Source organism: Excalfactoria chinensis, chromosome 15 (assembly GCF_039878825.1).
Source record: "Excalfactoria chinensis isolate bCotChi1 chromosome 15, bCotChi1.hap2, whole genome shotgun sequence".
NCBI classification, from domain to species: Eukaryota; Metazoa; Chordata; class Aves; order Galliformes; family Phasianidae; genus Excalfactoria; species Excalfactoria chinensis.
Window position 1 is genome coordinate 6,056,334 of NC_092839.1, and position 55,035 is coordinate 6,111,368.

General features: G+C 42.6%; 2 protein-coding genes, 1 long non-coding RNA gene and 4 other non-coding genes across 14 annotated transcripts in view; all 7 read left to right on the plus strand.

Moving 5' to 3' along the window:
* Window positions 1-240: 240 nt before the first annotated feature.
* Window positions 241-26,787, plus strand: STAU1 (staufen double-stranded RNA binding protein 1). Of its 7 annotated transcripts, none has more exons than XM_072349794.1 (17): window positions 241-380; window positions 4,757-4,823; window positions 9,315-9,591; window positions 9,996-10,120; window positions 11,493-11,649; window positions 12,218-12,356; window positions 13,020-13,185; window positions 17,900-17,998; window positions 19,308-19,538; window positions 20,076-20,219; window positions 20,701-20,847; window positions 21,582-21,654; window positions 21,962-22,281; window positions 22,996-23,118; window positions 24,261-24,346; window positions 24,439-24,486; window positions 25,008-26,787. In XM_072349794.1, the coding sequence occupies exons 3-17, from the start codon at window positions 9,399-9,401 to the stop codon at window positions 25,093-25,095; spliced, it is 2,139 nt and encodes a 712-aa protein (XP_072205895.1). In that variant the 5' UTR covers window positions 241-380; window positions 4,757-4,823; window positions 9,315-9,398; the 3' UTR covers window positions 25,096-26,787. The 7 variants fall into 7 exon arrangements, with proteins under 7 accessions (XP_072205895.1, XP_072205901.1, XP_072205896.1 ...); XM_072349800.1 differs by having other exon boundaries at window positions 24,444-24,486; XM_072349795.1 differs by having other exon boundaries at window positions 19,326-19,538.
* A 5,700-nt stretch (window positions 26,788-32,487) lies between these two features.
* LOC140259381 (small nucleolar SNORD12/SNORD106) lies at window positions 32,488-32,581 on the plus strand. Its single transcript, XR_011905399.1, has one exon. It is a non-coding gene; the product is annotated as a small nucleolar SNORD12/SNORD106 (small nucleolar RNA).
* Window positions 32,582-32,647: 66 nt separating this feature from the next.
* LOC140259219 (uncharacterized) lies at window positions 32,648-36,306 on the plus strand. Its single transcript, XR_011905370.1, has 4 exons — window positions 32,648-32,728; window positions 33,705-33,831; window positions 34,623-34,762; window positions 35,908-36,306. It is a non-coding gene; the product is annotated as an uncharacterized lncRNA (long non-coding RNA).
* Window positions 33,543-33,634, plus strand: LOC140259379 (small nucleolar SNORD12/SNORD106). The gene has a single exon (XR_011905397.1). It is a non-coding gene; the product is annotated as a small nucleolar SNORD12/SNORD106 (small nucleolar RNA).
* LOC140259380 (small nucleolar SNORD12/SNORD106) lies at window positions 34,461-34,552 on the plus strand. The gene has a single exon (XR_011905398.1). It is a non-coding gene; the product is annotated as a small nucleolar SNORD12/SNORD106 (small nucleolar RNA).
* Window positions 35,004-35,098, plus strand: LOC140259382 (small nucleolar SNORD12/SNORD106). The gene has a single exon (XR_011905400.1). It is a non-coding gene; the product is annotated as a small nucleolar SNORD12/SNORD106 (small nucleolar RNA).
* A 16,448-nt stretch (window positions 36,307-52,754) lies between the features above and the next one.
* Window positions 52,755-55,035, plus strand: part of LOC140259244 (somatomedin-B and thrombospondin type-1 domain-containing protein-like) — an 11,214-nt gene continuing 8,933 nt past the window's right edge. For both annotated transcript variants that reach the window (XM_072350360.1, XM_072350361.1), the window contains exons 1-2: window positions 52,755-53,189; window positions 54,724-54,918. In XM_072350360.1, coding sequence (XP_072206461.1) covers window positions 52,928-53,189; window positions 54,724-54,918 — 457 coding nt within the window. In that variant the 5' untranslated portion in view covers window positions 52,755-52,927. The remainder of the gene's footprint in view (window positions 53,190-54,723; window positions 54,919-55,035) is intronic.

Consider the following 55,035-nt stretch of genomic DNA (forward strand, 5'->3'; position numbering starts at 1 on the left):
GCCGGGAGCTGTAGTCTCACCGCGCGGAGCCGGCCTAAGGCCGTGGCGCGAGGCACGCCGGGACTTGTAGTCGCCCCAAAGGAGGCGGCGCTCCCGCCGGCCCGCGCGCCCATTGGTCGAAAGCGCGGAAAGGGGCGTTTCCCGATGGGGCCCCCAGCGCTCCCGATTGGCCGCCCGCCTCCCCCGCCTCCCGTCGCGGTGGCGTCACTTCCTCCCCGGCCGGAGCTGGCCCCGCTCATTCTCTTTAGTGTTTGCCCTGTGCCCGCCGCCTCCCGCCGCCGCCGCGGTCGCCCCCCGGCCCCCCCCCCCGGGACCCGGCCCATGGACTGAGCCGCCCGCTGGCCCGCAGCCGGCCCGGGAGCCGCAGCCCAGGCAGCCAGGTGAGGGGGAGGCGGCCCGGGCTCCCCCCGGTAGCGGGGCGGGGGGTGGCGGCGGGGCCTAGCGAGGCCCTGGGGAGGGGCCCGGCTCCGCTCTCCCCCCCGCCCCGCTCCGGGCCCTGCCCAGCTGCCGGGGGCGGCCCCGCCGCGGGGGGGGATCGGGCAGGTGGCGGGAGCGCGCCGCGGGGCCGCCCCTCCGAGCCGCTCCTCCGAGCCGCCCCTCAGCCGCGTTGGGTCCCTGCCGGGAGCGGCGCCGGCCCCTGCCCGCCGGTAACGCCGGGGGGTGACAGCGGGCGGAACGGCGGCTGCCCTCGGCCCGCCCCTGTCCCGCTTCGGCGCGGTGGGAGCGGCGGCGGCTGCCTTCGGAGCGGGGCTGCGTGAGCCGGGGGCTCCGGGAGTGCCCGTAGCGAGGGCAGCAGCCGCGGCTCTCGGGGTGCCGCTCCTCAGGAGCCGCCCGATCCCTCCGGTGGGTGTAGGGACGGCGCGGCAGCCCGCAGCCTCCCCGCGGACATGGCAGCGCGCACCCCGAGGCGGCGGCTGGCAGCGCTGCTTCGCTGACCGCGGGCCCCGTGCCTCCTCTGGCTGCCCCCCGGTCAATGCTGCTTCCCCGATCCTCGCTCTCGTCACGTAGTTTCTCGGGAGCTGCGCTAGCAACAAGTTCTTGTCGCATCCTTACTGCTCTCTGCTCCGAGCTGCACGGCTCGGCTCCGTTTGTGCTCTGCGGGGCGGTGCTGTCGCTGGGAGCAGTGACAGCCGTTTCTGGTTGATCTGTATTTTGGGGATTCTTTTGTCCTTTTTCTGACAGGTTAAAGGCAAACCTGGGAAGAACGTCATTGGGAATTGATAGGCAGCGAGGTGTATCAATAGCAGTGAAATGAGATACTTGCATAGAAGGCCCCTGCCTGCTTTTAGGACAGTATATTTAAAGAAGTTCTTAAATCCTACCGATGACACACAGCCTCACTGCGCAGCTGCTCCGTCCATGCTGACAGATCATTACTTTCTAAAAACCTTTTCCCAGTGAGTTTTGACAGCACAGCGATGGCTGTGATGGAGCAGAGCGTTCCCTGATTTGTCCATTTATCATCTCAAATGAGATATCGTGGTACCAAGCAACAAATCTGTGTGCTCAGGCTGCTCTGGAGGTGGTAGCTGTCATAACTTACCCAGGTGACCATCACAACCTGATGAAAGCTTTAGGATTAAATGGGTAATATTGTTTCTGCACGTATTGTTTTCTGATATTGGCTCAGAATTTCCTTTCAAAGCTGCTCTGAGGTGTTTATCACGGAATCATAGGACAGCCTGGGTTCAAAAGGACCACAGCGATCATTTAGTTTCACTCCCCCCTGCTATGTGCAGGGTTGCCAACCACCAGACCAGGTGAGATGACAATTCTTTGTGATTACTTTAAGTAGACTCTCTCTTTCATAACGTTTATCATCAGTCATGATTTCACTGTCACACCTGAGGTATTTGGTGGCAAAATTAAAGTATTCATAGGTTGGCATTAATTTGGAGTGTGATTACCATAACAGAATAGAAATCCATGCTCTGTATTCCGTATCTCACCAAAAAGCAGTGATTTGTTCTGAGGACAACACGGACTTTCACAATTGTTTTAAAATTGTGCTGTCTGGAATCCTTGCTGGGGTTCCTTATTGCATGAGGGTTCTTAGAGATGTGGCTGGAGCCACGGAGCAGATCTGTGTGTGGTTACCATGTGAGCTGTAATTAGTATCTGTGGCTCTCTGGCCTGTCGTACTTCTGGGAGCAACAAGCAAATATGAAGTGCAGCACCTCCTGACAGCACCACCCAGCTGGAAGCAGCCACGTGAGTGAGCGCTCATCTTTGTTGGTGATCGCCTCATCGCTTTCTGCTTGATTCTTTTGCACTGTTTGGAGCTGTCTGGTTTATGGGCACATCTGTCAGCTCCCTTCTGCTCCTTCAGGTTTTACTTTCAGATTGTAGCTTTTCATCAGCTTTCTCTAATTCATGACCATTGCTTTGGAACTGTTCTGTCTGATGGAGGTTTCTCTTAGAAAGACCAGCACCTTTCTCATCAGTGAGTGCTGGTTTGGGATGGTCCTACCCAGATGCTATAGAAAAAGATTTGTTGAAGATGAAGGCGCTGCTCAGCTGTGCTTTACGTGCTGTGTAAATAGCCTCAGGTCTATAAAGCTTGAAGTATTGTTTATCTGTATTGGTAGAGTGTATTTATTTACAGTTCGGTTGTAAATGGTCAAGTGTTGTTAATGCTGTTGCAGGAGCCAAGTGCTCTAGGTTTTTGTGCTATATATACAGAGCTACTGATGTGCAGTTTTGAGATCTGTGTTAGGAAATGAACCATCTCAGCAAACCTGATGGAATCTGTGGAGATGTGTTCTCGGTGCTCCCAAATGAGCATGCAACGAAACAAGGAGGTTCTGCCACCATATCTGAGTTATTTAAAGGTCCTTTAGAAAAGGCTGGAGGAAGGGAGGTTTTCTGAATGTTATTTTGCCCAGCTGTGATGGATGCACAGCAGCCTTCCTCAGTCTGAAGCAACAGGTGGCAGTGTGGCTGGACCAGCGGCTGCTCTGCTCTGCCTGCATGCTGTAGGTGACCGTAGGTGTGTGCTGGGCTGGGCTGCCCCAGTGAGAGAGTGCAGTGCCAGAGGGGGCAGGCAGTGAGTGCTGTGTGTCCCATGGGGTGTTGTTTGGGTTCTGTCTGGGTCCCACCTTGGTACTTGCATCCCATGGTAGAGTTCAGGCTTGGGCTTTTTCTGGTCCCTGTTGAATTCGTGCATTTCAGGGAACTGCCCTGCTTGGTGAACAACTTGTCAGTAATGAGGAAAATTAATCACCCTTGCTATTCAACTGAAGGGGCAGCAGCTGTTAAGGTGCCTTGTGTCGTGAAACATCCCATTTCAGAAAGAATTTTTTAGTTTAGATCCTCGTTTTCTGTAGCAAAACTCGTTCTTGGTTATTGTCTATGACACAATTTTTAGCTGCTCATCTCAATCTGTAATTTGTGTCCCGATGGTTTTGTTGGTGTTTCTCATTCCCCTCTGCTCTTGTATCTAAAAAGCCCGTCTGCTGCTGGCACCTCAGGAATTGGTGCACAGAAGGTTTTAATGGGATATGCCTGTGATAGGCAGCTTAATAATGGCACGTGGTTACGTGTGGATCCCCAGATGTGCACGTCCCAGAGAACAGAACACCTTCACATCTGCTGCTGACAATGAACAAAATACATTTCTTTGGGAACTTGCTCTCTGTTGTGTTCTCATCTGGCCTCTCGGCATTCGGAGCACGTCTGTGGTAGATCATTGTGAGATCCCCTTGTTTCAGACCTGATCTTTGAGCTCCAGTTGCTGCCCCTCAATGATGGGGAAGGACTGGTGCTGGTGGGGGTTGTGCTGTGTGGTCCCTGTGATACAGGGAAGCAGCAACACGTTGCATCTGTTTGCAGTGGCAGCTCTGAGGCATTCATTCCAACTGTGTGTTTATCAATTACTTCAAGTTTGCCAACAAGTCATCTCCATCACCCACAGTGGTATGGTGCGTTGCAGGCCTTACTATTAGAAAGTTCTATCTCCATGTATTTTTAAGCCTGCCACATCTTGCTCTGTCACTTGAGGCGTGGAGAAAGATTATTCCTTTCCACCCCAAGAACTGTGTTGTGCTTGTGGGCTGCTGTTGTCAGCCCCTCTTCTTCAGCATATGTGAGCCCAAATCCATCCCTGTTTCTTATAGGATATACTATTCTAAAGCTCAGAGTGCCGCCTGCTTTATTATTTATTGCTAACCGGGTCCCTATTTGTCTCAAGGTGTGGCACCCATGCGGTGTGGATGCAGTGCTCCAGCTGAGGGCTCAGTGACACTGATTTGGAGTCACGGGCTGCTTCTCAGGCTGTTCTGCTTCAGGATGATGGTTGCTCTTTACAAAGCAGGCATGGAGTTTGCCTTTTCTGTATCCTCATCTGTTCTCAGGGACTGCTGATGACTGGTTACAGCTCTAGGGTTCATTGTAGGGTTTTAAAACAGCTCAAGTTAATTGAAGACCTCGTGCATCCCATTTCTCTTCTAATCTTAACCAAGGTTGACACCTTACCCGCTGTGCTGCTGGTAGTAACACTACTGGACACCCGTGTGCAGTTGGCATTAGTCATGGAAAAGGATTAAACACATTGTGCTATATTTTTAAGCAGAATAAAACAATGTTTTGATTTCTATTTAGAACAGTCCATGCAAATGACGGATTTCATATTTAGCACCTAATAAAGATTAGGAAGTTTCTAGCAAGGTTGGTTTTCTTTGTCTGAGGGAAATCATTTTGTGATGTTTGCTGTAGGCTTTTGTGGAGCCAAATGCTAACTCTCTCTTTTTTCTTCTAGGGATTCTCCATCATAAATACCCCATTCACAACTAAATCCAAATCTCCCCTGTCTGGATCTTCTAAAGGTACAGGAAACTTACTTAAAACGTTCGAGTTTCTTACTTTTTACTTGCATTATATTAAAGAAAGCTCACATTGTGGTAAAGTGTGATGATCCCCAGGAAGTGTCTGTTGTGTGACCCTCTGGCTTCTATGTGCAACACAAGTAACTGAGAAATTAGAAATAAAGTCTTAATTTGCTTTGTCAGAGTGTGCTTTGACATTGCTTGTAGGAGGGAGCTAAATGTTTTTTGTTTTAAAGAAAACAATATGGAATCATAGAATGGCCTGGGTTGAAAAGGACCACAATGATCATCCATTTTCAACCTCCCTGCTATGTGCAAGGTCGCCAACCACCAGACCAGGCTGCCCAGAGCCACATCCAGCCTGGCCTTATATGTTTGTATATGCCAACTTGTAGCGTGTGGTCTTGTCAATTGCTACGCAGGGTCTAAAACTATGAGAAATCTGTAAAGTGAAGCCTTACAAGTCACCAGATGTGTTAACTGCCAACAGCGGAGGTGAATTTGTGAAACAGTGCCTAAATTCAATCTAATCTACTCTGAAATAGCTGTGAATGGGTGATAACTTGCTGGATGTTGATTCTATTTTTTGGTTGGAATATAAGAACATCAGATCGGTGAGTGAAGAGGAAATCAGAGAACCAGAGTGTGTCAATGATGTACCAATTGATGTAGAAAGAAGCATTAAGTGTACTTAGTGCCAACAGGTTAAAATGATACATCAATTGGAAGAGGTTTATTGTCACAGCGTTTTAGCTGTCTCCCTGGTAATAAATTTCTGTTCAGCTGTGGAAAACGCCTGGCATGCTCAGCTCTCAGCTACTTGAATGTCGTGGGGATAAACCCTGAACTAATGGGGTGTTCTGCAGGCTCCAGATTTCTGTTTCAAGTAAAGGTTAACTGATTGATTCCTTAACATTTCAGTTCTGTTAGACATTGCTGCTGCTTCCACCTTTAGAATGAGTCATGGAAAGGAACACTCACGTGATCCCATTGAGTGTTTTCTTTCTTGTTATATTAATAGTCCCAGAGGCCAAATATTTGTACAGTAGTTTTGGTCATCAAATCCTGGTTACATATGTAATTGCAGAGTATTTTGCAAAGAAGAGTGGGTGGGACTATTGGCGTCTTACAGATGCTTGAAGTAAGCTGTGCTGAAACTTGTGGTACCCAACTCCCCTGGAAGTCTTTGGATTCCCAGCAGGTACAGGAAGGCTGAACTCTTCCCATTTTTGACTTGTCAGGCTGGAGGAGGGTGTGTGGTGAGCTCTGGGAGGTGTGCTTCAAAGCCACATTCATACACGGCCAAGCAGCCGGACTGTCAGAGGAGCTGGGCAGTTGTTCCCACGCTGAGAACAAACGTGTCGTGAGCGATGGATGTGTCTGCAGTGACCTTTTTTTGTCTGGTTGTGGAATGTGAACAGCTGAAGCCTATTCTCAGTTGGGTTGGTTTCCAAAACTTTGTTGTTTTAAGCACTAGGATGTGAGTTTAAGTCTCCAGAGATTTTGTGAATAGTGCCTGAATTGTTTGCCCTGAATGTTATTCTAGTTAGAGGTGTTCAAAAAGAAGCTTTTTTGGACTGGATGACTTCATCTCATGATAGAGTGAGATCTGGATAGAAAACAGTCCAGACTGTCTTGGTGTGAGGCTCCTCAGTATTCTACAGTAAATATAGCAAGTGAACTAATAGTATTCTTGTTGGGGCCTTTCTTTCTTGGAATAAAAAAAGAAAGAGGGATCAGCATTAAGGTTTGCCTAGTATCATGAGAGTGAAATAGGATGAAGGGAAGAATAAGTTGTAGAAGTTAGTGACATTTTTAAAGCTGAACTGCTGAATGTAGTCTTCTCTCTTTACATAGAATAATGTTGGATTTTGCTCTAAAGCACATACTGACATCCTTGAAACAGTTGCTGTGAGTTGACATCTGTGGTTGTAGAATGTCTGTGCTGTTCTGTGGATAGGCTGATAGAATTTGGTTTGTGTTCTGCAGTAGCAGCAGTTTTCTTTGCATCCAGGAGCCTGAGACATGTAGCAGAATGGTGGTTTAAAGTATCCCGTACTAAGCTGTTTCTGGAATGAGGAGTTGTGCTTTTATGCCATTTTTAATCACCAACCACAGTTTATACAATTGCTTTATGGACCCACAAAGTGAGTTCTGAGAAAAAGCAATGTAAGAGGTGGACTTCAGTACACCACAAAAATAATGGAGAAATTGAATACAGTATAGAACAAAACTCATTTGTGACACGACAGTGAAAGCCGGAATGTTTTTATGTGCAAATTTTAAATAGAAAATAGAAAAATTGCTCTAGAATTAAACTATCAGCAATCGGTTCTGCTTAAAACAAAAGGCTTTTGCAGATTTCTAGCCAGATATGGATTTGATGAGATGCTTGTTTAGCAGCCCTTTACTATTGAAAGTATATGATTCTTCTCTGTGTTGTGTGATAGCTGACTAGAAAACAACTTTAGTATATGTATATTTGATGTTGAAATTCCACATTCCCTACAAACACACGATTGCAAGGACAAGAATAATGTCCTGCTTTAGAAATGAAGCATTTCTAGGCAGAGTTCTGAGCAAAACGTTCCAGACTTCCTTTCCAGCCTGATCCGAAAGATCCCGCTGTTACTGACTTCTAAACCCAACACTGTGGGGATCATAAATTGGTGAATTTCAGTTCATTTGAGATACGCTGCGCCTCAGCAGTAAATAATCATTCACTGCTTATAGGACTACGAGATTATGGATTCGTTTGTGGCAATTGTATTATATTTGAGTATGTTCAGAGTTTCTAGTAACACTCCTGGGAATGGAACTTAGCTATTAGAAAATGATTACCCCAGAGTCTTAGTCTACATATTTTTGATCCTTGTCTTTCAGTTTCTTTGAGCTCCTTCAGATAGGATTCCCCAGTGCCTTTTTCACGGTTACAAGGCACCCTAATGCTCACTTTGATAGTCAAATATAGCGTTTACTTTGAGTATAGGGAACGTAATAGATCTTGTGAACTAACGAGGCCTTCTGAAGTAATTTTCCTGTGTAGTGAAAAACAAAGCTACCCAGCCAGCAGTGTGGTAAGCCTGATGTGTTTATGGTAGTTCTTCAAAGCTAAAATATTCCAGATGGCAGATTGATTTGTATGTGTTGCCTTCTGTAGCTTTTTTTCTGACCAGATAAAATCTTTGTATGGGGGCATTACCTGAGTTCTCCCCTCTGAATTGTTCTTTCAGTATCAGACTAAAAGCTTCAGTCTGGCTCACAGCTGTTCCTCTTACATTGGGAAAGCCCATTCACATTTGAGGCTTACGGAGCACTTGTGGAGTTGTGTTGCTACTAAGAGCTCCCCGGTGGTATCTGGAGCAGTGATTTCACTTGTACCCTTCATCTGCAATTATGTCAAGGGAAAAAAAAAACAATCCCTTTGTTTGATGCTTTAATAATAAAGTCTGTGGCAGATGAGTGTGTGCATCCATGTGTGTGCGTTTGTGTGTAAAATGTATTTACTTGGCTGTGAAATTTATTTTGAACAAATTGATATGTGGATGGTAAGTGGATATGGACAGCTGAGCTCTGGCAGCAAAGATAGCCTCAAACTGGCAACCTCCTGGTGTATATTTAGGTTTAACTGTCTGAGCACGAAGATAATGTTGCATCCATGTGTAAGAGAAATCTAACACTAATTTGTCAGTGGAGGAAGGACCTATCACAGTATTGCACTATGCCTGCTGCAAGTACATTGCTTGGAGGCGTTTCTTTTCTTCCATGAACGTGTTGCCTATGAACACACTCAACCCTTGTTTACAGGATTGTAAGGCTGAGTAACTCTAAACTGATAGCTTGGAACTGTAAGTGACACTTTGTGACACAAGTAGAAGTATCCTTCAAAATGTGTGTTACTTACAAACTTTATAAGCTCTTAGACCTTCTTTCTTTTCCCCACCAGTAGCTACTTCAGCATTTTTCTGCTACACATCAGTTGTTCTCCCTTGTAAACGATCGGCTGTTCTGTTTAATGATCCTGGAAAAAAAACAGAAGTACATGTTTATTAAAAAAAAAAGGACCCATTCTGAAGAATTTCTCCATAAAGGATTCATTTGTTCCTTGTCCTTCCAAGTTCATTTTCTTTTTTTGTTTTTATTAGAAATAGTAAGAAGTGTAACCTGTTCATGTGGGTTGCTCTACGCTCACTGTATAAGCAGTGGTTATCAGTTTAGGTAATGGGATTTGCTTTGTAAGGTGACTCAGTGTTGTAGCAGAGTCAGGAAGTTAAATAAGCAAACATAAATAAGACTCTTACACTACGTTTAGAGATTTAAATGTGCTATTAAGACTGGATGTCTGAGAGTTACTGCATACCAAATGGGAACAATGGCTGCTTGATTTAATGCTCCCCTTTTTGCTAATTGAGAAATAACTTCAGCAGGTCGTTATTTAGAGAATGCTAAACATTCTATATTAACTTTTCTCCTTCCATCTTTACGTTTTAGGTCAGCAATTCGGTTCCACTGCACTGAGTTTGCCTGCATTCAAAACTGTTTGCCTACAGTAACTTGCTCTGGTTGGAAGTGAACATGTCTCAAGTTCAAATTCAGAATCCTTCTGCTGCCCTTGCAGGGAGCCAAATATTGAATAAGAACCCGTCTCTTTCACAGCCACTGAGTATTCCTTCTACTACTAGTTCTTTGCCCTCTGAAAATGCAGGTAGACCTATCCAAAATTCTGCTTTACCCTCTGCATCTGTTACATCTACCAATGCAGCTGCAGGTGAGATTGAGAATCGGTTAATAGATATTATCATTAATAGAATATCTATTCTTGACTTTATGGACCTATGAATATTGTAAAAGTAATATTTATTGAACTCCAGCAGCTTGTAATGTTTGCTCCACGCTGAAAGGAGTCTGTCTTGAGGCAGACAGAAGCACTCCTTTGCATGGAGTTCTGTTTGTAATACTGAAAAATACTTCACATTTTCATACACTGTTTGGAGGTCCCAAAGTTGTTCAGGGAATGTGCTGTTGCTGTTTTGGTTAATGACCAGAACTGTCCAATCCAGTGAACGTATTTCTGGGGTGTATTAATGCTAAGAAAATGTAGGATTCTTATTTAAAATGTTTGTAGATTTCATTGCTACCTGTTCATTTATCTGCTTTTATGTAATCTTTCAGCTCCTTCTAACATGGCAAACCCCAAAGAGAAAACCCCAATGTGTCTTGTGAATGAGTTAGCCCGTTTCAACAAGATTCAGCCTGAATATAAGCTTCTGAGTGAGCAAGGTCCAGCTCATTCAAAGGTACCTATTCATATAAGTTTCTCATTTCTGTTCTTGTACTTTTTTAGTGGAAAAGCAAAGGATGTGCCTTTAGTTGTAAATCAAACGAGCTCGTCTTCCTAATTTTCGGGTATTTGGAAAACACAGATTTTAGTATGTATTTTTTGATGCCTGAAGTACAGTACAATTGAACAGTGTTGAACATTCATCTGGTACAAAACAGTTACATTCGCAAAAGAATCTTTGGTCTGTAATGGTGGGGATTATGGAAATGCCTAGGACAAGCCAGCATGTGGTGTTCATCCGATATCACTGCAATCCTGTACAAAGATTGTGTGTTAAAAGCCCAGTCATATGCAGTTTGTTTAGTGTTCTGTTTGCCCATAGAGAGAGAATTTCTAAGAGATACAGTAAATATCGAAGCAATTTGTGCTACTTCAAAGTACAATGAAGATGTGAGTTTTAACGCTATTAAGCTTTTTAATTCTCACTGGAGGTCTCTATTGAAAGGTCTACTGAGGTCAAGGCGTGCAAGGAAAATCAGCCTGGGCTACATCTACTTAATCTGACACCATCTCCTTAAGGTGTTGTCTGGAACAGTGTTAGTGTTGTATGCTAGAGGAATTGCCTTTGATGTGGGTAGTGCTGAGAATTAAAATCTTTCAACCCAAATATTTATAATGTCAGCTTCAGTGTGCAAAGCAGGCAAGGTTTGCCTTTGCAAAAAGTAATGGAATAACATCGAGAGCATCTGTTCACTTGTTTTCATTCTGATTGAAATTAAATTTCATTTAATTACCAGAGAGACTTTGGCTTTCTGTTGTCTGATTAATTTGTGAAAATTTAGGGCAATATATATCCTTCCTTATCTCATGTAAAGAGAAGTGTCACACCATTACTCTATAATCAGACAGGTTTGCACTCACCTGGGGCCATGCAGGAGGTTTTTTAGTGCAATGTGAACTTATCATTCCTCAAACTACTGGTAAATACAGCTTATTAAAAAAACAAGGTGTCAAATCAGCAAGTTGTTGTGGAATAAGGTCTGGTTTCCAAGGCAGCTGTTCTGATGGATGTTGACATATTATCTATCCATGTTGTGGTCACCTCTGTATGCAGTGCCTCTTTTGTTTGATAGCCTGTATGATCTTGTGCAACATGCATGCTAGTGCTAGCTGCAGTTATGTGAAATTCTTGGGTAAGTAATCAGGGATATCCTGTAGATGTCCCAAATGTTTAAAATGTGGAGTTGACATAGTAGTTAAGGAAAGCACTGGATACTGTCTTCTCAACTTTTGCATCAGTAAAAGACTCGCAGTTCCATGGAAGACAGTCTAATAAATGTTGTAAATTCTGAACCCACTCATAGTAAGAAATGTTCTCTATTTCTCAGGTGTTTACAGTGCAGCTGACTCTTGGGGACCAGCACTGGGAAGCTGAAGGAACTAGTATTAAAAAAGCGCAACATGCAGCAGCTGCCAAAGCCTTGGAAGGGACAAAGTTCCCTAAACCTACAGCTCGTCCATCTCGTAGTGAAGGCAAGAATCCAGGTATAGCCCTTAAAACTTTCCTTTACATTTACGTGACTGTTCTTTATCAGATGAGAATGTTAAGTCAGTTATTCATCCACATGAAGTCGGCACGGAGCAAAATGTTTAGAGCCATCAGCAGCAATATACCTTCCTTGTCAAAAGGCAGATTGCAGTTTGAAAGGGAAGAGTCATTAAAAGCCCTTGTTAGTTGTTGAATACAAGAAGAAATACTCAGTCGTTCTTAGTAAACAACAGAAGCAGAAGATATATGTAGCATGTCTGTTAGTTTCAAAAGATGTTTAGAAAAAGAAATCGGTGTTCTGCACAACGTATTAGCTATGCTGTGAAAATCAACCTGTAGCTTAACAAAGCTTCACCCCCCCCCAAAAAAAAAATAATTATAAGAGAATTGGCACAATTGATCTAGGCTTGTAATTTAATATGCATCACATGTGTATTTTCTTTGTTTTCCAAATATGAAATGGCAAAATCTAGTCTTCCTTTTCTGTTAGGAAACAGGATGAGAGTTTGTATTGCTGCAGGCTCTAGTGACAGTTGGACAACCCTTTATTTCCTTTTTATTTAGACAGTGTAACCCCTACAGTGGAGTTGAATGCACTTTGCATGAAGCTGGGAAAGAAACCTCTGTATAAACCTATTGATCCTTATACAGGGATGAGATCCACTTATAACTATACAATGAGAGGTGGTACTTATCCTCCACGGTATGTATTGTTTAATTTTTGGGTTTTGCAGTCTTTGAACTTCTCTCTTCATCTGATGTCATCTGAAAACTATCAGAAAATGCAATGTCCCTTAAGCACGAATTCAGCTTGAAAGACAGACAGTCTGAGGCAAAAAGGTTTTGAGAAATACACTCCATGTAAAACTGCAGTTTGTCTTCATGGTTTTGTCTTTTGGGGGGAGGGGAATGTGAAGGAACTGAACCAGGTGATGAAGTGTTTTGAAGGACACTCAGATATATTTGGCTTCATGAAGGGAATACCTAATATTTCTTGCATTTCCCTTCTGTGTAGAAACAATTAGATGCCTTTTTTTAGAATTAACTGTTTAAGTTGAGGATTCCGTATAAAGTATGTTCTGAGCACTGAAATGAAGAGTTCAAGGCTTGCAGGACTAACAGCTTTGTCAAAGCATCGTTGTATTGTTTTAGTTTGTTATAAAATATTGTACAACAAGAATCGTTAACAGTCTCTTTTACTTATATCTCCCTAAAATCTTTTAGACTTAAAATTTGGCTTTTTAATACTCATGCTTATGTGCTGAGTAGTGATTGTTGATACCTGAGGGATTCTTCCACATATATGTTTCTGTAGATTTGCTTTGTAGGCCAAACTATTTACTTATTGACGTTTATCTCTTTATAGGTACTTTTACCCATTTCCTGTTGGGCCTTTACTTTATCAAGTTGAGCTTTCAATTGGGGGGCAACAGTTCCATGGGAAAGGAAGAACAAGACAAGCTGCTAAGCATGATGCAGCTGCTAAAGCACTGAAAGTTCTGCAGAATGAGCCCCTGCCTGAGAAACCAGAGGTGGGAATGGATTAAGTGTTTTAAGCATAAATTGTTAAGATCGTTGTAGATGTTTTATCTACATTGTAGATGTAGATTATTGTAGATGTTTTTCCAAATTGAGAGGAAGATTGTATTATGTAATTAAATTCCATGTAGGAATGTTTATGTACGTGTGTCACTGGAAGCAATTGGATTAAAATAGTAATAATTTTCTATAGAACTAGAAATTTCCCAAATGAAGTTTTATTAATTCTTTTGCTGCAGTGTTTTTCCACAGCAGTTCTGTAGGCCTCTGTCAGATGTAATAAACAGCAGAGCTTATATAGGAAGCAATATCTTATCAGGTACAGATAGTATGCAAACTTCTGAAGAAATCTAAGCCGCGCAGTTAGACTCCAGTACAGGCAACACAGGGATCAGACACAGGTTTCCTTCCTGGGCAAAATTTCTGTGTGATTACAGAACGAACAACAGAACATAAAGAAGAACCCACAGGAAGTTCATGGAAGTAGTGAAGTTGTGCACAATTTTTAATAGAAATAATAAGAAGCAAAATTGTGTCCCTTCATATGTCTATGGTTGTTTGACATTTCTCATTCCAAGATCCCCGCTTTTTATTTTATTTTCTTTTATTTAGTGTGCTTAGGTGGGAAGTCTCACTGTGTGCACACGAGGTCCTGGATCTGAGGTGACTTTGTGCAACCTCTCCATGTGTGCTGAGTGACTTCTCTACCCAAAGCTCTCAGTGTAGGGAGTTTGTTGGTTACAGAGTCTGACTGGGGGAGGGGAAAAAAAGAAAGCAGGCAATTAGGCAAGAATGTCATTAGGAGTCTCAGACAGATTTTTTAAAAAGTGGGAATTACCAGAAATTAGTGAGGGAACCCAGAGAATATGTTGTGAAGCCAACAGATATTGAGTTAAAAATGTATGGAGCTGGTCAGAGTGTGGGTGGTCAGGGACAAGCTGGGGGTTTTCAGCAAGTGAGATCAAGCCTGAGGGAGATATTTTCTTTCAGCACAGGAGGCCCCCAGATTTCTAAGTACGGTCATTCTCTCTCACTGATCCATAATAATCGCTTTTTGCACTCGTCCTAAAAGACAACCTGCTGTCTGTGGAAGTTTGTGTACTGGACACAAGGAGTCCAGCTCTGCAGAAAATCATGGGATCACAACTGAAGTCATTTCTGTTCACTTCTTTAGAAAAATTTATGTGCAAGTGACTTTTCGAGTATTTGTAAAGGTGTTTAAAGCTGAGTAACATGGTCTTCACAACACATGCTGTACTTCCACGTGATCATGTATTCTTTACATGGTTGTCTCTTCCAGTGTAAATAGTGTGAATTGAGAAATGAGGGAAGTAAACCTAGAGGGTTCCTTTTCTTGTTTGCTTATTTTAAGAACATGACCAGGAAATTGCTATTGTGAGTTATACAAGAGATTACAAGAACAGAGAACTATTTTATGAATAGAACAGAATGTGTTTTGACTCTGCTATACATATGCTGGGCCACTTGAAGTACGCTTTCACAAGAAACATGGATTTGTCTTTTTATTTTCAGTTATTTATGCTTGACTTCTACTAAGTGAACATAAAGAAATACAGCTGTGCTTAAAGAGAGCAATCCTTTGAACAGAATACTGTTTTACAAAAAGCACTCAAATTAGATCTTAAATTTAGTACTTCAGTACCAAGTTCATTAATATTTGAGATTCTGGAATGTTACGGCTTTGGGTATGTCTGAGGGAGTTACTATCTTTGAAACAGCTTTTTTGCACCAGACAAGATGGAGAGAAAATAAGGAGTATTTTACCACTAAGTGAATGCTGTTCAGTGAGGCAAGATTGCTGAAGGATGCAGCAGTGTAAGATCCTAAGAGATTCCACTACATGTGCACACAGTGAAGGCATTTAAGATCTTTTCTAAGCAGACATAGTCCTGATGCTTCTACTTGTCACTTGATGTTGTCAGTAATTATTCTTTTAAACATGCTTAATTTTCATGGATCCCATTAGCGTGTGTCTATGTATAAAATGTGTAACCTTGAGCTCCTCTAATTTTAGCCAGAAAATATTCAATACTGAAGAATAAATCATTGAGTAAAATGAGTAGACTTAAAGCATAACCATTTACCGTACCTTCTTAGAGCACAAATCTGGAAGCTGTGGCAGAAGGATTGTGATAAAATTTGCTCTCAGCTGGCCAGAGCACTGCCTGAGCAACTGATCTAATTTTAAGTTGTCTGTGCTTTGAGCAGGAGTCTATAGTAGGAAATCTCCAAAGGATCATTCCAACCTAAATTAGTCTGACTGGAGTTCAGACACACTGACAAGGAGGCAGAACTGCATATTCAGAGACAGAAGTAATAAAGGCCAGATTTAAAGCTTGGAAAGCAATGTTTTCCAGCGCAGTGCTCAGGCAGAAATTGTAACATTTGCCTGAAAACACTAAAACCAAAATTGCTTCTGTTTTTTTTTCTATTTATCTGTTAAATATCAGCTGCTCTTTATAACTTTAACACGGAAGAAAATGTTGATAGCTCTGTTGCAATCAAAGTAGTTCTCATCAGCAATTTTCATTATTTGCTTGTAAGCAATCCTTGAGGAATTATGTGTTGAAAGACTTCCTAGAAAAGGCGGAATCCCTTTTAAAGGATTATATTACTTTTTCAGGTTCTTTAGGAGCTTCTTAATCTATAGTATTTTTTTTTTGTTTCATTATTACTTTTTCAATTGATAGAGGGGGGATCTAATAATTTGATAAAAGCAAAATGGAGGTTTGTTTGTGGTCTCATTCTAATTTAGAGGCCTGGATTCCTTGGAGAGGAATGTACACGTGCAAGATACTTTAAAAGCAGACTTTATAGATGATCTGCCTCAGCATTGCTGGGAAAGAGGAAGAAGGTGGGGGTGTGATTATCTTTGATTTATAAAATAAACTGTTCTGGAATTGAAGTGGAGGCAAAATAATTGGTGAATGAGCCGTAGTCTGTTTTGATATTAATTTACTCTTTTTAAATAAAAACACTGAGAAAAATACCTGTTGTAAACCATTTGAACAGACTTGAAATATGCAAAGAATATACAAAAGTAATAGAGCAGGTAATTTCATACTGTATCTTTGTTTTGTTGTGGAAATGTTTTAAATGGAAAAGTAATCCAATGAAGAGAGGCCCTGGTCATCTTGGCAAGGAAAAATGTGGGAATTTCACAAGCTGGAATGTATCTGGGATTACAAGGAAGGGAAAGATGTTTGTAATTAAAGTGATTGTGCAAATGTTTCTACAGTAAAGTCAGTGACAGATCATTCCTATCAATGCTGTCAGTAATGTGCTGTAACGCACTAATAAAATAAGCCCTTAAGAGTTCAAATACTTTTTCTGGGATTATGATACTATTCATTTCTAACATACCACTTGCATTAGAAATGGATTTTAGAATATGATGGTGGAGATTTTTGATGCCACTAGTCAATCTTTTACCCTCACTGTGCCTCCTGATGAGATGTATCTTGTGGTTCTTGGAGCGTAGGTCCTGCCTGCATTTCTTGTGTGCTGCAGTGTGCTTTACTCCTATGGGAGTGGTGCCATCATGTGGTCTTGGTTTTCACAGACCTGGAGGTTGCTCTGTGTATTGGAAGATCAAAAATATCAGGTGTTATCATAGGAACCGCATAAAATCTGATGGGATGCAAGGAAGGAGAGTATGTATTTTGTTCAAAGATTGGAAGAGGCTGCTTTAAATGGTGGGAATCAAACATAAATGTCCTTCATGTTCTGATCTAACTTGTTAGTAACAGGTACTGAGGATGCTTGCTACCATCAAAACTAGATTTAATCAGTAAAGCTCTCTAGCATATATCTGCTGCTTCAATAAAATATATAAATCATTTTGGTTTGCCGGTTGCACAACCAGTATTGCAGTTTAATATAATTGGTGTAATTGTTGCTATTCATCTTTATCATAATCTTTACTATATCACTGCTGAACACTTAGTCTTAAAATTTCTCTGTTGCTGTTATCGCGCCTCTTAGTTCATGTTGATACCAACATCAGTGAAGACATTTTTGGAATCACAATCAGAATTTTATGAGGAGATACATAGAGGTGCCTGTAGGTAAGCTCCACCTGGCACTGCTGTCCTTCTAGCAAGGTGTAAGATATCAGAGATGTTCAGTATTTGATTTAAGGCAAGTTTCTGACAGTATGCTCCTCAGTCGTAGATGAAGAACTTGAAAGAGTGCAAGTTGAATGACAGCTCTGTGCCAGGGTCTGATAAGTCATCCTTTATTCACATTGGTCCCATTCTCAGAATCTTCATTTTTTCTGGCCTTTCTCTTATCTGATACTGTCTTAGTGCTTTTGGTACAAATGTCCAATCAGCATATGAAAACTGTATTTCATAAAGGTACTTCCATTTGGAAAGCAGTTCATTTAATGCTTCAATTTCTTGATCTTTAGATAGATTTTAAACCTATTGGCCCATATTCCATTTATAGTTTTTCTCCTATCATGAGCACATGAGAATAAGGAGGTATGCTAGCTTTTACCCATACACCTTAAAAGAGCTTCCTAAATTTCAGGTCTGTAGTACGTGTGCTGCATTTTTGCACATTCATGTAAAAGGGCAGTAAAAATTAAGCTACTTAAACAATTTGAGAGTTCAATAAACTGGTTGGATTAATCAAATTCAATTTAATAGGATCTTTATTTTAAATAGAGTATGCTTCTTTTAGGTTAACGGAAAAGAACCAGATGATGAAAATCTCAATAAATCTGAAATAAGCCAAGTTTTTGAGATTGCACTTAAAAGGAACTTGCCTGTGAATTTTGAGGTATGTTTATTTTACAAGCTCTAGATCTGTTTTCATTAGAAAATTAAGGCTACACATTAAGTAGAGTCTTTTCTAGGTAACCCAAACAACTGACTTAAACATGCCTTGTTAGTTGTGAGTACATGTTCATTTTTGACAGTCACCCCGATTGTCTCAGAGTTCGTAAGGTTAAGTGATGAAAGAAATCCACCTGTTCACCAAGTCATGCACTAAAATCATAGCATGAGTGAACAGCTATGCTGTGGTTGTCCGTGCAATCTTCTCCAAGTTTTGTTTTTTATTATATCAGTATTACAGTGGAAAAAAAATAAAATGAAACACAACCCCACATGAAAGATTAGAACACTGGAGCACAAAGTCAAGGCAGAAGGGAGTAACATGCTCTGAAGGAGCTTATTTATGGAAGTATTTTCTTAACTGAGCACTGATGTGGACTACCCGCAAGTTGCAGAATCTCACAGATAGGTTTCTTTTCTTGCCATGAGGTGACCTCATGTGCATCTTACTTTCCTTTCCCTTTGGCCTGGCTGCTTGCTGCCTCTTTGCCCCTCCTTGATCATTTAGTTACCTTAAATCAGTAGCTTCAATAGGAGCATCTTAATTGCACTAAAATATTAATTTATTGTGTTGCCTTCCTGAGCTGGCAGAATAACTTTTCAATCAATTATATGAATGATTACAATAAGAAAATGTAATTGTGTGCAACTAAATTGCTTTTTAAACTGTTCTATGAAATTTTACATGAATCTTCCAGTTATTACAGATTGGCATGAACATCACCAGTAAAAATATACTGTCACAAAAAGCCAGTTGTGGGTGGAAGCTCTCAATTCATTTTTATCTTTTGACTCTGAATGTTCTGAAGCATGATTTGTTAGGAGTGGAGTTAAGACTAAATCTGTAGTAAGCAGCTAGCACTTAAATGTTTCCAGAATTACTGATCTCTGAGTTAAATTGCTGGATCCCAAGTAATGACCTTCTCAGTGATGTTCTGTTACTGTAACATAATGTATGAGGTGATGTTATCTGCATGGAAGTTGACAGTGAAATAGAACAGTCACTTTGAAGGAGTAAATAAGCAAGATGGGTTCATGACTGTAATATGTAAATAATGTTTATGGCTTGCTGCATCTGGTCTTCTAACATGGATTTATTTGGGTGGGATTATGTTATTAGACGATTATTTCAATAGTCTATTTATGAATTTTATCAAAATTTGCTATCTGTTTATCCATAGTGATTGAGAGAATTTTGCTATAAACAATGTACCGTGCCATTTTTAATAAGTGTTTATCACGCTTTCACTCAGTTTTTCCCTCTGAAACAGGTGACCAAGGAAAGTGGCCCTCCCCATATGAAGAGCTTTGTAACCAAGGTGTCAGTTGGAGAATTCATGGGTGAAGGTGAAGGAAAGAGCAAGAAGATCTCAAAGAAAAATGCTGCAATAGCAGTCCTAGAAGAACTGAAAAAATTGCCGCCCCTTCCTACGGTTGAGAAAATGAAGCCACGAATCAAAAAGAAAACAAAATCAATAGTGAAGGTAAGAGGCAATCTAACTGCTGTAAATCATCACACGACAGACATTTCTTAGTCAATTATAAACACTCTTAGATTGCATAACATTTATCATCAGTTTGATGCTGCAAAAGAATGTTTTGCTCCCACTGGGAGCAAATGGGCTTCTGTCAATATTTTTACAACAGTTCATAATAAATTCAGGATGAAAGAGAAACCGTGTAAAAGAGTGAATGGTACCTAAAAAACATGCTCAGACTTTCAACCCTTAGCACAGGGTTTTGCATGACTTTTACCTTCTACAAATTCTCCTGCAATCCTTTCCTTTCCAACATATGATAAGAATTTCTGAAACTGTTTCCAGTGGTAGGTTCTGTATGGTCAACTGTGATAGTAGAGCCAAATAAATTGGGTGTTTCTCCATGGCTGCAGTGGCATTTTGTTAAGTAATTTTGGTTTTAGTTTGTTTTTAATTCAGAAAATAATGCGTTCAGTGGCTTTGTTTTCCTGACTTACACATTCACTAATTTTGGCTTATATTCTGAACATTTTTCTTGTATAGCTGCAGACAAGTCCAGAATATGGTCAAGGCATGAATCCCATTAGCAGACTTGCCCAGATACAGCAGGCCAAGAAAGAGAAGGAACCAGAGTACATGCTCATCACAGAACGCGGTCTTCCAAGACGCAGGGAATTTGTTATGCAGGTTTGTATGTTGACTTGAGAAAATTAGTTGCTTGGCTGTGATGTTTCTTTTTTTTGTTGTTGTTGTTGGCTTATTGTGATCACAGTGTGATGATGATATTCAAAATGGATAGGATTACAGGCAAATTTGTATTGAATTTATTACAGAAATATTAGTAGATTCCACCAGATAATTAATTCTTCATTTTTTCCTTCCTGTGTGTTGCCTTGCAGTACAATGCTTTCTGCATTCTTTATTGTGAATTCTAATAGTGTGTTAGTTTTCTGATGTTGACTATCTGTTGGTCTCTACTAATGATGTCCTCCAGCCCTCTTATATTCTGGAAAAAGCAGAAAAATTAGTTCCTTTCCAGTACATTAGGAAAAATTGCTAAACGGGTAACTTCAGCTTGAGAAACTGAATACAGGTGAACAGGGAACAAATCTGAAGATTCAATCCTAAGCTTAAGATTTTGCTTGCTCTTTCTTCCTCTTTTGTCCAGGTGAAAGTTGGTGTACACACAGCCGAAGGAATGGGCACAAACAAAAAGGTTGCTAAACGCAATGCAGCAGAAAATATGTTGGAAATTTTAGGTTTCAAGATCCCTCAACCTCAGCCTCCAAAACCAGCATTAAAGACAGAAGAGAAGGTAATATTCTTTGAATGCTGACCACAGAGTTTAAACAATAGCAGCTTTGCAAGGCAGTAAGGGTATAGTAAAGTCATGCCTTCTGCAGTGGTCAGGAAAGCATTCTATTGAGGTGACTTCTCTAAATAACTGCATTTTGGAAACATCAGGGATTCAACTCTGTGAGCAAATGAAAGTCTCATCAGAAGGCTCAGTTTAAATGTATTTTCCAGGGAATGGTTCAGTATGAGTATTTGATGCATTTGGTCTTAGAAACTGGCAAAAATGTGGGTTACACTGTATATTGGAATTTGTGGGTAGCTTTATCAGTAATTTCAGTCACAAGTTTGTAACAGATTTTATTCTCCAGTGGGTTTCCTAGCATGGAAAGAGCCTTGCATTCTTGCCTATTGATTCAGCAGATGTGAAGTTAAAATATCAAGTCTTGTTTCCTCTTTTTCATGTGTGTCCACTTGTTTCCAATGCTTGTTACCAGCAATATGAATGTTATTTTAACTGGCTAATAATGGTATCTACTCCTCAATAGCTGCATTCCTAATAAAACTTGAGTAACTTGTAGATGGCTTTATTCATTCAATAAGAATCACAGAACTTGTCTTTTCTTTATAGGTATATGAGAGTAGAGAGACATTTGAATCGTAATTCTTCAGTAAAATTTTGACAAGTCTTTAACATTTGAGGGGAAAAAATGTTTTTAAAGGCATATTGTTTGACCTCATTTCTTTATTTCTAAGACACCAGTGAAGAAACCAGGTGATGGAAGAAAAGTAACTTTCTTCGAGCCGGGCTCTGAAGAGACTTCAACTAGTAAGTAACCTTACTGAAAGAAGCACAGCCCTGCTGCATTTCTCTGTCCCTTAAAAGCATCATTCAACATGCTGTAATAAGCAGAAGTGTTGGGCCAATTTCTGTGTGAGGAAAAGGTAGGGAGAGGAGGAGAGATCAGTCTCTTTGACTTAGGAGAAAGTTTCTCTGATACACAGTCCAGGTGAGGATGGGAGCAGATTCCCTGGAAAAGTGATGCAGTTTCTGTCTCCTGGGGTTAGCGTTCCAGGTTTGGAGGAATAGTTGCAATAAGCAAGCTCTGTATTGGTGGTACCTTTCTTCTCCTCAGGTAATAAAGAAGACGAGTTTAGGATGCCTTATCTCAGTCATCAGCAGCTTCCCGCTGGAATTCTTCCCATGGTCCCTGAGGTTGCACAAGCTGTAGGAGCCAGTCAAGGACACCACACCAAAGAATTCAGTAGGGCAGCCCCAAATCCTGCCAAGGCCACTGTAACAGCAATGATTGCTAGAGAGCTATTATATGGTGGTACTTCTCCTACTGCTGAGACCATATTAAAAAATAACAACTCATCAGGCCATGTGCCCCACGGACCACTTACCAGGCCCTCTGAACAGCTGGACTATCTTTCCAATGTTCAAGGAATCCAGGTAAACGTTCAGTTTTCAAGAGTTCTTCCAGAGCTATCAAAACTGATGCAACTTGTTTTAAAGCATTTTAGTTCTGCTGGTGACTGATGTTCATGTAAACACTTCACCTACAAAATATACTGACTTTTACAGCTTTTTTTTAATTATTATTTTGTTGCTAAACATGCACTATATACTACATCCTCAGGCTGAGTTCAGTGCTGGTGTGTAGGCCTCTGAAAAGAACAACAATGAAAGTAGTGTTTTCTGTCATGATGTGGGAACATAATGTGAACTCAGGAGGGTTTTTTTGAAAACTTGATGCATTCACACTGCCATAAACTGTGCATTTATGGTGCATTTACTTTAGTCCCTTTCATTAGAATCACATTTAATTTCCTATCTTGATACTTTAATGATATTGTTCTTAATAATAAGAGCTCTGTCAATTTAAAAGTGTAACAGGAAAAAAATTCAGGTAGCAGTGAGTTGAATAAAAATCCTAGAAATAATCATTATGCAGCAATTGTAATCCAGAAGGCTTGCAGCTCCTGTGATTACTCACAGTTATTGTTACAACTGAAGTAAAAGAAGTAAATGGTTCTGCTGGCTGACAGGTGATGAGTAAAAGTAGAGTTTGGTTTCATATATGGGCAAATAATCTTTAGTAGTTGTGATGTATTATTTCTTATATTTGACTAACTGAAAAGAACTAAATAATTCTCTTTTCTTCAGGTTGAATATAAAGACTTTCCAAAAAATAACAAGAATGAGTTTGTGTCTCTTATAAACTGTTCCTCTCAGCCACCACTGATCAGCCATGGAATTGGAAAGGATGTAGAGTCTTGTCACGATATGGTATGATGACTTTTACTGAAATGCTTTCTTTTTTGTCTTCAATAAGCTAAGTAATACAGCAGGTAGAACAGGATTCCATTACTGTCAGATAATAATTAAGTGCTGTACAATTCCCTGAATATTTTAGTCAAATACATCACGGGTTGCTGAAATAACTGATGAATAATATCAACATCTAATTTAAATAACCTTTAACATGCTTAATATATGCTAATAATTTTGGTTTACAGGAAGTACTTCTTGGCAGAAGTTTATTTCCTTTGGTGTCTAGTGGTGACTAGACCACAGGCTAAAGTAAGAGTTTGTAATATGTAAATGCATGTAAGAAAACTGGTTTTAATGATTTTTAGACTCGATATTTTGGGTTTTTTTGCAATAATATTATAATAGCTATATTTTGTTAGAGATCCCTTTGATCTTTGTCACTTAGTTTTGATGCCCATCTCTATATCCTGCTGTAAAGAGCTCCTGGAAGACTAAGCACACAGATCAGTGTAGTAGGTGAAGGGAAAAGGACAGCAGCATTCAAGCTTAACCATTGTGATTTGGTAGATGTGAGGACAATCCTGGGCTGATGGGAGAGCATTCCCATGTTCAGATATTCAGCTTTCACTAATAAATGTACCATAACAAACTGGGTGTTTTGAAGATGTGCGCCTGAAATTGATCTGAACAAAACTGAGAAATCTTTTCAGTTCTTAAAGGAAATGACTTTTGCATTAGCCACATTAACAAAATACACTTCTTTTATGCAGTTATGTGTGCCCTGTTTGTACTCTGATACTTCAGTCATTTCTTTTTTTCTTATTCTATGGAGGACTTTTTGGTTCTTAACCCAAGTACTGTGTACAGTTGGAGCCGTTAATAATTCTGTCTTTTCCCATGATAATAATAGTACTGCTGAATTAATGTTTCCCTGTTGCTAAAACAGATGCTGTGGGAATCCTCTAGCCACAGTACCATTCTGTTGTTTATTATAGTAAGATCAAATTCTACACCATTTAATATTTTCTGCCATAATTCTGATTATTCAAAAATATATTACCGAAATTAGAATGCTTACTTTGAATCGCAGTCCCCAGTTCACTAAACTAATGAAATGAACTCCAGTTGGATTGTTGGATGTTGCTTCTTTTCTTTAGGCTGCATTGAACATTTTGAAGTTGCTCTCTGAGCTGGACCAACAAAACACAGAGATGCCAAGAACAGGAAATGGACCAATGTCTGTGTGAGTGTGACCCATTGACTTTCCCTTGTATTATTGGAAACCTGTAACCCTAAGATAAACAAATAAAATATGAGGGTTTTTTTCTTTGCCAGAGAAGTTAAAATACCAAGGGCTGTTACCTTCCTGAGAAGGACGAGAGGGTAGGTTTTATGATCCAGCTTGTAATTTTCTTGTAATGTCAAATGCAAGTTACTAAGCTTAATGCTAGAGCAAGTGGATAAAATGTGATGGCTGTGATACACAGGAATTTTGACTGTGATATCTCTGCTTAAATTAGTTACATGTATTTGTAAATGATGTGATGCTTTTCTGTGGGTTTAAGTATTAGAGCAGCTTCTAGACATTTCCTGCGTGTAAATTGTAATCTCTGTTTAGATTTCACAGCTTGCTCGCATAATAAGTGGTGTGGGAGCGGGAGGGGAGGGGGGTCGTAAATTTGTCTTTTAGCAGAAAAAATAAAGTGGCTTTTTGTTCTGTCATTTAGAAAACAAGCTACCAAAAAAACTGAATCAGCAGAATGCTGATTGATTAAAAATTGAGGCCGGTTGCATGTAAGCAGATTGTCATCTGCACCTTAAGTCCTCTGCATCAGATTTAGAAGTGTCTTGTTAGAGGAAGTGGTGCTTTATCCTGTAAGTAACAGATGTTTCCTCATTCGTAGATGTGTGAAACAAGAAATGGAAAGTGACCCTCTTCTCAAACCGGCGAACTCAAACACTTTGGGACAAACACTGGACAGCACTGCCTAAAAAGGCTTTTGACTGGACCCAAACATGAAAGCACCAGAGAAAATCAAATGCTTCCTATTAATGTAACCTGTTTTAGAGTGCTACAGTCTTTACAACCTACTGTAGTGTCTAAATCATAACTGTTGCTTTTTCTTCAAACAGTGATAAATTTTTAGTTTCATTATGTTGTTTTGATTGAAATGACACTATAAATTTTTCATTTAAAAGTTTCTTAATTGTATCTAGGACAATAGCACAGTTTAGAAACTTTGTCTTCTGAGACTGACATGTTATCTGTGAACTAACTTGGGAAGATCATATCCATGTATGTGGTTATTTTGCTTTTATTGAAATAGCAAGTTTCTCTGCAAACAAATTGTGTGCCCACCATTTTTAAGAACTCCAGTATTTTTGCAAACCTGGTGTAATTATCCAACGGTTGAATGAATTATAACACTTCAGGAATTTTAAACTTTGATCATATTTGGTTAATTTCTAGTTTTGTTGAGTTAGGGGTATGGGAACTTGAATGCAACGTGACTGTAAGTGATCTCTGATCTGTGTTTTAAAGACTGTGTGTATAGATGACACACAGCTCACTACATTACAGGATATGATCTCAATGTATAAAACTGCAGATTGATTTTCCTTGAGTGCTTTATACTGTTTAATTACATCTCCATGTAGGGCTGAAAAAAATTACCTATGTTTATATATAAACTGTGTTGCTTTTGATGTTGTGTTATTGCGCACTGAACTGTGTGCAATAAAGTATTTGCATATGGTCCAGGTAAAGCACGATAGCCTTGCAAGTTAAGTACTGCTTCAGTTCATTGTTTACGCTGGAATTTTTTCTCCCCATGGAATGTAAGTAAAACGTAGTGTTTGTCACCAATAAATGGTAATACTAAATTTTTTCGGGGTTAATTTATTCTTGTATGCCACTACAGGGGCTGCTTTTTTATAGGATCTGTAATGCTTGTGACATAGTACGGGCGGTATTGTAAAGCTATGGCGTAACTGTACAATGATTATCAACAACATATGAATAATTACTATTTAGCGATGTGGAGAATGTGAAATATTGGCAAGGCCAAGGAAATTCAAAAGTAACGTAGGTACATTTTGTAATGTGTGCCACAGTGTATTAGTGCAACTGTATTCATGAAAGCTTAAGCTAACCTTATGATTATGACAGGAAACCTGGCGCTACAGGTTGGAATGATTTTAAAGTTTAAGTCTCTACTTTCAAGTTTCCTTGTTTGCTTGTAATCTGAGTCCTAACCTTGCCTTGCACCTAGTGACTGGGGAAGTAGTACTTTAAGAAATGAAGCGAAACTGTCCCCCAGCAACAAAAATTGGCACAGTGGGCTGACCCATGGCAGTGTGTCATTTGGATGTGAACTATGTTCATGTGTACTTAACTGGTAATCTGTAGCAACACTTCCTATATGCAGTGTGTGTAGTAACTCATCGTAGAGAGCAGTAACTGCACATGCTGTGACTCAGAGCTAAATGTCTCAGCCTTCTTTATTTGCATTATCAAAAACTATTGGGCTACATTAACTGCATACCAAATTTTATGGAATCAAGTTGGCTTTGATCATTATAAGAGCAAAAAACATTGTAAAACATTTTGGTTGTTGTTTCTTTTTTTTAACATTTGTAGAACTAAATGATGTACATTTAAAAATTAAAAGAAACTTGCTAGGCTGAGGCTTTGTATTGCAAATCCTTACAATTGATAAGCTATTTACCAAACAATACTGGGAAACAAATAGCATATCGGTAGCAGTGTAAATGATCTCCCTGCATCTATCTGCTGCAACCTAGTTTTCTCTTTGGATGGAACTTCTGGCTTTTTAGTAAGTCATTTGCTGGTAATGCTGTTTCATGTGAATGTGAAGGTATTTTGCCACAGGTATCTCTATTTCAATGCTCATAAATGCATCAATCATCTTAGAGGTGCTATGTAAGAGAAGCTTCTTTTTGTGAAAGACCTTATAAATGCCATGTGATGGAAGACTTGATGGTCATGAGTGGATTCTAGGTAACACAAATGAGTTCTAGATAAGTGAGATTTTTTCTGGAGCACTACAGTCACTTTTTTTTTCTCTATTGACTCCTCTGTGCTCGATGCAGCAAGTGCTGATAAGAATGATTGCTTACTATATGTAATTGGAAGGCTTTATATTACACTTCAGTTCAGCTGATACTATAGAATGTTTCACAAGGAAGAGAAATATAAAAAAGAATAAGAACAAAAACTGAGGTAAACAAGAAAAACCCTGACTGCAGTAATCTAGCAGGCTAGTGTTGATATAAACTATACATTTCTGAGTACAAAGCAAAGTGCTGTCTGCAGAGACATATCTTTTTGGATTCTTTCTTTAAAATAATAATCTTTGAAATAATAAATCTTTCTACCTTCACTTTCTGGTCTTTATAAAATCTTTTGACTGCAGTAGAATGAGCTGGAGCTTCAGATCATCGGTCTATATTAGCTTGGGCTCAGTGCCACACTTGCAGTCTTACCTTTCATTAATGATCCCATTACAAAACAAACAGAAACATATAAAGTCTGTTTTAAGATAACTTTCATATTCAGATCTTAATTGGCTAATATTGTTTTCTCTCCATCAGATTTCCTCCCCGTTAACTTATTTGACTGTGTTTAAATTCCCAAAAGGAAATACAGAGCACACAAGCTCCAAAGTAGCAGCTTGGAATTTTCAGAAAGCTTCTGGAAGTATTTTTATGTTACTTTTCCAGTAGTTCAGGTTATAAATACCAGCAGAGACCAGAGAAAGTAGGCAGTACATTTTCCTTCACCAAAGAAAATGGCCTATCTGCCTGTACTCCTTTGCTTGGATGGACTCTAATCATCAAGGTGTTATTTTCTGGTATTGGAAGGAAAGCACTTAACTACTGCTTTCTAAAATGTCAAAGCCTTAAGCCAGCTCTAATGTCTAGCAGCTTTTACATGGCTTTTCTTAAAGTGTTTCTGTGCTTTTGTAAAGTGCTGCACTTATTAGTGGTTCTTGTCAAGAGTGATTCCATGCCACTGTTTCTTGGAGAAATACAGTCAAATTTGCCACTTCAGTGCCCTGTATAAGAACCTGAGAATTGACTTTGTAGATGTGCTGCTTACAAAACTTAAAGTGAAGCCTTTTCCAGTGCTGTGTTATTGAGCTTAATGACTGCTGTCTGAGTTTCCTATTTTAATAACAACTTGGACTCTAAACATGGTGTATAATGTGGTCAGAGTTCATTCAGGGAGGATTATTTGCTTTCTTCATTGGGTCAGTTTGTTATTCTTGAGCTGAAAAAGTGCAACACACGAAGGAGAATCGTGAAATTCATTTCAGGGGATTTTTTTAAAGCAAAATTTTGTCTGTTATTAGGAAACCCTCACTTCCCAAAGGAAACTGGTTCCAAAGGAAGAGATGTGATTTTTCATGATTTTTGTCCAGAAACTAATGGTGACAGATCTTACAAAAAGGAAGAATCTGTGCAAAATTTATTTTGGAGAATGCTGACCTGTAGGTAGCCACAGTGTGCCTACAGAATGAGCAGCGGTGTGGATTCACTGTGATATATGTTTGTTCCGTGATATTAAAATACATCTAATGTGTTTAGAATGGGATTTAGCTTTGCACTTCATTCTAGTTGCAGTGACAGTGCTGTTACTGAAGCTCCTATACCGGTTTGCCTTGTCTCAAATGGACAGACTGGTATTTCCTTTGGATAAATCCTGCCTGAAACGACTCAGACAGGGAATCCGCCAATAGTATGGCAGTTATTTGTCTGGAGAATTGAGAACATTCATTTTAGTAACGTACATTGGAGTTAAATTTAGATGTACTTGGGATTCTATTGCAATTACCAAAATTCTGTTCTAACTTGTTGGTCAAAGTTTAAAGTAGGATTTTTGTTCTGATGTAATAATGTATAAAGACAAAAGGTGGAGGCTGCAGAAGTACCCAACTTCAGGAAGGGATGTTTGTGTGCTGTTTGACACAATCTTGTTTTGTAAAGCAACCACATAATTGTTTGGTGCTTTTAGATGTTTCAAAGTTCAGATTAAGAAATACTGGTCCAGAGGTAGTTACCAATCTGAAAATATTCAGCTTCATCTCTGTGGCTGCAACATGCTGTATTGCTTTCTGTTACATGCTGCTTGGATTTACACACTTACTTAATAGTCAAGAACTTCTGAAAAGAACCTGAACATCCTGTGAAAAGAGGTTGGGGAACATAAATTGTTAAAGCAAAATCTCTAGGATGTTCATTTAATCTCTCTGGATTAGAACTGAATAAGAGCATACAGATGGTGAATATTACTTACCCAAGAGTTTATTTTATTCTCAGACAAAATAAATTATTTTTTGTACTGCTAGCAGCATCCTAATGAAACAAACTGTATTCAACTAGGAATGAAAATAGCACTTTTAAACTGTATTTCTTCTCCTATTTCCAATTTCACAGTATTTTAGCAACCTGCATTTCAGATTTTGAATGTCTTAATGTAGTTATGCCAAAAATGTCCTTGACAGAATATGCTTTTAATATTGTCATCCTAACCTACCACTCTTTCATTACCTTTTTTTATTGCTGTTGTTTTTGTTTTTTAGAGAAGGTATGCGCTCCTTAAGGAGGCAAACCTGGCTCTGTGCTAAAGGGACAAAACCTCTGACATTTCTCATGGCTGAGTCTAAATGCAAAAGCCATTTGGGTACAACTGAGCATCTCTACAGACACAATCTCCTACTCCCCATGTTCACATGGGTACAATCTCTTTTAGGTTGCTGTACTTGGAATTTTAACATTGTTACAAAGTACATCACAGTAAAGATATATCTTGTGGTCTGACTGCTAAGTATTTCTTTCATTGTAGTTTTTACACAGCAGACTGGTTTTAATGGAGAGAAAACTATTTAGCTCTTGCCAAGAAAAAACAATTGGGAAATGAAAGTATCACTGAAAAAAGTAAATTCATCAGTAGTTTGTTGTAAAAGAGATTCAATATTACTTTCCTACAAACTGGCACTGTATTTGCATAAAATGTTTGTCTGGTCCCCTTTAAAGTTTGCTGAGTAGATCCTGAAGTGCTTATGTGTTAAAATACTGAGCCACTGAGTTACTTTAATTACTAAAGGGGATAGGAACTTGAAGAAAATGTGCTACATCAAATTCACAAAAGCTAAATACGTTTAAATAATTGTCTCTTCTAAGCATTCTTAGCAAAGGTTGTGTTGTGCTTTCTCTCGTACTGTGTGAGTTGAAAAGTATTGTAATGTATTTCTGCAGTCTTTCAGCATTGCAGTGGAAAAGTTTGTCCCGTGTAAATGGACCAACAACACTCAGTTACTTTTGCATGATAAAAATGTTCATGCCCTTCTCTGAAGTTACTTTCAAGTTGATACCATATTGGTCCATTGCTCCATCTTGTTATGACAGAGCAGTGTCTTTTATCAATGCCTATGTAAAATTAATTTGCTAATAATAAAAGAGAGTAATCTGTAAGCCATCAAAGCTACCTTTTTCCTCAAAAAAATGTTTTCTTTAGAGTTTAGTCACAAATTTTGCAAAATGTTACTGGTATCGTGCATCAATAGAAATTATGTCCTCAGTGCACAGCTGTTAACAAGGCAGTTGCTCATCTAACAAGCTGGTTACACTTCCTAAATGATTTGTCTGAGCTTGGAAAAACTGAAATGTTTTGATCAATTTTAAAGCTGAACCTGAAATAGATGCATTAAATCAGCATTAAACCCAGTCCTGCATGGCTGTGATGATTATAACCTAAAAGAAAACTGCAGCATCTTTGGGAAGGCTTGCCGGTCATGAGAAAATCAACACTGGCATTTCTCTGTATGAGTGTTTTGTTTTGAGTCTCTGTCTGATCAATAGCTACTGACCTCTAAATCTGCTACTGCCATCAGGTCTGAGGTTCCTGCTTCAGTTACAACATGGCTGTGATCAATTTAATGTCATGTCTGGCGCAAAACCCGTGCTAGTCTGTAGTAACAAAAAACAACAAACACAAGCACTTCATTTTAATGTCCAAAAACGTCTCTTGCTAAAATTCAGCTGGGTCACATTTACAGTTCTTTTTGAGTTGCATACGTGACATGGGTGTGCAGTGTAACAGGATTAGTTTTTCCTGTAATCTTAAAATGCCCTTCTGTAGGCTGCCTTTTCATCTCTTGATGTTTTGGAACTTGGATTAATGGGATTGAAATTTTTTTCCACGAGTCCCATTTGATAAGCTGCTTTCTGGAATTAGATGATTACAAACGCATTTCATTTGGAAATAAATAATGTTTTAATGGTAGTTGAATTATAGATTGCTAGGCCAAATGTACTACAGACACAGTATGGATGTCACTAGATAATAACAGACAAGATGAATAAATGGGAATGGAGAAATACCTCCTGTGTGAATTCAAGGCTGCCCCAGGGCAGATCCTCACCAGATAGAGGTGACTGGGCTCACACCTCATCGCCAAGGTGAATTTATAGCTGCAAAATCACCAGACGCAGCAGTGGCAGGGGTACAAAACATGGTTATTTGCAGCACATCCTTCGTTCTGTTACTTAGTGGTAAAAATTTCTTTCCAAGAAGATGCCAGGAGCACGGGGTGCACACAACACCCACCCAATTGGCGTTTCTGAGCCTTTCCTGCGTTGTAAAACATTAAAGGTATGGAAGCAAAGCAGACGGGCAGCCTCCCCTCGCCTCACTTCTCGCTGTGAGGGTGAGCGGACACAGCAGCCATCCCCTGCCGGAGGAGCTCCATGGGGCGGCGGGGCCTCCCGTCCTGCCTCAACTGCTCCGCGAAATGGCGGCCGGGCCACCAGGCGCGCCTCACACCACCTCCTCCCCCGGCTTCCAGGGCAGCCGGGCGGGGCAGAAGCGATCGTTTCCCAACCTCTTAACATGTGGCGCTGCTCGTCACGCGGCCGAAGCAGCACCATGGGGAAACGCGCACAAAAACCCCAGAGCTGAGAGCACCAGCCGACATGGCGGCGGCTCCCGCCCTCTGCGCGGGCGGGGCGGGACGGGGCGGGCCCAGGCGGTGCATAAAGCGCGGTGCGCGCAGCCCAGCGGCCTCTTGCTGCGTCGCTGGGAGGTGAGTGGAGCTGCTCTGTTGTCTTGGTGGGTTTGGGGGGTTACGGTGCTTCTTCTTAGCAGGTCTTGCCGCCTTTTTCCTTCTCTAGTGAGGGAGCACCTGGCCTTGCAGCACAGCCGCCCCTTCCTGCCTCTGCCCCATCCCTTGAGCTCCATCCCGTATCCCTGCGGATCGCTGTGCTGAAGGGCCCGCCGTGCCCTTACTGTCCCCACGGAGCGTGGCTGTGTGCAGCCCCGCAGCTCTATGCAGCCCCGCAGCTCTGCCCCTCCCGCGCCCTGCTGGTGTAGGTGATGACTGAACTTTTTTCCCCATCAGAGCGACAGTGTTGATTATACTCATCGCTTCAGCCAGGTCTTGTCTGATACACCAGCTCCGAGGGGCTGCCGTGCCCCCCAGCCTCGTGTGCTCCGTGCTCACTGTTCCTTTGTTTTGTTCCCAGGCCACTGAATCGCGCTGGGACTGCGTGATGGACGGCTGCAGCTGCCTGGCTCGCTTTGCCATGCTAGAGCTTCTGATAGGTGAGATTCCTACGTCCCTTTGGTAACTGTGCGAGTTTTAAGGCCGTTCCTGGATTCTTTTCATGATGTTTTGCTACATTATTATCCCCGGAGACTTGAAAGATAAGCAGATGTGAACGTTAGCCTAAGTATTGCAGAGCTGGAAGCAGTTTTGCTCGTGCAGAAGCATTGCATCAGGGGCCTCGCGTTGCTCCGGTTACACGCAAAGCATCAGGTCTAGGATGGCAAGAAACGAGCATCGCGGGTGGGACAGTGGGTTACAGCTGTGTCCTTGGCAGGGCGGCGTGGCGCTGGGGCTCGGCCTGGCCATGCAGACACGTGGGCGCTGCTGTTGAGAGCTGCAGGCCCAGCCCGGAAGCCCATGGGCGGAGCTGTGCCTCCCCCAGGCAGGGCGGGCTGGTTCGGCGCTTCTCTGCCGCTTGCTGGTAGGTATGCGGTAATGCTCACAGGATGGGCTGTGCAGTGTCTGTGGCCTCTTCCCGTGTCCTGGGGTTTGGAAACTGCCCGACACTCAAAACTGCACGTGCAGCCTCCTGCCCTTGAGTTGCATGGGTAGAAATGTCTCATGGCCTTTAAGGTTGTAGCTGCAGAAGTGTGCAATCTGTTCTCTCTGGCGGCTTCCTATGTTATGTTTGCCTTAGCCATCTCATGCTGTACTGCAGAAACCCATTTTTATTTCCTGGTGCTCTCCGGTGTTTGCCATGAGCCTGTTGAATAGGCAAATCAGCTAGCTTTTTCTGGGAAAGGGTTTGTGTAAGTTTCTTTCAGGCCCTAAGGACATGGTTAGAGTGTAGCTGTGTCACTCTTGGGTCCTGCTGGTGTAGGTGATGACTGAACTTTTTTCCCCATCAGAGCGACAGTGTTGATCACTCATCACTCTAGCCAGATCTTGTCTGATGCACCAGCAGGAAAAAGCTGTGATGTCCCACAACTTAATGGGGTTCAGTGCTAACAGTTCCTTGCATTTCACTCCTAGGCCTCTGTGAAATCAGAGGGACGTTAGGCCTGTTGGAGACCTGATGACAGCTGTAGCCAATAGTGGATCTGCTGTGCGATGAAGGCAGTTGTTCTGGCTTGCACCACTATGCGTGAGCCTTTAACAGGTAAGAATAGCAAGTCCATAAGGCTTCTGTTGTTGATTGATGGTTTAAACTTAGTAAAACAAAACATTTTTATGCAGGGGATTGCTTCCAAAATGCTTTGTCAAATTAGTGTCTTTGGAGATTGCTGTATAATTTGCAATACATAGCTTAATGCTCAGTGTTGAAAGCACACAGGGTCAACTTGTGCAGGAGCCTTTGTGCCTCGTGTCACTCATGTTCCATCTTGTCCAAAGTGGCAAGTGTGACTGGTGAACAGAAAGCAGCATAGCAAGGGATCACTGACTTGGTCCTGGTGGGTTTGTAGCAGTGTCCCATTATTTATTTATTTGTCTCTAGATACTTTGTGCTCATAGAACTCGTTGTAAGGTCATTCTACCTGGAGACATAGGGGTACTGTGCTCAGAGCAGCTACCATAATATGGTATGGGGACCATCCTGACATGGATTCCTTAGGAAGAGAGGCTATTGAGTAAGTGTTGAGGGGGTGTTAAGATCCTATTAGTGTTCAGTAGAGTCTGTATGTATGTGTGGCTTTGCTGCTTCTGCCATTAGTTCACCATTCTCAGTGAACCTATCTCAGGCAGTGACGTGGCTGATGTGGGCATGTTGCTTTGTAACTCCTTGGGCCTGCTGGTGTAGGTGATGACTGAACTTTTTTCCCCATCAGAGCGACAGTGTTGATTACTCATCACTCTAGCCAGATCTTGTCTGATGCACCAGCAGGAAAAGGTTGTGATGTCCCACAGCTTCACAGGGTTCAGTGCTAATAGTTCCTTGGATTTCACTCCTAGGCCTCTGTGTAGGCAGAGGGACGTTGGACCTGCTGGAGATCTGATGGAGATGGCTGTAGCCAACAGTGGATCTGCTGTGTGACTGCAGTTGCCCTTGGCTTTCTCTGCTGTGTGTTTCCACTTTTGATAGAGGAGCAAAGGTAAGTTGTTTCCCTGGATACTTGATTAATAGGTAGACTTGATCACTATCACAAGCCCTCTGTGCGTTACCTTTGTCCTCTTACAGCATGTTTGAGGTAGTAAGTGAGGCAGTGAGCAGGGACTAACACTGCAGGTAGATAGTAACCTGGAAGCAGCTGTGATAAATGAACGACAGCATATGAATAGAAAACACTTTTTACTAGTTTACCTGAAATTTGTCTAACATTAAGCTGAAGAGTATCTGTGGTATATGATGACTTCCCACTTCTTTCCCCATCAGATCGGCAATGCTGATACAAACTTACATTTAAGCCAGATTTGTCTGATTCCACAGATGCAAGATTCTTCAGTTTGTCATTTGGTTCTGTACTGATGCTTCTGCCTATGGGCAGGGAATCTGTGTGTGCTGCATGCTTGGAGGGCAGACAGCACTGGAGGGTGCTGTCTGTATGTATCTTAGTAGTACTGATTGCATTACATTATCTGACACACTTAAAAGTCTTAAAGACTGAAAGTGGAAGGATTTTGACTTTTGGGAGATTTCCAGTAACAGAAATGGCAGAGCTTTGACAAGGTTGAATTGAACTTCAAAGGGCATGAACATAGCTTTTTTTTTTTTTTTTTTCCTACATTTTGCCTCTTCTCAGTAGTGTTAAAATGAAGTGTTTAATATAAAGCCAAGGAACCCTTGTTGTGCATTTATTTTACTTGTGAATGAGATATCCTCCATGCTTTATAAGTGGATAAATGTCAGCTTTCAGCATATTTCTGTTTTGCAGAGAGGGATTGCTTTGGGGTTATTTTTTTACTTTTCTGTAAGGGATCACATGTGATACCTTCTGAAAACTTGGCTGTTTGTTTAGGGTTTCACCAATGCTTTAGAAAATGGGCTTAAGAGAATTTTGCTTTATTGAGTAAACACTTACTGCTGGTTTCATTCAGTTGCAAGCTGATGTTGCTGTTTGTGTAACCCATGTTCAGCTGTCATAGCTGTGAGGGAGGCTGAAGTCTTCTCAGTAGCCTGTAACTGAAGAGCACAAATGTGACCTATCTATATTTTGCATTTGGGGGTGAGATTGGAAAGCTGTATTTTTGCTGTTTGATGTGGAATGAACTTACATGCTTTTGGATGTACTCTTGACAGGTTGAGTGGGATCTCTCAGAAGGCCTCTGGATTTGCTGTTATTTCGAAGTACTAGGTGAAAGCTGTCCTCCGCCAGTGATGCTTCTCTCCATGCTGCCGCCTGTGATCCCTTGTCCACAATACAGCATCCATATCACTAAAGCAACTCTTGAGTCTTTTCTCTTGGTGTCTTGCCAACTCACAGACGGAAGGTGTTGCATTTTTTCCTTCACGTGATGCATTTAATCATAATGGATTCTGGATTTTGCTGTATGTTTTACGTTAGCAAGGGTTGTATTCACTACCTGACTAGTAATGTTACTTGACATTAAAAGAAGCCTTAAAGCTGTTGTCATGTATGATGGTCTTGTGTACAATGAGGTTTTTCTTGAATAAAATCTGAGTACTGTATGAACTCAACTGTTGAATGAAATTGTCTTCTGTATCTTTTAACAGTCAATTTCTGTTTCTCCTAATTGTTGGTTTTTGGAGTTGGGTGGTGATAATGTATCTCTGCAGTGACTTTCCATTGAACTGCTTTCTGCCTCAGTTAAGGAGGAAGAGTCATGTTTTCATGGCAAGATAGCTACTCCTTGCATACTCTAAAGCAAAAGGTCCTTAACTGAGATGTGTAACTGCTGACATTCCCAAGGAAAATATAGTGTACTGGAAGTTGTAGCTGGCCTGGAAAAAGATGTATGTTCCAGGTAAGTGGGTCACAGTAGCTTTGCAAAGTCTTTCATATGTGATTCCTTCAGAGAGTGAACAGCAATCTAGGAAGGAAGAGAAGCTGATACCAGCTTCTGTAAGGATTTGGATATCTCCCCTGTGCGGTGTGACCAGCTAACAAAAATGACTGCTGTTGGCTAGAGAAACTAGTGGCAGATGTTGATTCAGCTCTTGCAGCCTTCCCCTGGTTGCTTTTTGGCAGTCATTTCTGTTCTGCAGGCAGAATTAAATAGGAATTTTATCTATGTGCTAAAGTAGGGAAACACTGAACAAGATGGTTTCCCTAAAACCAGAGTCATAGAGCCCTAGAGTATGTTGCTGCTTGTACCTCTGGTCTTGTAGTAGCTCTGTAAAATATGCATGTCTGGCCTCAATGGGAGCAAAACATTTTTTATCAGTGAACTTGCACTGTTCGGTGTCCACTTGAGGCTGAATTAGTGGTAAGTCTGCCTTCTGCATGAAGGTGGTCTCCATCTGTTGTGACCATTAGCTTGGCAATCAAATGGTGACTCTATGGTGCACAGTCAAGCAGGCCTTGGCAGATGACTTGTGCAGGTCCTGATCTGGTAGCATTTGTATATCCCACTGGCAATGCAAATGAAGTAAAACAGCCTCTTGAATTCAGGCTGTTGTGGAAATCTGGGACTTAAATTAACAGCACAGTTGCAAACAGCACAAGTTGAGATTGGAACCCCAGGCCTAATAATAGTCACCTATGTGCTGCTGTTGGAAGTAGCACAGTAGTTAGTAGGTTCATTAGGATTGCGTTTTAAAACCAATCCTGCAGCCTCATTAGTTTCCTGAGGAGCAGGGCCATATCAGTGTGTGTTGCTAGTTTTGGGTCAAGCGTGCAAGTACCAAGTAAGTGGCTGCTGCCTGAAGCAGCTGGATGCTTCTGCCCTACAGTGCGCTAACTTAGCCCAGCAGCCACAATTCTGCTTGAATTACCTGAAGGATGAAAATGAGAAGTTAGTGAGTAACAGGCTAAGAAAGTATGCAGCAGGGAAGAATTCCTTAAATTTTAAGTATTTAAACTCTATTTTTACCGCTTGAAAGCAACAACTTCAACAACTTAATTAATACTTAATAGCTCGGTAGTTGTTTACAGCCGCTAGAATCTCTGCAGGGCATTTCCATTTCTTTTAACCGTAAATAACAGTTTCAGTCATTGTAGGAGGGGATTTGGTATTTGAACTGACAGTGGCCTTGAGCATGTGTGTCTAATTGGATGATAGAAAATTATTAATCAGCATGTGGAAAGGAGTCTTCCATTAAACTAGATAGATATTTTCCCTCAGTTACTATGAACTGCGTAACCTCTTGAAGCAACATATTGATGAGGGATCAGAGCTGCTAATAAAAATTAGTCTCATGAGAGTATCTACCATCAAGCTTTCTATGGGCTGTGGAGTAGAGACTGCCAGTTGTCTAACGGTACAGGTGTATTTCAAAATGTCCTTTGTGTGTTTTTAATATCTTGTTGAGAAATCAGGTCAGGATTGAAGCTTTGGTGCTACTCAGAGATGTGCAGCAATGGATGACAGCACTGAAGATGGCTGATCAGCTGTAAGCAACCTGGGAGCATTCCAGGGTGGATGCAGGCTGGTGAGTTGGAGGAACTGAACTGCATACAGTGAGCTGGGCTCAGGGATCTGACCTGGCAGCTGCAGGGGGTGCTGTGTGTGTACCTCTCCTAAAGGTTAGTTAAGGTCCTAGCAGACAGGTTTTCCTTATCAACTGCTCATCTGAGTGTGTTTATAGTTGGGATGCTTTCACTTTGTCACTACAGCAGTTTGCTGTATAACAGTGGACTAGTGTTTGAGATTCGACTGTGTGAACAGTTAATTAGACAGTGGAGAGAAACTCTGAAAGTCACATGAAAGTAAATCTGAGCTTGTCAGAGACTCTTATATTTAGAAGGTAGGAGCGGTCCTTGATACTGACAGGTTTTTGTTTCAAAGCTTTTTTTTCTGGTGTGGTTTCCTTATACATCTGCTGCCATTATCTTTCTGGAACTGGTTTGGTTCTAGAGGAGCTTCTCTGTCACTCTCTCCAGACCTGTGCTCCAAATCCCCAGGCACCTATGAGAAGAGGCTGAGCGTGGTTGTTGGCAGCTGTGGGCACTCTGCTGTGCTCTGAGTTCAGGTAATTTCCCCGTGTGTAACAATAAGCTATTCAAAAACTTGAGCTGCAGTGGACTTTGTAGTACTACAGCTTACAGCTGTGCAGTGAGTGAAGCTTCCCTGGTAATAGGGAAACCATGAAATGAACTTCATTGGCTCTACCAATGCAGGTAAAATCGCCCCATTTGAAAATCTCTCAGTGCAGCCCTTTTGCTAAAAGATGGGAGATTTACTCTGAACTTAAAAGCAGTTTTCGCCTGGTATTTGTTGCCCCAGTGTTGCCTGACTTCTGCAGACACTGGTCAACCCTGACTGTGATGGCTGAGTGTTCTGAACAAAGTAATGAAAGCAAGAAGGAATGTTTTGGACAAAGGCTGACTGAGAGCTTGTTCTGATTGTATCTCTTCACAGAGAGCTCACTGCCATCTCCCAGAGACAAGCAAAGGAAAATCACAGTGTGTCCTGGGCTCTTATTTGCTGCTGTGAAGTGGCTGAACAGGGCAGTGAGGACAAAGACAGGATTTGTCAGCTCCATCAGTTATAACAGAAACAGACAATGCTGTATTGCATGTATCTGGGTAACTTTCTAAAACTGAAAACTGCAGTCACTAGGCTGATAAGTTTAAGCAGGTGTTTACTTTTCTGAAACAGCTCTGTTTCTTGGTGCCATGAGCATCTGAGAAGAAAACAGCACAGGTTATTTCTCTGGATGCTGCTTTTAATAGATGTGTTTTCATACACAGTGAGAGGTTTCACATTTATGTTCTCTAAGATTCAGGAATGTTTGTTGTTTTGTTTTGTTTTGTTCTTTTTGTCTGCGTGTTGATTTTTTGTTTAAACTTTTTTAGACCCGTTTGTTAAGTGGCTGCATTAGCTTATGGGATAGCACAGTTCTTTCACTCATTGCTGTTTCTACTGTTTGTATTGGTATCTCTGCCTTAATCTCTGCTCATCGATAGATAAAATGACTAAATTATCAGCTGTGTTAACAGGTTAGGCTCTATTGTGGTCAGTGGTGAAGTAAAACTTGGTTTTGTAATTGTTCTAGGAAGATACAGATTTAAGGACACTCAGGCTGTCCTATAGACAGGGAAAAGAATATTATTATTTGTTGAAGTAGGGGGTTTCTTTCTCAAACAGCATTTCTTCAGATGTTCTGCAGTTAGAACCTTTCCTGTTTCTTTTCCATCCTTTTTGCCACTTCTCTTGCAGCGGAGGGGTGAATTCTGTCATCTCAGTGCAACCCAGGTTTGTTTGGGCACAGTGTTGCCAGCTCAAGACTGATGATAATAAAGTACTTTGTGCTAGACATGGTGTAAATTTGGAGCAGTCCCATTACATCCTCTAGGGTTGTTTGTGAGTTCAGGACTGGTTTTGAGTTACCTGAGATCTGCTTGATTTCTTTAGTGTTATATTTAGAAAGCTTCTACTGGAGAGTCTGCTCTTCTCTGGTGCCTGTCACTTGCTGTTTGTTTTTGCATGCTGTGGCAGGGTCACCTTCAAGTCTTCCCTCCAGTGCTGAGAATAAGCTTGACTTCTGCAGCCTTTCCTCAAACCAGATATTGAAGCCAAAGGTTGTCCTCATTTCACCACTTCACACAGACTCCTTTGGATTCCTGTAACCTTCCTCGGTGAGGAAGTCCAGGGTAACAGAGACTAGCAGATGTGATCTCCGCATTGACTATACAAAGAAGCAAGGCATGTTGTTCATCTCCAGGTGGTAAGCATCCCACCAGCAGGCTCATCTAGTGCTTGAGTGTGGTAGGTGAGCATATGCAGTCCCACGTGGTGCTGCTTGCCCAGATGAATTCCCTGAAGCCTGTTTCTGAAAGTTGCTCTCCAAAGGTGGTACAGAATGTCAGCACCCAGGGGTTGCCCTGGGGTAGGTCATGCTTTCTGATCCACGTGTGCTTGTATTTCCCACTGTGGGTGGCCTCAAATGTGTTCAGCAGCTTACTACTTCTGGTTCAGAGCTGATCTGTAATAGGAAGGGTGAGGCTTTTGATCTTCCCACATATACTGGAATGCTTGCACATCAGTCCAGGATGGAGCCTGGCCCTTAGGAAGCAGCTAACCTGGATACCATTTCTCAAAAGAAACACTAAAGTCTACCCCTCTCTTTGTTTAATAACTGTATGTGCACTTCCATTGTGCTGCACATCTTTAACAGTTGTAGACATTGCTCTATCCTGGCTGCTATCTCATGCTTCTGGTCTCAAACCCTTGGCAGGCTCATGGGAGTGTTGCTTTTACTGTTACACTGACTTAGTCTTCATTCATGTTCATAAGAATTTCATCTATCAAGAAGAGAGAAAACCATTTTATTCTCCTGGGAGAAGATCTGTCTTGAGAGCAAATCCATTTTCCTATAGATGTGGGTCGGGTCCTTGACAACAACAGTTCAGAGAAGACTTTTCCTTTGAGAATTCTGCTGTTTTACAGCAGAATGTTTGTAGGTATAATTTTCTTGGAAATTTGCAGAGGAGGGCTGGAATTGTCTGAGAAGTTCTGTTAGTCAGCGATTTATGTTGCTGTGGAAACACCTTACTGGGGCTTGTGCAAACTGCCTGGAGAAAATGGTTGTCAAAGGTGCTAACAGCAATTTGCATCTTTTGATAGTTTGTAGTTTACCTAAACCTATACAAAGGTAACATGGTCCACAACAGTTGGTGTTGTATCATGAGCTGGTCTCAATTGCCCTTGGCCATGATTTCCCTCTGCAAACCCTGTCGCTCTTCTGAACTATGACACACTCTCCCTGGCAGTCTTTCCTCTGATCTGGAGCTATGCCAGGTACAAAAGTGATATCAAAACCCTTCAATGTCAGGTTGCTAGAGGTAAAGGCAAGTAGTAACTTCAGTGGGGATGAGTGAGAAAATGATGAACTCTGGTGTCTCATTATGTATTACAGTGACCTGGTGGATGTCTCTGTATACAAATACACTGATTATTTATTTTTTTTCCTCTAGCAGAATGGACTGGGTAGACCTGCTTTTGGCAAGTAGAGGGCATGGTGAGGAGTTATCTTGTTAGTTTTAGTTTCCTGGCTCATTTTTTTTCTTCTTCCTCTGGAGAAAGGTACTTGTAAGAATAAAGCAGAGCAGAGGGGAAGCATAGATGGATTTTCTCAGTGTAGGAATGCAGGTAGAGTCAGGGCTGTGACTGTCAGACTTGCACTACAAATGCTGGACATGACAGGCACAAAAGATGTCATAGCCTGTTGTGTGAAAGATGTGATACAGCCTTTTCAAGTAGATGCCTCTTACTCCGGTGCAGGCTGCCTTTTGCCTGACTGAATTGTGATAGGTAATCTGACAAAGGCATATCCAGGGAAGAGCCTAATGATTTTCTCTCACAGTGATAAAGAAAGCTCGCTGATGCCTGGGTGTTGTCAGACGTTCCCACTGTCTGATGGAGTCTGTCTATCCATCACACTGTTCCTCCATCTGTGACTGAGGGTTAGTAGAAGACAGGAGCTTTCAGGCCTTTGGGATTGCACTGTTGGCTTCAGCTATAGGTGACAGGCTTGTCAGTGAGCTGCGGTTTCCTGTAGGTTTGTCTGATCTGTAAACCTAAATAAGAACCCTGAGAGATGGTGGGGTTAATTCTGTAGAGAGAACTGTGATGGAATTGTTAGGAGCATCCCATTGGCTTTCATCTTCAGTTTCCTCATACCGGGAGCAAAGGTTGTTTGGGCTTGTAATGCCAATTTCTTAAACTCATTAGGAATATCATTCAAATCTTTTTAAAATGTCATTATTTAAAGTCTAGTGACACCTCTTTTGTCATCCAGATGTCCCATCCTGAATCTTTTCTATAAGGCTTTCAGAGTCGGGTACATTATAGCATTGCTATCAACACGGTTTAGACAAAACCTCACGGCGCTTTATTGATTTTTAAAGTGACTTGGTGGAGTCACAAAGGTTTGTGGAAATACAGTTTTGAGAAAAGAAACAAACAAAAAACTTCAAACATCTTTTGCTACGACGTGTTAGGTTAGAATTCTACGGAATACCACTGAACAATAGCTTTATATTCTGAAGGCAACTCTGCAGTCTCAAAGAACTCTGTCTGAATGGTCCACCAGTCACCCAAATCTAACTATAATATGCAGGTCCTCACTAGCTCCCAGCACTCCCTCAGTCATTTCATAGTGGTCAACTCGGCAGGGACAAGGTTTGCTCTAAAGATCCCATGCACCTGCAGTGTTGTTTGCTATCTGTAAGACTCACGAAGTTGCAAAACCCGGCGGTTATTATTGCATTTAATTTTCTCATTCCAGCTTGTTCATTCAGCACAGTTCATCCCTTTACCGTCTGTAGCACGATTAACTTGTCCAAAATTGCTATTTGTCTCCACACCATGGAAAACATGTAGGGTCTTATGCTTAAGACAATCAGCTACCAGGCAGATTCTACTGGAAGACCTGCAGAGATTAACTTGGTATTGTGCCTGTGTAAACTTGTTGTGAGGTCCCAGGGCAAAACCAGTTCAGAGAAACCAAAAAGAAGAAAAGGGCAAGTTCTCTCCTTCTTCCTAAATCTTAGTGTCCACTGGTTGTTTAACTTCCACAGTGGCTAATTAGGGCTTTCTTAAAAGAAGGCAGTAAGAATGCAAAAGAATCTGAAAGAATGCACTTTCTGATACAAGAATATCAAGAAACTCCTGTTTTCATGTAATTATCTTTTCTAATAAATCCCAATGAACACGTATACTAGATGGATTAATGCCTTCCGATGCCCATTACAGCTTCTGCTCTCATTGTAGAAAATAAATGTGACCATTTCTGCCATGCAAATTGTATCAATTAAATAAAACCATTAAATAGGTGAGCAAATATTAAAGGTTGTGTTTATCCTCATCCCTGCTGTTACTGTGTGCTCTTCCCCTGTTGCACTCAGAAACGCCAGTCACAGAAAGGACTGTTTATGCTGAGAGTTGACTTTTGGGAGTTTGGGCCACTGCTTTGTTTTTTAGCTCTCCTTCACAGTATATTTATTTCCCTCTTATTAATGTGCTGCAAAGTGTTTAGCTGTCATCTGCAGAGACTGGATTTGTGCAGATAAGTGTCCTTGAATCTCCTGTGTAAATGCATTTCATGTAGTTAAGGCCTCTGGTTTTGTCACCTAAGTGCAAATGAGCATCTGCTGCTTTGTAGATTAACTGAATATTAATTTACAAGGGTCAGCTCTGCTGTTTTGGGTTGGTGTTTGTTTGTTTGTTTGTTTTTTGTCTGTTAGAGCAAGGGGAAACATAGATTTCAAGAGGCAGAATGGCTCCAAGGCTGATGAGGATCTAGAATTTAGGATTCATTTGTTCTAGGTCTAGTTCTACAAATGCTTCTTCAAGGTAGAAGATGCAGTGAAGACACAGAACTGCCTGCACAAACAAGGCCTATCTGGAAGATGTTTACAACACTGAAATGGTAATTTCCATGCCACCTGACTGGCAGATTGCACGGCATGCATCTGATTCATGGTGTGCTTGAGAAGCCCTCAGATTACCTTTGGCAGGCAAACAGGTGTGGGTCAGACCAGGTGTCTTCCCTTGGTGGCTTCCTCCATGGCAGACATTAAGCTGAGTCCTGTTCTCTGACCTCTTCAGCTTCTTGATAAAAGCAGTGTGTAATGCAGGCAGCACCTGGAGTGCAGAGCCAGATTGTGCTCAGATAACTTTAGTCCTGACAATAAAAACAGAAATGAAGTGCTGTTTTTCACTAGCACAGTTAACAAGTGTCAGCTAAAAGCTTGACTAATGTCAGCCCTCTTGTGAACTGGGCATTTAAATTTATGAAACTTAAGTGCTAGACCAATTGTGAAAGCCGAGGTTTTGGATGCACACTCAACCAAAAACTTAACATTAAGACTAGTTGTAGTAAACATATTTGCTTTCTTCTGCAGCTTTTATACCTCATTACTGAGCCTGGTTAATCAGAATAGTTACGTCTGTGTGCAGTGTAATATTTTGAGCATAATATTTAAGCATGTTTTGAATTTAGAAAGACATCTCCGTGTTCTGTTTGCACAGCATTTGGATCACTTTAGAATTTGCTTTCTGTTGGCTTTGCTTGTCTTCCTAACATCCGGAGGGAGATTTAGGAGAGTGAAATTCATGGCTGGGGTTGATAACTGTGTTGAAGAAATGATGGGGAACTTCCCAACTTACATTGTGCAGGGTCCCATGGGATGAATGGTGCCATGTCACACCAGAGCCTGATGCTGTAACTTGCATACCACTTGCTTGTATTTGCTGCCTCCTAAGCCAGCTCAACTGACTTGATAATTCAGCGAATTAATAAACATAAGCTGTGGATGGATTTGTTTAGCCTGAGACATAGAAGGGTACTATTGTGAGTCTCAGATATATCTGCTGCTGTATGGAGGGATAACAGCTGCTTTTTATTGTTTCCTTAAGAAAGTTCTGTATAAAAACCAACAAAAAAACCCCCCACACACTGAACATGTTTGTCTTCCTGTTCTGTAACAAGTAAATCTAAGATGTCAGTGTTTTCAGCCTAATCTGATGGATAACCACTTACAGAAAGTTAAGGGACCTGTATTCTGACCTATGCCAAGTTGCAGCTGTTTTCCTGCAGCTAAAAAAACAGAAATGGTGGCTTGAGGTCCCAGGCTCTTTTACTGAGAATGCATTTGCCAAGTGAGATGGGATGATGATGCAGTATTGACTGGGAGGACTGATGTTGTGGGGTGTGAATGGAACTGCTGTTTCTGGAAGGGGGGTAGCATGTATTTCTTGTTTCATCTCTAGAGTGATAGTGTCTTATGTGCCCTTGGGGATTTCTTGTAGAAAGGGAATCAAATAGTCTGTGCTGAAGAAGACAAAAGAAAAAAGTCAACTTGTAGTTCAGCCACAGGTTCTTTGGACCAAGGAAAGTTGCCGGGAGGGGTCCCTGGCTGTGCTGTACAGGATCCTGGTGATCTGTTCCATCCTTAAATGCCAGCAACAAAATCCCATGGACCGTTCTATAGCACTGACCTGCAGTCTGAGTCAGGGAAGGCTGCCTCTGCCTGCAGGAATCTCCTGGTGTGGTTTGGGCTGCTGCAGGGGCATTGCTGGAGGAGGGAATGGTGGCAGTGGAGACAGCTGGTGAAAGCAGGAGAATGGAAATAGCTTGGGAGGAATCTGAAAAACAAGGCCCTGCTTTTGATTTAATTTGGGAGAGGCTTGCATAGCTTGTGGAATTGATGGAGAATTTTAGGCATTGTGCTCCTTTTCCTAGAGAGCGTGCCTTGCCATGAGTTTGTCTGGATTTAAGATTCCCAGTAATGCTTGGTGAAATCAGGTGCTGTTCTGTCCCTTCATAGGCAGGGTAAAAATACCAGCTTTGACTTGAATGCAAACCTGTTTGATGCTTTTCTTGTGCTTGGAGGATGGAGTATGGCATGCTTCATTCACAGGGCCATGTCTCATGGTTCAGACTTTCAGAAATTGTTCCTTCATTTTCTCTAATGAAAAGAGAAAGAAGAACACGAAGTACTAGATTCAGAAAAGCTTGCTGGTTTCCTTTGGGGGAGCAAAGACTCAGGGAGAAAACCACTAAAAGCTTTTTATTAAAGTATTTATCTTCCCTGTTTTCTGAATAAGACTCTTGGCCACTTTGTATCTTCTCTAGCACTCATTAAAGATAATAGCTTTTTAATGACAACGAGTTTGTTTCCTTTATGCCCTAGGGTGAGTCACAGCCCTGCTCTGTGTGGAGGGAATGTACATGATGGGGTTGTGGAGTGGCTCTGGGCAGAGGAGAGGGGGGGAAGGCTACCATCCCTGCTCCCTGTGCGTGCCACACATCTGAATCGGATGATGGTGCTTTTCTGCTTCTCTCCCGACACCCTCCAAGGTCCTACCATGCAGCACTGTGTGTGAGAGAAGGCAGAATAAGCAGATCACACTTCCCATGTGTTGAGCTGAGAGACTGACTTTGCTGTGTCGAGATGAAGCCTTTATCAAGGGCAAATGCGCTTGAGGTTTAAATCCAAGAAAGTGTTTGTTGTTGTGATAAAGGCACAGCCATAACTGCTGTGCTGTGGTGGGGATCCTCTCAGCAGTACTATGAGGGCACGACATTCGTGAGCAGGAAAAAATACACTTTGGACCTAAGGGGTCATGTGGTAGAGATCTGGAAAACACTGCTTTCGTATGGAAAGCCACCGTGATTCTCCTCTTTGCAGCCAGATGAGCATGGATTATACAAGGGTAGCAGAGGCATGGCTGAAAGGGTGTGCAGTCTGCTGGGCTCCTGAGCCCACAGAAAAGTCCAGGTCTAACAAGAAGGGATTTATTTTCTGACTGAGATGCTTTTAGATCTCCATGTCAATAGCCCAGTTTCAGACATGCTGACCAAAATCCCCTGCAGTCCCATAATGTGCTCCCATCCTTTTATCAGGATATAGGACTTTCTTGTGGGGTGGGCTTTACTTGCAGGTGTTGTTTAGGACTATTTGGCTCAGTGTTCTTTCCTACAGCAAGGGCTAGCATCTCAGACCATACGGAGTTCTGGTCTGATTTCTTCAGATAGCAAATCTGTCAGGAATATCTCTGAACGTTGGTTGGTGTGAACTTTCATCCCATGTTTCCATGTGCCAGCCAACGCGTACAGAAGGGGAGTGCCATTCATAGGTCTTTTCACTCCTATTCTGAGAACTCAGAGGATAAAGCAAAGGAGAGAATCACAGGGCAGGGTTTGAACCCCTTCCAAGTAGAGTGGCATTAAGATCCCTGCAGATGCGTTCTTTGCATAAAAGAAAAAATCTGCCAATCTTTTCTCAAATAAGCCCTTTTGAAGCCTCACTACTCAGTCCTCCTCCCTTCCCTGACCCCCCAACACTTTTCTAATTATGGCTTTCAGTACAGGATGCCTGGGACAAGCAGGCAGGCATCTGGAGAAAGCAGGAGCAGATGTGAAAGCAAATCATCCAGCATCTCCAGTGTTTACAATTATTTTGAGTTTCTGGTAAGAAATAATAATAATAATAATAATAAAAACTCTTCATTCTTGCATTTAGATATTTTCACATATAAGATGATTTTTTCCAGCACTAAACCCTTGTCATCTGCCTGCGTGAATTTTCTGTCTTGTCCTTAACAGCATGAATTCACACTGTGATTGGGCCAATGCATGCTGTCTCAGCTCAGCCCACAGCCCCCTTGGGCAGGGTGGGCCTTCTGCCAGCAAAAGAGATGATTAAGGGAGGATTCAATGGAGATCTATAAAGTCCCGAGTGGCTTTGAGAAAGTAAATGAGAATTGATTGTTCGCTGTCTAGTACAGGAACTAGAAATTCCAATTAAATTAACTGATGGTAGGTTCAAAACAACATAGTGCTTTGCGTGGCATGGCGTTCTGCCATGAGAGGCTGTGGGTGCTAAAAGTATGCAAGTTTGAAGTGGGATGGAAGAAAATCTGTATACAACTGAGGCATAGGTACCACCTATCAGGGAATTCTAGAGGTGAATTTACCAGAAGGTGTGAAAGCACTGTGGGGAAATACCACTATACAGCTTATACTCCCTCCTGTGGGCATCTGCTATTAGCTGCTGTTGAACACAGATACTGGGGGAGATAGGTAAATAGCAGCCAAATAAATGCAGATTCTTGTCACAGCAGTCTGAGTTCAATTCCCTTTCTTCCTTGCTCTGGAATGGTGAGAGCAGCTCTTAGGCAGAGCAAGAGGATGCTAACCAGCTGTCAGAAGATGTCTTTGAGCTGTGCACCGAGCTCCTCTGTAGGAACTGGGGCCGGCAGGAGCAGGAGAGCAGCATCCTCGTGCATGGGGTGGGATGGAGGGCTGAGAAGCTTCAGAGGTTTCCCACTGCCAGGACCCAGGGAAGGGAGTTAAACAATTGAATAAAACAAAAGATATATATTTTTCTCAGGTGAGAGGCTTCGGCGGAATACCCAGGTAGGGTAAATCATTGCAGGCAGGCAGATGTTTCTTGCTCGTGTGCCCTGCTTTGCCTGTGTTAAGAGGCTTTTTTTCCCCCCTTCTTTTATTTTTCTTTTCTATTTGCCACACAGAGAGAAAGACACGAGATGAGAAAACGTTCAGCAAACTACAGAATCAGATAAGTGCCCTCAGCACAAAAACACAGCAGTAGCTTTGGCCTTGGCATATGGCCAGCTCGTCCCTATTCTGCTTGGGCAGTGAAGCACAGAACAAAGGACAGCTTGAAAGGGAGAGTTCATTAAGAAGAGCATGGAGCAGTTGGGTCTCTTTGGTTTCACGTTGGTCTTCCTCTCTACTGCCGCACTTTGGTTCAAGCAGGAAGGGCTTGAGAACAAGTGCTGCTACTCAGCCACAGCAGCAACCTGAAATGAGAAGAAATTCAGGGTTTGCATCTGAATATAAATACTGCTGAAAATGAAACAGCCTATTTCCAAGGCTGCTGAAACATCTTTTCTTTTGGGGAGGAGGAAGGTTGGAGGGAGTGTAGCAGAAATGCTAAGTCATGGCCTGAAGCAGTGATGGAGCACTTGGTGGGAAGGCAGGGCTAACCCAGGGGAGGTCAGCTGCAAGCAGTGCACCTGAGTGACTGGAAGGGCTGGAGCCAGAATTCACCCCTTCCCAGACCTCACTTAAGGGTTGGCAATGGAGGTGAGAGCATCTCACTGGAGATCCCTGCCTACTGGAGGCCTTCGGAAGGTAAGCAGCCCTTTTCTTCATTTCTGTGTCTGCTGTATTTGGGCTTGTCCTCATCTGCTGTAACAAAAGACTTTGCTACCCTGCTCTTATAACATTACAGAGGGAATCCCCAGCAACAGGGTGAGGGGATAGGAAGAACGATTTTAACATAGCTGCAGGTCAGGAGGTTGGCTGACAAAGTGGAGGTGTGGCAAGAGCTGGCCTCCAGCTTTGCTGAGTTCACATAACACCTGTGCTTACAGCTGTAGAGAGTCTGATTATCGTCCATCCCCAAAGGCTTCATCTTCTCACTGGGTTTCCTGGTTCTGGAGTTTTATTGCTTCTATTAGGTTTGTTAGCGGTAGGATGCTGGATTATTTGTCACAGCTTTTCTTTGAAAACATCAAAATTTGTGAGAGTTTATCTGCTTCCCTGATGGTATTCAAAAACAGAACAAAAGTGCTGTATGCAACTGGAATTCTTCCTGCGCTCCTGTCTGCCCAGCATGGCACAGCTAAAACTCTGACCATCAAAGCCTAGATATGCGTGCTCTGGGCATAGGTTAGGATACACAGATGAGCAGCCATCAACAGGGCACAGAATCTTCTACTGGAACTGATTTCTAAGTTGGTACCTGCTCACAGCAGCAAGTGTAGGTGGGAACATTGAGCTTTGCTTTATTTTGGACAGCTGTTATTGTCATTGCTGTTGATCTGTGTCATGTTCTGGAAGGCTCATGTGAGCTGATGGTACTTCTCACTGAAACAGCAAAAACAAGCAGAGCATCCCTTGTGAGCCCTTCTGAGAAGGGTTTGCATGAGCTGGCAGCCAGCTCTCCTGTGGCACTCACAGAGCTGTAGAAATCAGCTCCAAGAAATCAGATCACTTGGTTGGCTACTTTCCTTTTATGCTTTTACAGACTTGGCTGCCACAATGGAGGTTAAAATCTGATGCTCTAAATGAGCACTAGCTTTTTCTGTCCTGCACACCAATACCTCTCTGAGCTTCCTCACTGCTGCAGAGCGCAAAAGTCCAGGTCTTAAACAGGGGATGTAAGGGGAAATACTGATCTACTAATGCATTTGCATTGTATGTGTAAATCATCAGGTGATGGTAGGAACAGTAATGGACAGTGATGAGCACTGCCCGGTGGAAGGGAGGATAAGCTTCCCTTTGTCACTTGAGAGGGACGTTCCATCTGCTGACATCCTCTGTCCATCCTTGTTAATGAAGGGCACAGGAGGGCCTCTGGGAACTGGGTCAGTGGTAGCTCCAGCACAGTGCAGCCTAATTAAGGTAGGGGAAATGAATGGGAGGGAAGGAACCCTGCAAGGCCAGCAGGGAAGGCAGCTGTGTTTGCACAAGCAGATAAAGCTGCTTTTCCACCTGCCCTGGTGAGTTGCCTCGATGTTCCCTGTAGGGTGGAAGACACAATTCCCACTGCCAAGGACAGCCCTGCAGGCTGTTCTGTTGCTGAATGCTTGCTTGGCCCTAATTTTTCTCAAAGGGACAACAGCTCTGCTTGCAACAAATTTCTTGCTGGTCTTGGGAGGTCCAGCATGGCCTGGGCCACGTTCTCTCTTGCTTCTTCAACATTATTATCTTTAGTGCGTGAAAAAGGAGGGGCAAAAAAGGCCTAAACAAAAAATCCCCCAGGGTAACGTCAAACCAGAATAAGGGAGAACTTTTGTTTTCAGACCAGGAATGTGAGATGAGCAACAAAGTTTGCTCCCATGAGCTTTAGGTGGGGGTGGATTGAATGTAAACTATGTAAATGCCAGTGAGAGGTCTGGACGCAGACCCAGTTTTCCCAGTAGCAGAGGGTCAGTCAAAATTGCAGCGTTTATGTGGACATGTTGTTTTCTAAAACTAATTTCTATTCAGTTGGTTTTCTGTGTCTTGGAATAATGTGTTTCTATTCCTCCTACCACAATATTGTTGACAGTGGACTCGGAGCACCAGCAGCATCAGTGCAGGAAACAACAACACCTGGGAAATAATCTCCATTGCTGCCCCTCAGTTAACTGTGCAAGAGCTGCACAGTCCTCTGGTTTGTGTGGACTAATAGTTGAGTAATGCAATCTCGTTTTGACTGTTGATCTTCCTGTTCTAGATCAAGAATGAGCCATACATTGATTGGATGACCTGCCCACGGTCAGTGAGTGACTCATTAGCAGAGGCAGGAATTGACACACCTGGTATCTCTGTTTTCCTGCTTCCTAGACCCTACAGCCTCTTGTTTTAGTGCTCTGCCCTTTCCTCCCCTGCTCTTTTTGTCTCTTGCCCACTGTAGGATTTGTTACGTGTGTAATTTCCAAGGAGACACAGGTATCTGCAGGCATACAAAGAAGCTAAAGTTCTTTATATTTCTTACCTTTTTGGAATATTTTGCCATGTTATGCCTGGTTTGGTGTAATGCTCCTATGCCTCCAGCTCTGCCCACAGATTGCTCTGTGGTAGTCTTCATTTTTCTTCTTTTATTATTGTCTTTGCTGCAGTCTCCTACAGTGGGAATGCTCTGCCCATACCCACAGGATCACAGAATGGCCGGGACCTCAAGGATCATGAAGCTCCAACCCCCTCCTGCCATAGGCAGAGCCACCAACCTCCCTATTTAATACCAGCTCAGGCTGCCCAGGGCCCCATCCAACCTGGCCTTGAACACCTCCAGGGACGGGGGCATCCACAGCCTGTCCAGGCAGCTGTTCCAGCACCTCACCACTCTCATAGTAAAGAACTTCCCCCTGACATCTAACCTAAATCTTCCTTCCCTCAACTTAAAACCATTTTCCCTTCTCTACCCTTTCAAAGGGTACAAGGGCATAGTCAGTCACCAAAACTCAGTAGTTGGGTTTTATAAATCCCAGCTCACTATTCAGCAAGGTGTAACAGCTGTTGTGATCAATATTTTACAGCAAGTCTGCTTGAGAAGAAGTTACAGTAAAGGCTTTAGCATCCCCCTGAATAGCTGAATAATTCACAGGAGTGGCTCTAATCGCTTTAAGCTCTTTGCATTTGAAAGTAAGCACAAAATTCAGAGTAACTCTGCAGTGAGGTGCTGTTTACAGCCCCTGAGCCGAGAGGGGACAAAGCTTCAGGGGCTTAACTGCTTTCCAGGTGTGCTGGAGCCCAGAGTGCGGAAAAGAGGACTCTCTTGTCATTTGGTTTGGCTGATACCCTTCACGATGATTTCTGAAGTGCTGGCAGCGCGGAAATCGCACCCTGCAGCCTTACAACTTCGCGCACACAGAAGTACGAGTACCGAGTACCGTGCGATGCCGCGCAGGCACAGAAACATCCCGCCAGGAAAACAAAAGCAAAAGAGGAACCGCAGTGAGCCCAGCGCTCAGCCGGTGCCCGGCCGCAGCCTCCAGCCCTCAGCCCTGCCCTCCCGGCCCGGAGCAGCGCTCAGACGGGCGGGCCCTCACTGCCGCCCGGTGCCTTTCGCTCTGGGAGGCGGACCGGCTCCTTTTTCCTCCCAGCACCCGAAAGCCGTGGGGCGCTGAGCTCCGGCAGCCGGGGCCGAACCTGCCCTGCGTGCCGCCCCGCCATGCCGCGCTGCCCCGTCCGTGCTGCCGCGCTGCCGCCACCACCACCCCTCCTGCTCTTCCTCCTTCTCTTCCTCCTCCTCCTCCCGGCTCCGCGTCCCGCCGCCGCCGGCTGTGCCGCCGTGGGGCTGTGCTGCCCGGGTCGCTCCCCGTCCTGCCGCAGCACCGGCTGGCGGCCCGACGGCTCCTACGGGCAGTGCTACTGCGACCAGGCGTGCGAGCACACCCTCGACTGCTGCCACGATTACTCCCAGGCCTGCCCAGGTGAGCTGAAAGCCGTCGCCGTGCCTCACAGCGAGCGACTGCGGGCGGGCTGGAGCCGGCTGCGCCCTTCTGACGGCACCGAGGGCTGCAGGGTGCGCTCTGCTGACGGCTCGTCTGCGGTGCCCGGTGGGAGCGGGGAGGTGAGCTGAGCTGAGAAGGCTTTCTTTTAGCGAGCGGAGCCATCCCGTATTCCCTTCCCACGAACAGCATCCTCACGGAGCCCTAGCTGCTTACATAACGCTTTTTTTTGTTGTTGTTCCTTTGGTCTTTATTTTTTCTGTCGTTGTTCTTTAACCTGAGTAGCTGCGCCTTAGCACGGTTTGCTTTAGGCAGCTGTTCTTGTGGTTCACTTTACTTTGTATGAGGAAACTGATAGTTCAGCCCAAAGACCAGCATGGGCTGCCGGCTCTGCAGACCGCTGCTAAGTGCGGCAGGGAGCGGCGGGCACCGGGCGCTCTCCCCGCCGCCGCCGCCGCGCTGTGTCCCGGTATTGAGCTCGGTGCTGCCGCCCCGTGGCGATCCGGCGGTACTGCAGCGCCGCGTACGGGGCTGTGCGTGGGGTCAGCGCCGCTTCGCTTGTCCTGAGTCTGCCTTGCAGCCTGGCCTTCCTTCGGGACTTTTCTTTACAAAACTCCTTTATCAAACTGGTTTTATTATGGTGTTTACGCTAATGTCTGAAGCCTAAGTGGAACTGGAGAGAGTGGAAGATTTAAAATAAGTAGGATGCATGAGAGGAAGATAAGGTGGCACAAGGCAGCTTTCCACCCACTGTGTCCAGTGGTGCCTGCTGACAGCTACCCGAGATAAAGTGAATAGAGGCTACCCAAATATGAGGGAAAACGGGACCATAGTGAGGTCTCAGCTTCTCTGCACCCGTGCACTCCTGTTACTGTTCTCAGTCAGGCAAGGAAGATTGAGTTGTGAGACACAGTTAATTACAGAAGGCATGTGAGGCTGTGCCGCCACTGATGGCAGCCAGGAGCTCCTGTGCTGGCCAAGCACTGCTGCTAGGGCAGCCAGCCAAGGTCCTGCCAGGAGAAGGAGTGATGCCAGCACGGCCAGGGTTGGAATGCTGCTCTCCTTTTGCCTTCTGCTCAGTCAGGACAGATGGTGCAGTTCACTGATGAAGAGCGGGCAGAGAAGCAGTGAAATGTTTTGGCAATTTTGTCTCAGGTAATTTTGTGCTGTAATAATAAATGTGTGGTTGAGCTTCCACAGAACTGTTTCTCAGTCGTGTTGTCAACACAGTGAAAGTGAGGGATGGTCCCCGGTGTCTCCCTGTGCTCCTGTGGCCACCGAAGAGCTTGATGCATTCACCCCTGCTCTTGCTCATGATCCTTCTCTTACACCTCAGTTTGATTCAGTCTAATACAGAACATTCTCAGTTCCCCAGTGCAGCTCACAGCAGTGTAGCAGGAGATTAGTGTCCTCATGCAGCCTGGACTATGTTGGGTAGCTGGAGCTTCTGGGAAAACACAGCTGGGAAAACAGGAAAACTCATTTCTGTAATGTTCTTTGTTTCTTACTCTTTCAGTTATCCCCTGCATTGTATCTCAGTGGAGTGCTTGGAGTGGTTGTGCAGAGCCTTGCAAGACAACCTATCGTGTTCGGAGGAGGCACATCATCCAGGAGCCTCAGAATGGAGGAGAGGCATGTCCTGCCCTGGAGGAGAGGGCTGGCTGTGTGGAGTACTGGACTGAGCAAGGAGCAGAGTGTAAACAGTCCCTGAGTAAGTCCTCTGAAAATGTAAGTGCCGTGGTAACAGAGGAGGGCTTGTTTGGGCCAGCGGATTTGGTCTTTATTTGAAAAGAGCTGTTTTCAAACACCATCGGATTTGCTCTGGGTC

Bases quoted from the DNA above. Each gene is read 5' to 3' on its own strand.
- STAU1 (XM_072349794.1), top strand. From the start codon at position 9,399: ATGTCTCAAGTTCAAATTCAGAATCCTTCTGCTGCCCTTGCAGGGAGC. The intron at 11,650-12,217 runs GTATAGCCCTTA...CTTTTTATTTAG, and splicing joins TAGTGAAGGCAAGAATCCAG to ACAGTGTAACCCCTACAGTG. The intron at 19,539-20,075 runs GTAAGAGGCAAT...TTTCTTGTATAG, and splicing joins AAACAAAATCAATAGTGAAG to CTGCAGACAAGTCCAGAATA.